Source organism: Hydractinia symbiolongicarpus, chromosome 2, assembly GCF_029227915.1.
Source record: "Hydractinia symbiolongicarpus strain clone_291-10 chromosome 2, HSymV2.1, whole genome shotgun sequence".
NCBI lineage: Eukaryota > Metazoa > Cnidaria > Hydrozoa > Anthoathecata > Hydractiniidae > Hydractinia > Hydractinia symbiolongicarpus.
In genome coordinates this window covers 15,992,884-16,064,972 of record NC_079876.1, presented here as the reverse complement: position 1 = coordinate 16,064,972, position 72,089 = coordinate 15,992,884, and the positions used below count along the sequence as shown (strand labels likewise).

Below are 72,089 nucleotides of genomic sequence, written 5' to 3'. Positions count from 1 at the left end.
TGGCAAGGCATTCAACCAACTCGAAGCACCAGTTTCCAAAGAAGCCTCGAGCGCTCTTACTTTTAGTTTATTTTAGTTGGTCAAAGACTTTTTATTGATGTTAACGTCATTTCACAAGTCTTCCTCTTTATGTTTTAATTTCATTTTTTCGCTTCTTCAATACGTCCTCTATTAATTCGTCATTATTATCGTCTTGACATTTCACTTTCTCAACCATTTTACTTGTCAGGGGCCTAGAATTGCTGTACTCAGTGACGCAACGTTTGGACGGATCAAATATTGCTAATCCTCCATATTTAACTGGAAGAGAGAGTAATAATCTCTACCAGTCGTTGCAAACATATCCATTCAATATCCATGTACGAAGACAGCGTAAGCAGCATGCGGATAAGCTTCTCCAATTTTAGACAACGTTTCCACTTCTAAAATCCGGTTTTTCACTCTCTCTTCCACATATTTACGTTTGAAAGCTTCACTACCAACAGAAAATGGAAACTACTTAAAAAAAAGCTTTACTGTCAACTAAAGTTTTAAGTGCACTGTAATGGCTTCATTAATTTAATATAGGATACTAGTCTATAAAAGCCCGTGGAGAAATCCACTTAGGCAAAAGGTCAATAAAAAGAGAGTTATCAGGGATTAAAAATTTTGCTGACGTCAGCAAAAACCCGTCAAAACCTTAAAAAAATTTTTTAGGAATTTGTATACCTGTTGCCTTCATCGTATAGATCTTGAAACGCTGATCAAGAAAATGTATAGGACCATGCGTCTTTGACAAATGGTTGCAGATATATTAGGGTTTTTTGATGACATCATCAACCCGCCTATTCCGAAACGCATTTGGGGACCTAGGTTGGGGAAAATTACCCAAATTGGTCCTAGGTGGTCCCTAGTTACCCACGCAGTGAAAAATCATTGACGTTACGACCTTGTTTCCAAGTTATTTGGCATCTTTCCTTTTGGTAAAATTTTCATCGAGGTAATCCAAAAAAGGAAAACACCCCACTTTTCCTTTTTTGGATTACCTCGATGAAAATTTTAACATTTTCTACTATTTTTATTTTCAAACAAATTTTTTGCTGCCGCAATTTTTAGTTCTTACATAAAGAACTTTTAATGCAAATGAAATGATTATAAATTTATTCTCAGGAATAAACTTTTGCGAGATTGCTTCAGAATTTCCAACATAAGTAGGACTCGAAGTACTTGAAACTTGTAAAAGCATATGCTCCTAAAGTTGGATGAAATATAGTTAATTAACAACATTTATAAATACACGTTTTTTTACCGCGTCTTATTCCACGAGATATAAAATAGAATAGCCTATCGTTGAGCGTTAGTAGGAAACACCAATTTATATTTTTATGGGAAAATAAGTGTTTAGCAGTGTGACAGTATTTAGTTAGCTATAGCTATATATATACTTTCCAGACGAAGCTGTGAATTCCACCTGGCTTACTAAAAAACAATTCCCTACAGCATAAATAAATATTTGCATAGCATGCAGTAACTTTTAGCTAGCTCACTAGTAGAAAAGTAACGTTTGCTAGCTAAAGACCATTTCCCTTCAGCCTCCTGGCTAGTTATTGGGCCACATGTGTGCGGCACTAAAAGTTAGCTATCTAAAGAATAGTCAAATACTAACAGTGAATGTTGGAACGGAAGGCCGAAGCGTTGTTTGAATTTTGATGACCTTAGCAACCCATCCACACACACAAAAAAAGTTGGTTTCACGTTGCCTCCATTTTGTAGAGCTTAAACTGCTGATCAAAAATTATGTATATGATCATGTGGTTTTGGTGGGCGCTTAATCAGATTTTGGGGTTTATTATTTCGCTGAAGTCAGCAATCGGCCGTCAAAACCGAAAAAACATATTTTTTAGAAATATGTATACCTGTTGCCTTCATCGTATAGATCTTGAAACGCTGATCCTGAAAATGTATAGGATCATATACTTTTGACAAACGCTTGCAGAGATATTAGGGTGTAAAGGGTTTTTGATGACGTCATCAACCCATTCATTCCAAAACGGATTTGGGGACCCAGGTTTGGGAAACTTACCCAAATTGGTCCTAAGTGGTCCCTAGTTACCCAAACGATGAAAATCATTGACGTTACCACCTCGTTTCCAAGTTATTTGAGCTCAAAGTTTTAAGTTTTTTTTTGTTTTGTTTTTTTTGTTTTAATCATGTATAATTTTCTTTTTCATCAACCTGTCTACAACAAAAAACACAAAAGTACATAGACGTTATATGTGGAAAGATAACAAAGAAACATATAAAAGTAAACATTGACGCAACTTGGTAATGATTTAACAGTTCAACTTATTCACAAACCAATCTGCTTTCAAACGACACAATGTTTACGTCTGTGTCGCGAACTAGCGATGCTTCAGACTTTACTCCTCTCGATCTACGAATACAAAGTAGCTTTCATCTCAGCACATTGAAACTTTATTCAGTTCTCAGCCAATTTTTCGTGATACTCAGTGATTCATTTCGCTTTTCAGCAATCGAACAAGACAGTTTGTTGTAAACCGTAGCACATTCTCGAGACACCCTTCCAAAATACGTGAAGATTAGGGGAGTGAATTATCCTTGATAAACAGTATTGAGTCTCGCATTATACGTTCTTATTTTAGTTGACTCATTGGTTTTGTAGCATGCTTTCAGATCACGGTTCAGGTGCATTTTGGCCGTTGGGTTAAAAACTTTCACATCAAAAAAAGCCATTTGCTCTCTGATCTAAAATCCTCTAGCAGCTACGTCTACTCGTGTCTCGTCAGTAGTTATGGTTGATGAAGAAAACTGTTCACCAGCGATTTCCTGTAATACGGGCTCTATTCTCACGTCCTTGAAACATTCCTGAAGTAGTTCGGCAGTGAAGTCTCGGATTTTGTTGTGTCGTAATGTTATGAGACAACCTTTTGGACAGAATAGCGCGTGTTTAATTGTAAAAGAAACACCACAAACACATCTGGATGGTAATCGCTTTAGCAGGATGCAGTATCATATGAATAAACTGTCCCAAAATGATTGTTTATCCAAAACGAATCCATGTTCTCTAATTGGCAAGGCATTCAACCAACTCGAAGCACCAGTTTCCAAAGAAGCCTCGAGCGCTCTTACTTTTAGTTTAGTTTAGTTGGTCAAAGACTTTTTATTGATGTTAACGTCATTTCACAAGTCTTCCTCTTTATGTTTTAATTTCATTTTTTCGCTTCTTCAATACGTCCTCTATTAATTCGTCATTATTATCGTCTTGACATTTCACTTTCTCAACCATTTTACTTGTCAGGGGCCTAGAATTGCTGTACTCAGTGACGCAACGTTTGGACGGATCAAATATTGCTAATCCTCCATATTTAACTGGAAGAGAGAGTAATAATCTCTACCAGTCGTTGCAAACATATCCATTCAATATCCATGTACGAAGACAGCGTAAGCAGCATGCGGATAAGCTTCTCCAATTTTAGACAACGTTTCCACTTCTAAAATCCGGTTTTTCACTCTCTCTTCCACATATTTACGTTTGAAAGCTTCACTACCAACAGAAAATGGAAACTACTTAAAAAAAAAGCTTTACTGTCAACTAAAGTTTTAAGTGCACTGTAATGGCTTCATTAATTTAATATAGGATACTAGTCTATAAAAGCCCGTGGAGAAATCCACTTAGGCAAAAGGTCAATAAAAAGAGAGTTATCAGGGATTAAAAATTTTGCTGACGTCAGCAAAAACCCGTCAAAACCTTAAAAAAATTTTTTAGGAATTTGTATACCTGTTGCCTTCATCGTATAGATCTTGAAACGCTGATCAAGAAAATGTATAGGACCATGCGTCTTTGACAAATGGTTGCAGATATATTAGGGTTTTTTGATGACATCATCAACCCGCCTATTCCGAAACGCATTTGGGGACCTAGGTTGGGGAAAATTACCCAAATTGGTCCTAGGTGGTCCCTAGTTACCCACGCAGTGAAAAATCATTGACGTTACGACCTTGTTTCCAAGTTATTTGGCATCTTTCCTTTTGGTAAAATTTTCATCGAGGTAATCCAAAAAAGGAAAACACCCCACTTTTCCTTTTTTGGATTACCTCGATGAAAATTTTAACATTTTCTACTATTTTTATTTTCAAACAAATTTTTTGCTGCCGCAATTTTTAGTTCTTACATAAAGAACTTTTAATGCAAATGAAATGATTATAAATTTATTCTCAGGAATAAACTTTTGCGAGATTGCTTCAGAATTTCCAACATAAGTAGGACTCGAAGTACTTGAAACTTGTAAAAGCATATGCTCCTAAAGTTGGATGAAATATAGTTAATTAACAACATTTATAAATACACGTTTTTTTACCGCGTCTTATTCCACGAGATATAAAATAGAATAGCCTATCGTTGAGCGTTAGTAGGAAACACCAATTTATATTTTTATGGGAAAATAAGTGTTTAGCAGTGTGACAGTATTTAGTTAGCTATAGCTATATATATACTTTCCAGACGAAGCTGTGAATTCCACCTGGCTTACTAAAAAACAATTCCCTACAGCATAAATAAATATTTGCATAGCATGCAGTAACTTTTAGCTAGCTCACTAGTAGAAAAGTAACGTTTGCTAGCTAAAGACCATTTCCCTTCAGCCTCCTGGCTAGTTATTGGGCCACATGTGTGCGGCACTAAAAGTTAGCTATCTAAAGAATAGTCAAATACTAACAGTGAATGTTGGAACGGAAGGCCGAAGCGTTGTTTGAATTTTGATGACCTTAGCAACCCATCCACACACACAAAAAAAGTTGGTTTCACGTTGCCTCCATTTTGTAGAGCTTAAACTGCTGATCAAAAATTATGTATATGATCATGTGGTTTTGGTGGGCGCTTAATCAGATTTTGGGGTTTATTATTTCGCTGAAGTCAGCAATCGGCCGTCAAAACCGAAAAAACATATTTTTTAGAAATATGTATACCTGTTGCCTTCATCGTATAGATCTTGAAACGCTGATCCTGAAAATGTATAGGATCATATACTTTTGACAAACGCTTGCAGAGATATTAGGGTGTAAAGGGTTTTTGATGACGTCATCAACCCATTCATTCCAAAACGGATTTGGGGACCCAGGTTTGGGAAACTTACCCAAATTGGTCCTAAGTGGTCCCTAGTTACCCAAACGATGAAAATCATTGACGTTACCACCTCGTTTCCAAGTTATTTGAGCTCAAAGTTTTAAGTTTTTTTTTGTTTTGTTTTTTTTGTTTTAATCATGTATAATTTTCTTTTTCATCAACCTGTCTACAACAAAAAACACAAAAGTACATAGACGTTATATGTGGAAAGATAACAAAGAAACATATAAAAGTAAACATTGACGCAACTTGGTAATGATTTAACAGTTCAACTTATTCACAAACCAATCTGCTTTCAAACGACACAATGTTTACGTCTGTGTCGCGAACTAGCGATGCTTCAGACTTTACTCCTCTCGATCTACGAATACAAAGTAGCTTTCATCTCAGCACATTGAAACTTTATTCAGTTCTCAGCCAATTTTTCGTGATACTCAGTGATTCATTTCGCTTTTCAGCAATCGAACAAGACAGTTTGTTGTAAACCGTAGCACATTCTCGAGACACCCTTCCAAAATACGTGAAGATTAGGGGAGTGAATTATCCTTGATAAACAGTATTGAGTCTCGCATTATACGTTCTTATTTTAGTTGACTCATTGGTTTTGTAGCATGCTTTCAGATCACGGTTCAGGTGCATTTTGGCCGTTGGGTTAAAAACTTTCACATAAAAAAAAGCCATTTGCTCTCTGATCTAAAATCCTCTAGCAGCTACGTCTACTCGTGTCTCGTCAGTAGTTATGGTTGATGAAGAAAACTGTTCACCAGCGATTTCCTGTAATACGGGCTCTATTCTCACGTCCTTGAAACATTCCTGAAGTAGTTCGGCAGTGAAGTCTCGGATTTTGTTGTGTCGTAATGTTATGAGACAACCTTTTGGACAGAATAGCGCGTGTTTAATTGTAAAAGAAACACCACAAACACATCTGGATGGTAATCGCTTTAGCAGGATGCAGTATCATATGAATAAACTGTCCCAAAATGATTGTTTATCCAAAACGAATCCATGTTCTCTAATTGGCAAGGCATTCAACCAACTCGAAGCACCAGTTTCCAAAGAAGCCTCGAGCGCTCTTACTTTTAGTTTAGTTTAGTTGGTCAAAGACTTTTTATTGATGTTAACGTCATTTCACAAGTCTTCCTCTTTATGTTTTAATTTCATTTTTTCGCTTCTTCAATACGTCCTCTATTAATTCGTCATTATTATCGTCTTGACATTTCACTTTCTCAACCATTTTACTTGTCAGGGGCCTAGAATTGCTGTACTCAGTGACGCAACGTTTGGACGGATCAAATATTGCTAATCCTCCATATTTAACTGGAAGAGAGAGTAATAATCTCTACCAGTCGTTGCAAACATATCCATTCAATATCCATGTACGAAGACAGCGTAAGCAGCATGCGGATAAGCTTCTCCAATTTTAGACAACGTTTCCACTTCTAAAATCCGGTTTTTCACTCTCTCTTCCACATATTTACGTTTGAAAGCTTCACTACCAACAGAAAATGGAAACTACTTAAAAAAAAAGCTTTACTGTCAACTAAAGTTTTAAGTGCACTGTAATGGCTTCATTAATTTAATATAGGATACTAGTCTATAAAAGCCCGTGGAGAAATCCACTTAGGCAAAAGGTCAATAAAAAGAGAGTTATCAGGGATTAAAAATTTTGCTGACGTCAGCAAAAACCCGTCAAAACCTTAAAAAAATTTTTTAGGAATTTGTATACCTGTTGCCTTCATCGTATAGATCTTGAAACGCTGATCAAGAAAATGTATAGGACCATGCGTCTTTGACAAATGGTTGCAGATATATTAGGGTTTTTTGATGACATCATCAACCCGCCTATTCCGAAACGCATTTGGGGACCTAGGTTGGGGAAAATTACCCAAATTGGTCCTAGGTGGTCCCTAGTTACCCACGCAGTGAAAAATCATTGACGTTACGACCTTGTTTCCAAGTTATTTGGCATCTTTCCTTTTGGTAAAATTTTCATCGAGGTAATCCAAAAAAGGAAAACACCCCACTTTTCCTTTTTTGGATTACCTCGATGAAAATTTTAACATTTTCTACTATTTTTATTTTCAAACAAATTTTTTGCTGCCGCAATTTTTAGTTCTTACATAAAGAACTTTTAATGCAAATGAAATGATTATAAATTTATTCTCAGGAATAAACTTTTGCGAGATTGCTTCAGAATTTCCAACATAAGTAGGACTCGAAGTACTTGAAACTTGTAAAAGCATATGCTCCTAAAGTTGGATGAAATATAGTTAATTAACAACATTTATAAATACACGTTTTTTTACCGCGTCTTATTCCACGAGATATAAAATAGAATAGCCTATCGTTGAGCGTTAGTAGGAAACACCAATTTATATTTTTATGGGAAAATAAGTGTTTAGCAGTGTGACAGTATTTAGTTAGCTATAGCTATATATATACTTTCCAGACGAAGCTGTGAATTCCACCTGGCTTACTAAAAAACAATTCCCTACAGCATAAATAAATATTTGCATAGCATGCAGTAACTTTTAGCTAGCTCACTAGTAGAAAAGTAACGTTTGCTAGCTAAAGACCATTTCCCTTCAGCCTCCTGGCTAGTTATTGGGCCACATGTGTGCGGCACTAAAAGTTAGCTATCTAAAGAATAGTCAAATACTAACAGTGAATGTTGGAACGGAAGGCCGAAGCGTTGTTTGAATTTTGATGACCTTAGCAACCCATCCACACACACAAAAAAAGTTGGTTTCACGTTGCCTCCATTTTGTAGAGCTTAAACTGCTGATCAAAAATTATGTATATGATCATGTGGTTTTGGTGGGCGCTTAATCAGATTTTGGGGTTTATTATTTCGCTGAAGTCAGCAATCGGCCGTCAAAACCGAAAAAACATATTTTTTAGAAATATGTATACCTGTTGCCTTCATCGTATAGATCTTGAAACGCTGATCCTGAAAATGTATAGGATCATATACTTTTGACAAACGCTTGCAGAGATATTAGGGTGTAAAGGGTTTTTGATGACGTCATCAACCCATTCATTCCAAAACGGATTTGGGGACCCAGGTTTGGGAAACTTACCCAAATTGGTCCTAAGTGGTCCCTAGTTACCCAAACGATGAAAATCATTGACGTTACCACCTCGTTTCCAAGTTATTTGAGCTCAAAGTTTTAAGTTTTTTTTTGTTTTGTTTTTTTTGTTTTAATCATGTATAATTTTCTTTTTCATCAACCTGTCTACAACAAAAAACACAAAAGTACATAGACGTTATATGTGGAAAGATAACAAAGAAACATATAAAAGTAAACATTGACGCAACTTGGTAATGATTTAACAGTTCAACTTATTCACAAACCAATCTGCTTTCAAACGGCACAATGTTTACGTCTGTGTCGCGAACTAGCGATGCTTCAGACTTTACTCCTCTCGATCTACGAATACAAAGTAGCTTTCATCTCAGCACATTGAAACTTTATTCAGTTCTCAGCCAATTTTTCGTGATACTCAGTGATTCATTTCGCTTTTCAGCAATCGAACAAGACAGTTTGTTGTAAACCGTAGCACATTCTCGAGACACCCTTCCAAAATACGTGAAGATTAGGGGAGTGAATTATCCTTGATAAACAGTATTGAGTCTCGCATTATACGTTCTTATTTTAGTTGACTCATGGGTTTTGTAGCATGCTTTCAGATCACGGTTCAGGTGCATTTTGGCCGTTGGGTTAAAAACTTTCACATCAAAAAAAGCCATTTGCTCTCTGATCTAAAATCCTCTAGCAGCTACGTCTACTCGTGTCTCGTCAGTAGTTATGGTTGATGAAGAAAACTGTTCACCAGCGATTTCCTGTAATACGGGCTCTATTCTCACGTCCTTGAAACATTCCTGAAGTAGTTCGGCAGTGAAGTCTCGGATTTTGTTGTGTCGTAATGTTATGAGACAACCTTTTGGACAGAATAGCGCGTGTTTAATTGTAAAAGAAACACCACAAACACATCTGGATGGTAATCGCTTTAGCAGGATGCAGTATCATATGAATAAACTGTCCCAAAATGATTGTTTATCCAAAACGAATCCATGTTCTCTAATTGGCAAGGCATTCAACCAACTCGAAGCACCAGTTTCCAAAGAAGCCTCGAGCGCTCTTACTTTTAGTTTAGTTTAGTTGGTCAAAGACTTTTTATTGATGTTAACGTCATTTCACAAGTCTTCCTCTTTATGTTTTAATTTCATTTTTTCGCTTCTTCAATACGTCCTCTATTAATTCGTCATTATTATCGTCTTGACATTTCACTTTCTCAACCATTTTACTTGTCAGGGGCCTAGAATTGCTGTACTCAGTGACGCAACGTTTGGACGGATCAAATATTGCTAATCCTCCATATTTAACTGGAAGAGAGAGTAATAATCTCTACCAGTCGTTGCAAACATATCCATTCAATATCCATGTACGAAGACAGCGTAAGCAGCATGCGGATAAGCTTCTCCAATTTTAGACAACGTTTCCACTTCTAAAATCCGGTTTTTCACTCTCTCTTCCACATATTTACGTTTGAAAGCTTCACTACCAACAGAAAATGGAAACTACTTAAAAAAAAAGCTTTACTGTCAACTAAAGTTTTAAGTGCACTGTAATGGCTTCATTAATTTAATATAGGATACTAGTCTATAAAAGCCCGTGGAGAAATCCACTTAGGCAAAAGGTCAATAAAAAGAGAGTTATCAGGGATTAAAAATTTTGCTGACGTCAGCAAAAACCCGTCAAAACCTTAAAAAATTTTTTTAGGAATTTGTATACCTGTTGCCTTCATCGTATAGATCTTGAAACGCTGATCAAGAAAATGTATAGGACCATGCGTCTTTGACAAATGGTTGCAGATATATTAGGGTTTTTTGATGACATCATCAACCCGCCTATTCCGAAACGCATTTGGGGACCTAGGTTGGGGAAAATTACCCAAATTGGTCCTAGGTGGTCCCTAGTTACCCACGCAGTGAAAAATCATTGACGTTACGACCTTGTTTCCAAGTTATTTGGCATCTTTCCTTTTGGTAAAATTTTCATCGAGGTAATCCAAAAAAGGAAAACACCCCACTTTTCCTTTTTTGGATTACCTCGATGAAAATTTTAACATTTTCTACTATTTTTATTTTCAAACAAATTTTTTGCTGCCGCAATTTTTAGTTCTTACATAAAGAACTTTTAATGCAAATGAAATGATTATAAATTTATTCTCAGGAATAAACTTTTGCGAGATTGCTTCAGAATTTCCAACATAAGTAGGACTCGAAGTACTTGAAACTTGTAAAAGCATATGCTCCTAAAGTTGGATGAAATATAGTTAATTAACAACATTTATAAATACACGTTTTTTTACCGCGTCTTATTCCACGAGATATAAAATAGAATAGCCTATCGTTGAGCGTTAGTAGGAAACACCAATTTATATTTTTATGGGAAAATAAGTGTTTAGCAGTGTGACAGTATTTAGTTAGCTATAGCTATATATATACTTTCCAGACGAAGCTGTGAATTCCACCTGGCTTACTAAAAAACAATTCCCTACAGCATAAATAAATATTTGCATAGCATGCAGTAACTTTTAGCTAGCTCACTAGTAGAAAAGTAACGTTTGCTAGCTAAAGACCATTTCCCTTCAGCCTCCTGGCTAGTTATTGGGCCACATGTGTGCGGCACTAAAAGTTAGCTATCTAAAGAATAGTCAAATACTAACAGTGAATGTTGGAACGGAAGGCCGAAGCGTTGTTTGAATTTTGATGACCTTAGCAACCCATCCACACACACAAAAAAAGTTGGTTTCACGTTGCCTCCATTTTGTAGAGCTTAAACTGCTGATCAAAAATTATGTATATGATCATGTGGTTTTGGTGGGCGCTTAATCAGATTTTGGGGTTTATTATTTCGCTGAAGTCAGCAATCGGCCGTCAAAACCGAAAAAACATATTTTTTAGAAATATGTATACCTGTTGCCTTCATCGTATAGATCTTGAAACGCTGATCCTGAAAATGTATAGGATCATATACTTTTGACAAACGCTTGCAGAGATATTAGGGTGTAAAGGGTTTTTGATGACGTCATCAACCCATTCATTCCAAAACGGATTTGGGGACCCAGGTTTGGGAAACTTACCCAAATTGGTCCTAAGTGGTCCCTAGTTACCCAAACGATGAAAATCATTGACGTTACCACCTCGTTTCCAAGTTATTTGAGCTCAAAGTTTTAAGTTTTTTTTTGTTTTGTTTTTTTTGTTTTAATCATGTATAATTTTCTTTTTCATCAACCTGTCTACAACAAAAAACACAAAAGTACATAGACGTTATATGTGGAAAGATAACAAAGAAACATATAAAAGTAAACATTGACGCAACTTGGTAATGATTTAACAGTTCAACTTATTCACAAACCAATCTGCTTTCAAACGGCACAATGTTTACGTCTGTGTCGCGAACTAGCGATGCTTCAGACTTTACTCCTCTCGATCTACGAATACAAAGTAGCTTTCATCTCAGCACATTGAAACTTTATTCAGTTCTCAGCCAATTTTTCGTGATACTCAGTGATTCATTTCGCTTTTCAGCAATCGAACAAGACAGTTTGTTGTAAACCGTAGCACATTCTCGAGACACCCTTCCAAAATACGTGAAGATTAGGGGAGTGAATTATCCTTGATAAACAGTATTGAGTCTCGCATTATACGTTCTTATTTTAGTTGACTCATGGGTTTTGTAGCATGCTTTCAGATCACGGTTCAGGTGCATTTTGGCCGTTGGGTTAAAAACTTTCACATCAAAAAAAGCCATTTGCTCTCTGATCTAAAATCCTCTAGCAGCTACGTCTACTCGTGTCTCGTCAGTAGTTATGGTTGATGAAGAAAACTGTTCACCAGCGATTTCCTGTAATACGGGCTCTATTCTCACGTCCTTGAAACATTCCTGAAGTAGTTCGGCAGTGAAGTCTCGGATTTTGTTGTGTCGTAATGTTATGAGACAACCTTTTGGACAGAATAGCGCGTGTTTAATTGTAAAAGAAACACCACAAACACATCTGGATGGTAATCGCTTTAGCAGGATGCAGTATCATATGAATAAACTGTCCCAAAATGATTGTTTATCCAAAACGAATCCATGTTCTCTAATTGGCAAGGCATTCAACCAACTCGAAGCACCAGTTTCCAAAGAAGCCTCGAGCGCTCTTACTTTTAGTTTAGTTTAGTTGGTCAAAGACTTTTTATTGATGTTAACGTCATTTCACAAGTCTTCCTCTTTATGTTTTAATTTCATTTTTTCGCTTCTTCAATACGTCCTCTATTAATTCGTCATTATTATCGTCTTGACATTTCACTTTCTCAACCATTTTACTTGTCAGGGGCCTAGAATTGCTGTACTCAGTGACGCAACGTTTGGACGGATCAAATATTGCTAATCCTCCATATTTAACTGGAAGAGAGAGTAATAATCTCTACCAGTCGTTGCAAACATATCCATTCAATATCCATGTACGAAGACAGCGTAAGCAGCATGCGGATAAGCTTCTCCAATTTTAGACAACGTTTCCACTTCTAAAATCCGGTTTTTCACTCTCTCTTCCACATATTTACGTTTGAAAGCTTCACTACCAACAGAAAATGGAAACTACTTAAAAAAAAAGCTTTACTGTCAACTAAAGTTTTAAGTGCACTGTAATGGCTTCATTAATTTAATATAGGATACTAGTCTATAAAAGCCCGTGGAGAAATCCACTTAGGCAAAAGGTCAATAAAAAGAGAGTTATCAGGGATTAAAAATTTTGCTGACGTCAGCAAAAACCCGTCAAAACCTTAAAAAAATTTTTTAGGAATTTGTATACCTGTTGCCTTCATCGTATAGATCTTGAAACGCTGATCAAGAAAATGTATAGGACCATGCGTCTTTGACAAATGGTTGCAGATATATTAGTGTTTTTTGATGACATCATCAACCCGCCTATTCCGAAACGCATTTGGGGACCTAGGTTGGGGAAAATTACCCAAATTGGTCCTAGGTGGTCCCTAGTTACCCACGCAGTGAAAAATCATTGACGTTACGACCTTGTTTCCAAGTTATTTGGCATCAAATTTTAAGTGCCATGTAATGGCTTCATTAATTTAATATAGGATATTGACGTTAAACTAGTGTTATTGACGTCGCGCCGTAACGTCATAAAGTCTAACATTTAAGACATAAGTTTTTCGGCGACTTCCAAGAAAATTTCGGCGATATTAAAGGAAAATGAGGATATCCACTATGACCGTCACATACACTTCTTATTATTATAAGAGATTCATGTTAAAGTAGTATTATTGACGTCGCGCCGTAACGTCAGAAAATTAAGGTTTTCAGACAACTTTTTCGACGACATCAAAGGAAAATGAACACATCCACTTTGCCTGTTACAGACTGACACACACACACACACACAGTCTCCGTATTATTATAGCTAGCCCTTGATATCTGCTCTAAATTCAGTCAAGACATAATCAAAGGGAGCGCATTTTGATCCTTCGTCCCTCCCACCGCCATCTTTGTTTACATTTTTAAATGCTAAATACAATCTTTCACGGAAATACATAAAACTCCTATAATAGGCCAATCAGAATCCATCACGCAAGTCTACTTTTGAGGTTTATCTCAAAGAGCTCTGGGGACGAGAATGCTTTTTCGCTAATATACAAATTTCAACCGTAATAATTATAATATTTCGGCTACCTAGCTATAGGGACCAAAAGGGATATTTGTTTGATTTTGAATTAACCTAGCTAACATACATCCAATAGTTGTGATTCAGCTGGCTCCAAGCAACAGATTTATACAAACCTTCTTCAAACACCCTTTACTCGGTTTCCCAATTACCTCGTCAACAAGAACCCATTAGGTTCTCTATTAAAAAATCTTTATGCGTGCAGTTCTTAACAAACGGACTCCTATACTTTACATGAATACTTTAACATAAATACTTTTTTCCGCTAATCAAGGTTCCAAAATTAAAGAAAATTGATAGGTAGTTAGCGAGTGCCTTGTTGGCTCTTCCTTGTTTTGATTTTGTTTTTCTAGGGTTTAAATTCACGATTTATTATTTCTTTCTGAGTGTGTAATGTGTATATTTACTAGCAAATTATAGTAATACTCTAAAATACCTCCAGAATTGGCGTATATATATGGTTGTAAAAGGAGGCCTCATCCGTCTTTTTTTTTTAAATATGCTACTAGCTACTAAAGTTAATTTTGTTTTAGGCGGCGATAGCGGAAAAAGAAGTGAGTAATTTACCTCTGCTGAAATTCCTTTTTCTTAAAAAATTATGAGAATGTGATAATTTTGAAAGAAAATATATCGACTAAAATACTTCAGTTGTGTAAGGTCCCTAGTATATCTCGCAGTCGTAGAGAAAACCATGAAGTTGTAATAATAGTCCGTGTTAACTGGGATATTTGAAATTATTACCCGGTAAAAGGGCGGCATCAATATTTCCAAAAACCGCCCAATGTCATTGGTTAGAACTTACGTCATAGCGGACAGTATTCCATGGTATTGCCCGCTACCATAGCAACCAAGTTTAAATATGGTAGCATTAAATGTAAATAAACACGAAAAACGGTAAACAAAAAAGCGAAACAGAAGTAAAACTTACTTTTATCTTTTAAAGAATTCTATGTTGTAGCTACACAATAAAACCTGTAATGCTTACACGATATTCGATTTAAAAAAAATATATTTTTAGTTCGAATGTACGTTCCATATGGGAATAGTTTCTATAAAGACATGATTTCTACATCTTGCTTATAATGTTATATTTTTGTCGCAAAATGCAGTGGCCGGATAATAATCCATATAATAACTGTTTATTTCGGGCAATACCTTCAAATATTGAATGGTTGCTATTGTCGCGTACTGCCTTCGCAAGCTTGGGCAATACTAAACTTTTAACACGGTTGCTATTGTCCGCTATGACGTAAGTTGTAACCAATGACATGCCGCCCTTTTACCTGGGCAATAAAGCTATATATGGAACTTTCCTGTCATTTGTAGTTATATTTGGATGTTCAGTGTGATATTTAAGATGATTTAAGTTGTTTTTTTTTGTCCTCAGTGATCATACACTTTCCCCTGCCATTAGCTTGACTTTCGTGTAAGTCACTAGTCGAAAACCAACAACCGTTGCAAAGAGGCTACTTTAAACACTCGACGACAGCATGTTGAATAAACAGTGGTACTCTGTAATTTGACAAATTATTAGTATTATCCCTATTGTTTTTGTTTGATTTTTTATATTTTCAAATATCTATACGCCAATAAGATGAACACTACTGTGTTACCTAAATTAGACCAAAGCTAAGTTGTTTATTTTTGAGCTTCTAAGATTATCTTTAATTTTGTAGGGACGACAATATTTCTAATTGGGAATTTTTAACATCGATCTGCGTGTGGCGTGGTGGAATGCAGAGGCAAGGGGGGTTGCGGGATTCCTTCAATTTCGTATCCTGATGCTATAATATGCACCAATCATTGCTCCCCATGTTAGGATATATATAACTTGCCTCAGAGGTCCTGCAGTGTTTAATACTGGCTCTAATATTCCTTGACGGTGTTCTTGTAAGTCGAAATATCGAAGTTTTTTTCGTGCATTCTTATCACCCTAATTTTTTAAAAAATGTTGCAGATAAAACATTTTAAATGAAACAAAAAAATACCAATACACCAATTTATAACGAAACAATTACATTTCCCGTTGTGAAAACCGGCGTATAAAAAAAATTCCGACGAAATAGAATCTCTTTTTTAGGCGATGTTTTATAGAACTGGGGTGTTGCACTAACTAATCGTTCATAATCTACACTTTGTGCTAAAGATGCATGAAGTATAAACTAGTATATAAATAACTAGCTGTATTACACTTACGTTTAGAAAGCGTTATACTATTTGACAGCCTGAGCACTAATGAGAGGGTGGAAGGGAAGCGGAAAAGAAAATGAGATAAAAGACGTGCTGAATTACCTCCTTTCTTTTACTGCGTAATATTATAATAGCAAGTGGTAACAAAATATGAAATGTCGTGCATCTTTGTTTTGTTTAATAACTTTTTGTGTCTAGTAGCATGATTCGGACAAATACGATTTTACACGTTTTTATAAATGTAGTTTATATCTTATGTAATTTTGGAGATATCGTAGATATATATTACGTTAATTATGCTGAACTTTATTAAGTGCACAATTTGTCAAGGCTGTTATTGGTCGAAAAGTAAAAAGGACATATATAAAATCACTACTTTGTCCAGAAAGTGTTTAAAATTTAGAACGATATCTTTTTTATTTGTACTTACTATTGTTTTGGTAGTGTTGAAGTGTTTTGTTTTCTTTCTATTTTGCTTATTTACATAGGTTTATTACTTTTTTATTCTACTAAACATTTTTTACAATTACTTGGCAGAAATATTTCATAGTCCTAAAGGTTCTGGACTGATGTGCAGCTCTGCTAACATTGCTTAAGAGCACAATGTATATATGTTAGAAATCAGATTATATTTGTATCAGTTATTTTTCTGTTTATGTCTTTCTCTATGAAGTATTAACGAAAGTTCAAGAGACTGGAGAAAGTGATTTGTTATAATGAATGCTGGAGTTATCAACTGTATTGTTAACAGGCTCCAGAATAATCTGAGGCGTTTTGTACGTTGAATGACTTGGGACTGGGTCAATTTTAGCAAAAAATGGGAATATAAAAATATCTTTTTCTCTCCGTACTTTCAGAAATGTTAACAACATGTATGAGCTGGTCCTACCTCCACCATGTTTTATAACCAGAAACGCCGCCCAAGATTGTAGGTTTGGCATAGTCATGACTATTGATTGAGCGTTGTTCAAGTCAGTTCAGCCAGTTTTAATATCAATTCTCTAGTTAACTGACGTCAAAGATTAAATCTTTTTAAAACAAAATTAAGCCTGCAAAGGAATAGCGGCCGAGTGGCTTATTTCAATGCTAAGAAAGCAGAAAGGTTTAAAGCCAGTCAACTTTCAGGAACAAAAAATTTTAAAAACAAAATAATTAGCAGATATTTAATCAAATTTCAGTATTTTTATTGCTCCTTTCCAATTTGTTTGATTTTCAGTGGAAATCCACCTTAACGGAAATGGTTTTTATATTCTTATGTGGTTAAGTTTTTCTGTGATTGGTTAATATGCACGAAATATACTACGGAAAGACGAGTGTAATTTGCACCTATTTTTCAATTCCATACTCCAAAAAGGTTACACTTTATAATTTGCTGAATATCGAGCAAAATGACAATTTGTAGAGAAATTCATTCCAAAATTTTTTACTCAAATAAAAAATTATTTTTATAAAACAGACATAAACGTTCGCAGTAATAAGAAACACAGGTCAAACTTTTTTTTTATTTTCTTCACTTAAAATGAAGTATGATGTGACATGACAGACATGTTTTTATTATTTATTTTTACTCTAATGTTGACTAGAAGCAATTTAAAATTTCAATGGTTATGATGTCATAGTTGCGTTAGGCTATACTCATAGTTAGTATGTAGGTCAGATTAAACAAAATTCAGTAAACCTAACAGATTATTGGAAACTTTGATATGTTACCCTGAGGCATATTTATACATAATAAATTGATAACATACATGTGAAAATAGAAACCTCTGTTCTCCTATAAAGAGCCTTTGAGACTCCTATAGTGAGATTTTTTAGTTCACAAATAAACACCTTAAAAGAGACCTACGTTTATCAAGATCTACGTTTAGATTCAGGATCTTTTTAAGACCATTCGCGCTTTTGTTCTCCCTTTTTATTAACTCATTTTTAGGGGATTACCGTAACATAGCCCTGTAATCCATCATCAACCCCGCGCACACGATCCCCGAAATGTAAAGAAATGTCATGAACCGTAATGATTAAATATTTGGATTGAAACATTTAATAACTTATGAAATATTTATAGCCATTATTTTGCTAAGGGCTGACTTTCTTTTAGGGCTCATTTTGAGAGCGCGCTACAATGAAATTGATTACCCTAAGTAAATAATTAACGTTAGCGTCAGAAAAATTTTACACAAACAGAAAAACCTCTTCAAAATTTGTTATTGTTAACCTGACATATCCAACTTCAAGAAATAACCAGGAAGGAGATCTGGAAATAAAAAAGAAAAGTTATTTTTTCTAAAAATAATAAATTAGAGTTTTTAACTCTAAATTTAAGTTTCTAATTTTAATACTTTTTTAATTGCGATAGCGCGATGGTTTCGGCTCAGCTCTACGGCATTCAAAAGTCACATTAATACAGTTATTTTAAGATAACAAGTGCTATCTTAAGATAACTCTATCAATGTAATTTTGGAATGCGTGGATATTCACATTAATGTCCTAATTGTAAGATAACTAGAGTTATTTTAAGATAACATATTAATGTAATAATTATATCTTTATGTTTTTAAAGTTCGTTACGTTAATATCCCTGAAGAAAGTAATTTTTTTCTAATAAAAGTTTCTAAAAACAATGAAAGTTCAGTCTTTCTTCGCGCATATGTGTATATGAACGTTGCTTAGGGTGCCGGTACGTAAAGTAGCTCGCAAAACAACAGTCTACATGAATTTCCGGCCGTATTGACATTTATTTTGATACGTCATTTGTATTGTCCTTGTGGTGTCGCGTATGTGCTCTGCTGTAGAGACGCTCTGCGGTGGAGAACAAGATGCATTTTGTTAGTTTTGTGTTGTGATGTAATGTCCCCACGGTCATTTACGGCAGGAAAAAAAGTGTGCGCATGCGCCATTATTTGTTATCAAATTTTCTGCCGCAAGCGATTCATAATGGCCACCATCGCACGTGCTTCTAATTTCCCTTAAAAACAAATGTTTTTTGAGCCTCTGCGGTAGAGATCATCCCCTAAAAGGATTTTATTTTAGTAGAGCAGGCCTTGGACTATACAAAAACTCTAGATTCGACTACCCGAACACTTTAACTTTTGTTGGGAGGAGACAGAAAGAATAGCAATGTTTTGATTATAAAATTTTATAAGTTGGTGGAAAATGAAGATATTTGCTTTCCAACGCAAAGTCATGCTTTAAGACATGTTTTTCCTGAAAGCTGATAGCCTGTTTTATCAAATAAAACCAGTGGTTTGTGGCTGCCACTTTTTTTCTGAAAGAAATTGGTCCTCGGAAATGACCTTTCACAAGACTTCATAAATCGGTAAATATCATTATTTTAAATGAGAATTGCGCACTCAATAAGATAAATATAAGCAATAAACCAGTGTTAGATGTGAAAAATGTTGCTTGTGGCTACCCCCCTAACTTTTCAGTCAGGGTAAACACTTAATTAGGCGATGGTAGGCTAATTAGGGCATACCACCTATTTACGCGACTCATTGTAGCCTAGTTAGACCATATGTAACCTAGTTAAGACATTGCAATATTCAATGGCTTTTCACACATTCCTAAGAAAAAATAGCAAAAACACTTTGTTCAGAATGGATAGTGTATGCAACCATGATTCCAAAATTGTCACTCGTGCCTTGATATGCTCGCGCAAGTAAGAATTATGTTAAAATGAAATATTACATGTCGCCTATTTAGGTGACGATAGTAAAATACGCAATAATTTAATGAAGATATTCTTTCACAAAAAACGCAAAAAAAAAATTTTTTTTAAGATGGATGTGGTAACAATTTGTTTTGTAACGTTTCTTTTTTATTTATCCTGTTTTAGCAACGTTAAAATCTTAGTCAAACAATACCACATTTTCATCCCCCATATTTTTTTTCCTGTGGCTGAAATCCATTATTTAAAACAACAAATATTGCCACACAAGGTTTGGGCCATAAGTTGCCAATGCGCAATGCAAATAACACGATAATTGGTCAAAATTGTCTGCGATTTGATTCACATAAAAATTGTAGTGCGAAACGCAATGATTTCGACGTATTTACAACAGAAAGTTTTCGTTCGCCTAGTTAGACTACGGTTAGCGCAATTAAACTACATCATGTCGCCTAACTAAATGACTCGCCTAATTAGGTCATGTCGTCTAATTAGGTGTTTACCCTGACTGTTTCACAGTCACCCAAAAGGGGTTAGGGTTTATTAATAGTTCTGCTAAAAATAATTTTTCATAGCGAAGGTTTGTTTGTTAATGAAAAATCTCATACAAAAAGAAATCGATAATATTTTTCTATAATATGTATATAATTAACAAAACAACAAGTAACACTAAACCAGAGATGCTCCTGTGCATTTATTTGGACAGCATATCTGTTCGTACCCTGGAAAAAATTTTTGACTTATATAATTGAGGCTTATGCCGAGTTTGTGGTGTCTGATAAATCATGAAAAATTTATGTTTATCTCGCCGGAAAAAAGTCAGGGGTTTCACAGGAATATGTTAAACATTAACTCACATGTCTGTACATTTTTATGCACACTTTGCTATCATTTTACATGCTTTTTTATGAGAGCCTCAGGTTTTTTTAAAAGATAAGAGCTTTTTGTAGGCCCCGCCATCTGCTCAATCATTGTTTTCCAAACCTAGAATCACCCAGAACCAGCTGGAATCAGTCAGAATGACCCCTAGGTCATTCTGACTGATTCCAGACCAAATTAACACGAACAGTCACTTGAAAAAAATATAAACAACTAGGAAAAAACGCTGGTGTAAATACTGCGTTAATAATTGGCTCCGTATCGAACGTGTATTCCATAGACTTTAAAGGGAAAGACTCATGTTAGGTAGAAGACCTTCCAAGCCAACATTAAGAAATTGAAAAGGAGGACATTTAGTAAGAAGTTGGGAATTATGAAACTTTTTTTGTACAAAAAAATACATTTTATAATTGAGACTTGAAAAAGAAACTTTTTGTTTTCGGGAAGTCGGCTGTACGAGGTTTGTACCCGGGGTCCATTGAATGTGACGGCTGGTCTGTTAAATTATTAAATTATAAAAGATTGAAAATGATTGCCACACATTGGACATGCATGCGTTTTCGTGGTTTTGGGTGGTTCTGGGTGATTCTGGTAGCTTATATTGTATTTTCTGTTTTTTCACATTTTAGGGCACCAGTCCCAAATTGTTCTATGATACAAAACATGTTGGCACGATTTCATTGAAGTAATTTTGACCCAATAATTCACAATTTCAAGCGTCATTCAAACTTGATTTGCATGTGAAGATTTGTTGACAGAAGCGGTTAAAAAAATGATGGAACAATGATGAAACAGAAGATCTTGCTGATTTGCTCGATTACCACTTTTTGTTGGATGCGTTTGAAATAAGAATATATTCGTGAAATCCAGATTATGAATTGAAATAAAAAATACTTGTAATAGCCTAATTTGTAAAGTATTTTTATATAATTCAGATTGACTTTCGTGGTGAAAAATCTCACAATTAGGGAATGGTCTAGGCTAAAATGTCTGTGTAAATGGTTAGCTTTTTCGTTTAACATATATATAGCTATATAACTGTACAATTTTTTTCATTTGCAATCATTTGCTAGTCTAACAACAACAACAATAATGATAAATATTTAAAGTGTTTCTAGCCCAGAAAATCACAAAAACCTATTGTTAGTGGATTATTTCCATTGGGGTCCACTGAGTCTGAGTGAAGCTAGCTTTCTTACATTTACGTTTAGTTTTAGCAGGCTTCTAGATAGAGAAAACTAATCAAGACCAACCTTAGAGCTAGCTAAGGTTACAGATCAGATGAATTATTTTTTTTGTCTTTTAAAATTTAATTTTAGTAGTATAATATCGTTTGTTCTTTGTTTATTAGCGTCTATTTTACATTTCTAATAGTTGTCAACCATTTTTTTTTTGTGAAAACGAAAGTGAAATGTATGGTGTAGAAAAGCTCAAAATTTTAGTAGTAAAAAAAGTGGCAGCTACTACCTAATACGATAGAACGGTCGATAAGGGATACATGCAAACAGGAAAAGTAATTTTTAGGCAAAACCTTGCGTCAGAATGTTGTACAAGAGTGCTCCTGTACTGGTAAATTGTGAACTAGCCATCCGGGCTTTTGTGGACCTTGCCGTCTGTTTAGGCTGCCCCGGGTAGCAACCAAAGGCGAAATAGTAGTCTATGGTCATCCTTCTTTAGTTTTAAAAGAAAAAAATGTTAAATTTTCTTTTATTGGGCAACTAAAACAAGATAATAGAGAGTGAGGTCAATATCGATGACGTCATAATCTTATGCCGTAGGCGCTTTTTATAAAAAAAATTTTTGGCGCATGCGCACACTTTTTTTCCTTAAAATCGCGGTTTTGAATGACCGTGTCCCGTGTTAATTATGTAAAGAGAATAATTGTAAATTTGGTACTATTTTTAGTAAATTTTCTGCACATCTTGCACATCTTGTTTCTGTGCATTCAGTCTTCAACATGTAATGACAGAGTCGAACAAACATTTTTGTAATAAATTCGCTGTTGAGTGAAATTTTTCTTTCATACATCACAGGAGTTATCCTGTATCTCAGCATCTGTTGTATTTGTTTTCTCTCACTTGTAGTTGGCTTGGCTTACGCCACTATATTTCTAGTAAGTGTTTATTTCTTATTATATTTTATGTCATCTTACATGTGTAATTTGTTGCTTAAATTTCGTCTTGTAATTTTATTGTTTAGCGAGTAAAAATAGTTAAGTCAGTTGAAATCGTGTAAGCACCTACACTAGCCGATAAGGCCCGTAGAAAAATCTACTTAGTGAATACACAAAAAAATTTTTTTTTGAATTTGTTTCCCCGTCGCCTTTATTGAGTAGAGCTTAACCCTATTCGGTCCGGGGGGGAGGATTCCGCCCCCCCCCCCCCTGACGGTTTTTTTTAATAACTCCTGATTGCTTTCTTATATGGCTATGATACTTACTGAGTTTCAACATTTATCTATTAGACTCCTGCACGCTAAATTTGTAGGTTCCATTCCTTTCAGAAGCTTTGATATTGGCCATTACTAGAAACTACCCCTAAAATCTCTATGAAATCCTTATAAGGGGGAAAATATAATAACTCCTGTTAGGATTATCCTTAGAACTTGAAACTTGCAACACAACTTTGTTTCATCAAGAAGAATCATTTTGAATTATTTTGACACGTGACTAATCCGATTTCCCGATTTTGTCGGATATTACCCGAAAATCGAAAAAAACGGATTTTCGGGCAATTTTTGGCAATTTTTTATCCGATCCATGTAAAAACCGGAAGATATGTTAAACAAAATTTATTTAGCTTTCAGAAACTTCAAGCAGAATGTAAAAATTCTAGAACAAAAGTAACTATATTTTAAGCAGATAGTGGCATTTTTAACAATGTTCAAGCTTCTGATGACGTCACAGAAAATGTGCTGACGCAAGCAAAAATTTATTGCCGCCATTTTGTTCCTTTTATGACGTACTATAAGTGTGCCAAGTTTGATTCAATTTGAGCAATTCTATAAAAAGTTATTGAGGGGGGCGGAATCCGCCCCCCCCCCCCGGTCATAGTATGTTCGAAAAACCCCGGACCGAATAGGGTTAAAACGATGCTGAAAATAAATGTATACAGTATTCTCTTCAATTAGCGGACACTGCACTGGCCGGTCCATGCACTGGCTGTTTTCTGGTCAAAGTCTTATAAAAAACTTTCTAATTAGTTAATTAGTTAATTTTTAATTAACGGACACTCTGATGAGCGGACAATTTTTTTTGCACGAAATGGCAACTATAGGCTTTTTTTCTCTCCAATTAGCATACAATCCAAAAAATTAGGGATCAGCATTTAATTTTAAATATGTATTTTAAACACTTTGAAACTTTACAGGAAAAGTCGGCTTTTACAGTCTCAATTTTCTTCGCAACCCAGTCAATCAATTTTTGCTGTCCATAAAACTTATACACAACTGGTATTTCCAGACCATATCCACCTCCACGACTAACTCTCTTTCCACAAACTTAAGCTGTAATCGAATGTGTGTCCCACAATGCTTTCGTTTTGTAAAGAATCAGTTCTTATTATTGCTATTGCATTTCTGTCCACCTCGTTAGATGGCTCATGCCTGAATTGTAACAGCTCCCTGTACTAGTACTCATTCCAATCCTTTTCGATGAGTATGGGTATGTTGACCTCAATGGCTATGTTGAAAGACAGTTTGAGCGTTAAAGTGCAGTGATTAGTGCAGATATACGTTATACTAAACTCTGTTGAGTTGTTATAGAAAGAAGTTGTTGCCAGTTGGATCACTTAAACCATGTCACACATCATGGCGGAGCGCTTTATTCAGATGTACTGTACCCTCTACCTGATTATATATTTTAAAATCTTGCAAGTAGCGGTGAAAAAAGCACGAAATAACTACACCATATTAAAACCTTTTCCAGCAGGATTAGCCACCTAACATTTTCTATTTTGCAAAAACACGATGGCTCAAGACACATAAAAAATAGTCCGTTAATTATAAACCCAACATACATTTTAAAAATCAGGAAACATTTTTTTGTTTTTTTAAGAAAAAAATACAGAATTTATGTCAATATTTCTTTGTGTATCAAAGCTACATTGGCCAAACATGCGTTTCCTACTGATCACAGTGTTTATATTACGTGAATTATGTTTAGCATGGGTAAAATTCATGGTATTGTTGTTTAAAAAAAATTTGTCAAATTAAGTCCACTTGAGATATTTGAAGTAAGTCTGTCTACAAAAAACAGTTATTCACATTAATTAGTCAGCTCAAAATATATCTGCAAACTAATGACAGACGATGTGACATCCACAAAAAAATAGGCCACATGGAATTTAATTCATGTGAAACATAATTCAGTGGTTCTATATTGTTATCCATTAACATCTTAGCTTTAGCTGATTAACTGTACAGAGTCAAGCATAGTATTCCAATATTCCCGCATATACTTAATAAAAATCATACTATATATCACAAAACTTTGTTAAAATTTAATTGGAATGGAGTTCTCTAATAGTCTGGATGTAATACAATTTTCTCAATGAATGTGTAGTCTACAAAGTCTGTTTATTTCTATTTGTCTTTTTGTGACTATGTCAACAGAATTGAAAACATTGTTTGGATTTTTATAAAGCAATAAGGAAAAAAGAATCAACAAGCATGTGCAGTTAGTGAGTGACATACATCGCTACTTTTTGGCCACAATTGGCCAGTGTCAGTGTTGCAAGTGTTTAATTGTGCGTCAAAACCAATACATATGTGTTCAGGCTGAAAATATAATCAACAAATCACCAAGCTCAAAAAATACCGTCAATTAAGAAACTTTATGAAATTCCTGAAACTTGTACTTGGAAAGAGCAATTGCCTTTAAAAATTCTGGACCTATTTGTATTTATGAAAACGGCACACAGTTATAACCAATGGTATAAAGGCACTAGTACTAGTGGAACAAATACTCCACATAAATCTTTTTCTTTTTACTTAAGCCTAAAAAACAGCAAAAATGCATATAAAAAAATTTGTTCAATTAAGAACAACGAGTTTCCATTCATTACTATCTGCATGCATAAATAGATGGGTTTTTTTATTTATATATTTCCAGCATTAAAAAATAATTATTTGAGGAAACTTCTTAAATGTTTCCATTCATTACTAATGTTTTTATATTTCTTATTTTTGCAAGATTAAAAAATAATTATTTGAGGAAACTTCTTAAATGTTTCCATTCATTACTATTTGTACATATATAAATGTTTTTATATTTTTTATTTTTGCAACGTTAAAAATAATTATTTGAGGAAACTTCTTAAATGTTTGTTAATTTTCACACAACTGTTTAAAAAGTTATGTAGATTTTTACTTTGGACTAAAACGATCTTTTACTTTATGTATTTATTGTACATAAAGCAGAGAACAGTGTCCTTCTAGGGTTATTAAGAAATATTTTCGTTATATTTACGTTATTTTTTGCTTTGCTAAATTTTATTTTTGGTAATATAGAACGGACAGCCAATTACTGATATGAAAAATCGTAAGAATAATATCAAACGAAGATCCATACAATGTGAATGTAAGTCCTTGCTTTTTTATTGCTTTAGCTTTTTTAAATATAAATATGCGAACACATCTTTTTAGAATACTATTAGACCTCTATGTATTGTCTGCAAATTCCGGAGAATTGCTTTAATATTTTATTGTTTTGTATTTTGTTTTTTAGTGAAGAAACTGGTTACATTACAACGAACGAGTGAATGATTAGTTAAAAACAGTCTAAGAAATGTATGGATGCTGAGTCGTTTACGACACATGTAAAAAAGTGCGCCAAATATAATTTTTTTAAAAAAATCTGCCGAATTTATGTCGTTGATAGCAAGCATAAACTGTGTATTTGCTTTCGCCTCTTGAAAATTTTAGCGAATGTGTGCATGAGAGTTCTGTAACCATGGAACCAATATACGTCTTCTGTGTCTTTAACAGAACACTGTGTAGTAAAAATAAATATAAGAATTGCGTCAATGCTGTGGCGGTTTCATGCGCTGTTAGTAAAAGTATGGATGCTGTTTCTAACAAAACATTATAATCAATGCAAAAGGTTATGTCGTTTTGCATATAGCCTAACAAATTTATAGATGCTCGGGAACTGCAATCTTTCTAAAAAGAGTATGAATGCCATGTCAAGCAAAAACTATGCAAGCTATGCTGTGGAAATCATTGCAGGAAATATAAGGTCGTGTTCCTATAAGTTTTTAAAAAGATGATCGATTTAGTGCAGCTCTGTCGGTAGAGCGTTTAAAACATCTCCTCTACTTGAGATTATAAGTTCAATATCCCCCCCATTGTCTAGTTAGTTTGACATTTCATAGAACCTTTTGTAGCAATGGGAGCTAAACACTGGAAACCTGGTCCATCCTGAAAACCATTGACCACAAACCACATTAAATATAAATCACCATCAGCAGTTTGAGGCAGAATTGCAAGAGAATTTACATACTGGATGGTTCTTTTGTTATGAACGTTTTTTTGCAGTAACTATAATGACCAGGGTGTCTTTTTATATCACTACCTGTACACATGATAGAGCTTAAAAGTACTGCCAAACTCTTTTTCCATGTATTGGAATAAAATTTTAGTGTTGATCATGTTGTTGTTAGTTGTTTGTTACAATACATATTATGACTGCTAGGTGATATAGTTCTCTGTTTGCTATTAATTTTCTTAAAATTCATAGTTTTCAAATTACTTGTATTCATTTCCAAAGTTTTTTCGTGTAAAACTTCTGTGATCTAGTAGCAAGATTCTTACAGAATAATTGTTTTTTAGCGAAGAAACTGATTATTGAAATCCACTAGCTGTTACTGTTTTGCCAATTTATATGACCAAAAATTGCAGCAAGCTCAATGGACATCAAGTTAAACAATGGCAAATGCCTTAGCACAAGCAGATCGATATTAACAAATATGTTCTTGCTTAATTAGTCTTATATATCAATTCGGTATATAACTTCACAATAAAAATAAATACGAAAAGTTTGATTGATGATGACATTTTTTATTTTATTTTAACGGATATTTCATCTTGTGACTACAAGACAATTATCAACGTAAATTGTTACAATTATCTCAAAAGTTTTTTAGATATAATTTTTAACAACTACGCAATACACAGAGGACGTATAAAACAATACTTAACAAAACATAAAACACATAACGGCAAACCCAAAGGTATATAAACTATATACCGTTGGTAAGAGTAACGTCCACAGCGCGGAGCACAAATGCACTCATCTCCTTGTTGACTATAAATAATATTTATCTTAAAACAATTTTATTGGAACAGATAATCCCTATACATTAAGCGTGGGACTGTTAATACCAATATACATGGCTTCAGCTATTTTTTTCTTTTCAAAGTGGTGAACATTATCTATCAAAATACTGAAGTTCTATTGTTCAGCAAGTTGGTAATTCTCAATGACTGAATGTTTTAAAATGTGAGAGTTATTAACGCGTTTTTGGTAGTCTATCTTTCATTAAGCCTCCTTGCTGTTTCACCAATGTATGTAGCATCGCACGATTCCACCGGACAAGTATATTTGTACACAACACCATGTTGTGTTCATCCTTGGTTCTATTTCACAGAAAATAGCAAACATAACTTTTGACATTGATCAGCAATGCGTGACTTGACATTGGCTGATAGAAACTATTTAAAAGTGTTAGACGCTTTACTAAGCAGTTACCATTATTTTCTAATTGTTTTCTTAAACGAAATTAACCTTATTTTTTTCCCGTAGCCAGACTTGACAGAATAAAAACCATTAAAGGTGTTATTGGAGATTCATTGGTGTCTTCATCAGAAACAGTGTCGGCATTTTGAATGTTGAAATTTCGCAGTGTGTTATTAATTACATTAGATACAACTGCTTCTGGATAAGTTTTTTATAAACACATTTTTTAAGTGATTTAGTTCGTATTTTAGATCTTGTCATGAAGAGCATATATTGAACGCTCTCAACACCAACGATTTAACCGTTTCAACTTTCCATGGGCGTAATACAGGTGAATTCTAGTGCATTTATATGTCAGTGTTCGTGTCTTTTCGATAAATGGATGTGTTTTTACATCAAGAAAGGCTATGTAGTTATCGTTTTTAACTTCATATGTGCACTGGATATTCGAATGGTAACTATTAAGTGTGATCAGCACTTTATTTATCTGGTTTTCAGTAACAGTGTCATCTACATATTTCTTCCAAAATTTTACTGAATTTTCTACTTTTGGGACTATTTCATCATGAAGATATGCTAGGACTGATCCTAGAGGCGAGCCCATTGCTACACCATCGACCTGAATATAAGTTGGTTGTTAAAACTGAAATGTACATGTTTTGTACATGAGATTAATAGATGTTTCATTTCCTCTCGCTTAATTGTTGTTTCTATAACTTTTTCAGCATATATCTTTCGCAATATTATGTCTATCTTTTGTTCCAACGGAACGTTGGTGAATAAACCAGTGACGTAAAAAGGTACTAGTTCGTAATTATGAGGTATCTTTTCTCCTTTCAATGATAATATAAAATCTAAAGAGCTTTCAGTAGTATATGTTGACTTTGTCAGCGGTGTTAAAGATTTCGCGAGGTAGTTTGATGTGTTAAAAGTAGCAGATCCGATATTTGATATGATGGGTCGTAATGGTAAATCGTCAGCTACTGTAGAATTAGGTGGTATCTTGTGAACCTTGGCGGTACCATAAAACTGAGCAGGGTTGGAACCTTGTGAATACAACTTTTTGTATTCGTTTTCTGTGCTCTCTGAACTTGATTAATTTGTTTTCTTATTGACATTTGGTGTTATATACATAGTGTTTGTATTATAAGATGGAACGTAAATATCTACGCAAATGTTTATCGTCGTCTTGTGTTTAATCCCCTTCTAAACTGCCTTATCCCAAAAGAGCCAAAGCTCTTTTGTTAAAATTATTCTTCTATTTGATTTTCAATATTAATTGTTAATCAACCGCATTTGATGTGGTACTTTAATATCAGATTTTTATTTCCTTAAAGGGCGGAAGAAATTTACATCTGTAAATTTCTTCCGCCCTTTAGGAAAGAATTGGCAAGTCAGGAGCAATCCATACACATAAAGTTGGCTAACATTTGCGAAATTGCCTTAACAAAATATTCAGGTGAGAATTCCCGATTTTAAAAGCAATCCATACATAACACATTCAGTTATTTTGGTAAATCGAGCCTCTGATAAGTAAGAGATACAGTTATTTCCGCAAATTAGACCTTTAATAAACATTCAGGAAAGAGCTCCTGTTTCTAGAAGCAATCCATACATCACAGATTCAGTTGATTCGGTGGATTGGCCCATTGTTAAGCAATCACGAAAAAGCTTCTGTTCCTAGAAGCAATTCATACATCACAGATTCGGTTATTTCGGTAAATTGAGCCATTGGTAAACATTCAGGAAAAGGATCCTGCTTCTAAAAGGTATCCGTACATAATAGATTTGATTGTTTCGGTGAGCTAGGTCGTTGATAAAAGTTTAGGAAAATGGTCCTGTTTCTAGAAGCAATCCATACATAGCAGGTTCGTTGTTTTGATGAATTGGGCCTTTCATAACATTCATTCTCTCGTTTCGCTTAATTTTGGCCGGAAATGAATTGTGTCTAAGGTATTATCACATATACGAACTCTACTTGTCTTGTTTCGATAAATTAAGCCCTGAATACTTTTGTATATAGCGATTATCTTTTGGTTGAACGAAACCTTTTTTTGTTTCACAACATTAAAACTTGTTAACATATACTGGAATGAAGTTTAGGCAAACATTTATCACATCGTCTTCGTTAAGGATTAATCTGTTATGCTTTCGAATATAGAAGAATCCGTTTTTTGTGAAACAATTGTTAATATATATTGAACGATTGTAGTTTATAGTTGTAGAGTCTTGATGAAATCTAGTGGTGTTTGTGTATTTCACAGACTGAAAGTTATGAAATATACTTTCAGGTTTATGGAATGGTTTTATGATGGTTCTCATAATGTATATGAATGTACTGACAGTAACTCAAATTTTCTTTGTAGTTTCCTCAAATAATTATTTTTTTTAAAAAATATGCTCATGCACTACGAAAGTCAAAACCATTAGCATCCGTGGCATCGCAGAATGTTTCACAAGAAGATTACTACTTTCTTTATATATTGATTTTTGTTAATATAGAAAGTTTTTTATGTGATTATTTCAAAACAAATATGATCAAGCTTGTGGCCATCCTTTTTAATATATTACATAGCATGCCCGGAATTATATTTTGAAACATTCACTTTCCGTTTGATATCCCATTGTGATTGATTTCAATTTATTTCCACAAATGAATATATATAATACAGTGTCACGTATGAGGTGAGCTAGTTATACGTATACTATACGTCTTGTATTATTATAAGAAGCAAATAAGTACTTGTTAAAAAATATATATTCTACAAATAGTTGAAATAGTATACAGCTAATAGTTTTTCTCTTCTTGATTGAAGTAGAATGAAATGAATGCGGGCTAAAAGACTTTGGAACAAACTCAATTTCTTTATTCCCTTTATAGTTCAGAGACATACTTTAATGACTTGACACAAGTTGATAATATAAATTGATTACAAACAATAGAACATGCTGCGTGGAGTGAGTGGGAAGGAGAAGGAGAAAACGAAAGAGGAAAAAGCCCGGTTAAACAAAATTTCGGATACGATACGAAATCTTAAAAATATGTAATCCCGGAAAAAAGCTATGGTGGTTCAAATAATAAATACGGACGATAAAAGCTACATTATGCCGGAATACTGTCTGAGCCGAGCAAGGAAAAATCGCTTTCACTGTCACTTTTTGTCGCTCAAATCATCTTCATTGTCTATGGTAGATATGTTTTGATCGATGGAAATAAAACCCTGGCAATAAATTCCTGACACCCTCCCAAAAGTTCCCTTTCCGCGAAGTCTATGCTTCTCTTCAGGATTAACCTTTTCGCCATTGGTAAGCACTGAAATATAAAGAAAATGCCATAGCGAATCATTTGAGAAACCATATCTAATCCTAAGTTTTAAAAGTGCAACAGCTGTTGTCAAGATATCCAATCAGAAGCACACAATAAAGAAGAATCCTGTACATTTGACAAAACTAAAATAATAAATATAAACTAGCACAAAAAGAAGTATTTACCATATCTCATTTGCATAAAAGTCGGAGTTATTGACCATTTTTCAATTATTCCATAATATAAAGAAATGTCTAGCAAGTAGCTAGACATTTCTTTTTTGAGTATGCCGACTTCTTCTTCACATCTTTTCAACAGCTCTAATTCAATCAGAACAACTCCTTTAAATTTCATCGACAATCCTTTAAAAAATACGATGTAGTATATATTGGGAGATATTTTTGTGTAACAACATTTTCGTTGTTGCCACTATTTTTTAAGCCCTACAGTACCTCTATCCGAATGTTTTCACAATAAGTGTAAAATCGTGATATACGAAGTGTCAAGAAATTTAACAACAATTCTACTTACCATCAATTCCGGTATTTTCCATCCATGGGATGACACTTCATGAAGTCTACCCATAGTTGAGAACTGTTTTGTGATGGCGGCGTTGTAGCCAATAAATCCAATGCTAATTGATGTGTTCCTTCAAATCTGAAAAATTAGAAAAAAAAGTATGATGACACAACATGTATCAACAAAAAACGTATTGGAGTTTGTTTCACTATCCAAAATTCAAAACAACAAACAAAATGTTTTTGAATATCAAGCCATAAAAATCTGCAAATGATTTGACGTATATTTTAAGATAATAATATGTAGTATGTTACCTAATTCTAATAACCATATCCTAATACTGTATATATTTAGAAATAAAAACACATTAAGCAAAATATTTCAGCATCAAGCATTCCTTGTAAAGTTTAAAAACTTTAAAAATTGTGAAATTTAAACCCTCTACTTCTATTTTATACATAAACAGTATTGGCTCGCAAGTTTTACTACCATACAATATAATTTTCAACATTTATAATTTTTATCAGAGTCTTCACAGAAATATGTAATTCATTTCTCCTTTCATTATCTGCTGTCGTTGTCCTTTTCGCTAGCTGTTGTTATTTTTAAATTTTTCACGGAGGAACTTTCCCATTTTGCTAGTAGGATAATTCTTCGTTGAGATCCACTCTAGAAAAGATATATCCAGAGGATAGAATATATCTTACCTACTTTGATCATAAAAACTTTGCAAGATTGAATTGAATTGAAGAAGAATTTCGAAAAATGAAATTAAATTTCATGAGATAAATTTTCGCCATGGCACCATTGTGTGATTGTTTTATGAAAAGTACATACACATTTTCAATGTGTTTATTGAAATTTCAACACGTTCTTGTTTCAATTATTCCTTTTGAAATTTACTATATTGGTCAGGAAGGAACCATTTTTAGCTCGAAATATAATTTTTCTGCACTTCACGCACAAGCTACCTAGATATACAACCACCTTCAATCTACATTCGCTCGACGTTCATTTTTTTAAATCATGGAACAATATTCAGCAACCTTTCACAACAAACTATCTGATGCTGATTAATTAAGTCTCAAATGATCCTCCATTATAGAAAACTTCATAGATTGTTATTAAACAATTGATATTTTATACTCTTAGCCTTTTACTTTGTGTTTAGTACTCTACTGTGAGTTCCTGTGTTATGATAGCTATCTTTTTTAAGCAATTTAGTTTTGTGCAGTAGACTATACCATGGCAAACAACTCTGTTTGTGAGTGACCACGGTAAAATAAACAGTATGAATTAATGGCCCCTTAACTCACCGCTGGAGGCAAAAAAGAAGGTGAGATAACTCTTGTACACGCCTAACTGGCTGGCCATCTCCAAAGGCTTTCAGTCTGTCTAGCCATAAATTTGGCCAGGAGACCCAGCGTTGTCCATTCAAACCACCCTTATAATCATTTTTTCTTTCTCTATAAAAGAAAGCTTAAATAACTAGGCCAGCCATAAATTATAATATGAAATGTTGTGGAAGGTTGAGCTGGGTATCCTGGCTACAGCCTCTGTTGTCTAGTGTAAGTGGTGGCTTCTCAAGTTTGTAGATACCGATGATGGCGTAAATAAATAAATCTTAGTGTTATATTTCCTTGTCTGAAAACAGGGAAGAGGGTAGGGAACAAGGATGCAGTAGTCCGTAAACCGCGGAGCGCCTTGCAGTGCAGCGGATAGACGCAGCAGCATCATTATATCCATTTTTTATACACATGGTCAATACATCAATATTTAGAAGCCCGTTCATTCCAGTACATATGGACATAATATCCATTCTACATTATCAATATATTGTCCGTTTTTTTATAGTGAGTATGTTGTAAAAACAAAGCCCTTAGAAGTCAAAAAAGTCATAAGGAGAACATTTTAAATCTTGTCAAAACCCAACAACTTTACTATTCAAATCTGACTGTTCATATCTTCGTTGTCGAACTATTAAACAGCAATGTAAAGAGCCTTAACTTTTGATTAATCACGGTAGAAAAATTCGAAGGAGCTTAAATTTCTGATTTGTTTCCATTTTAAAAAAGCTGCAAAAGATAAATAAGAATTTTATCCATATCGTTACTTATCGGTACTGACATGGATAGAACTTGATGATGTGGTTACAAAAGATTGCGTAACAAAGCGTACGGCGGTTCTTATTATTAATGACAATTAAAAATAATTAAAATACCGCGATATCGAATTGAACCTTCGATTTTTTTGTAGATTAATGGAGCTTATTCTATCACACCGCAATTTTGCACACAAAGAGACAGAATAAGGGTATAACTGTATGAATTTTTTGAATTGATTTGGATTATTGTTTGTTGCAGTATGAAACTAATTACTGCATACCATGTTGTTCTTCCATTTGAACTACCACCTTTTAAAGATGGATTGGATTCGAACCAATAACTTTCATGGTTTTACAACAATAGACATTATTTGCTTGGAATTCACAAAATTTAATGTCACTCCAAATAAAAACACATCATAAAGCTTGTTGTTACAAAATTAATTGTGAAAAACCTAGCTAAGTATTACAGGTTTATTGAAACTGTTGTCTCCTTGAATTAACAAACTTTAGACTTTCGCCAAAGTTTTTATTAAAGTAAAGGGTGTAGCCAGCTATTTGAAAATTTTGTTCCAGCCAACTGGTATTCGGCTATTTTTGCTTTTTAGGCAAATTTTTTAAAAAATTCACGTTAATTTAAATACAACCTAGACCAAGGACGAGGTTGTATTATTATAACCTCGCTACGGACGACGATGTACTTATGTAACATAATACAAGTTAACCTGGGAAGAGGTCAGGGAAGGGCAACAAAAAGTTATTATGTATCACTATACTCGACAGCATGACTGCATGTATTACTGTAACTGTTTCTCTTTTATTACTTGCAGAGTAATGAATTACCCAATGGTATATGGCATATGCTTGCCATTTATAAAACAACGCCTTCATCCATGCCGTACGCATTTAATTTTTTGCAACGTGAAATTCAACCTTGAACAAAATTTAAAATTTTGGTTAAATACTGTGAATTAAAACGCAAAGGCCTACTAAATATCTTGAATTAACACTTAAGGTCGTTTTGATCACATGAAACGTGCACAACTGTTCTAAATTTTACCGAGCTTGTTCGAAAACGCATGCGGTACAAAAAGCAAGGGGAGACTTTATTCTAGTCAGTACACAAGCAAGCGAACTGAATTAAGCAATAGGGGAAGATGTCCTGTTAGGGTAAATATTTAGGCAAGTAGCCAGGCCCATCCATATCTACACATACAATACTGAAAACAAATTTTAGGAAACTATTCCCGCAATAAATACAATATTGAATGTATTGTGAAGCTAAACAAGGTAAAGCTTATTCTGATTAAAAAACAATTAGATGAGTATCTAATTTGTTCATGATAAAGATTTACTTAAGAACAATAGTTAGCTCTATTATACCTGAGCTATTTTCCCTAAGAAGAAAGTTTGCTATTTTAATGATACAGATAAAAGATCCATTTTCTATAAGTATTGACAATCATGTCATTAAACTTTTTATGTTGTATATTTTTTCATTTAAAAATGTTCAAAGTACGGAAAACGAAATAATAACGTGATTGAGATTAAAAAAGACGTCATTTTTCTGGAATATTTATTCCTTCAAAGCTAACTAGTTAATAAGGCCCGTGGAAAAATCCACTTGGCAAGAGAACAATGAAAAAATTAAAGATTTTTTGTCCTGAAAACAGGTGAGTTGACCAATGCTTAGGAAATTGGTCTCATATTGGTCCCAGCCAGTTCTCAGTTACCCACACAAGGTTATTTTTATTTATTGTTTCTTTAAAGTTGATATACAATAAAGGGCTAGAAACTTTAAAAAAATATATAGCTAAAAATGACGTCAGTTATTTCCAACTGTTTCCAAAGTATTGGCTTCACTATTTTTATTTAATGAATCAACGTCAGTCTAAATGCATCAGGCTGTTAACAAGTAATACATATGTTTTCAGCCACCTGAAAGAGAAACAAACACATCCACTATGCCTGTCACAGACACTTTGTATTATTATATAAGATATATTTTATCCCTCATACCCAACAAAAGTTATTTGATCACATGTCTAGCCAAACAGTCTTTGCACTTGCCCCCTTCCAGATAAAATAGGGTAAGTGATACGTCTTTCAATTTTTTTTAAATTAAGATTTAATTTACTAAATATTGCAGAGATTTCCATAAGACGTGTATGATTGCACGCACTTATGCTCACACATTCTCAAATGTTATTTGGGTGTTTTGACTATCGCACATGTAAAAATTACCAATTGCTCTTGAAAAATTGCACAATTTACCTGCAAAGCTATATTTTAGAACATTTATATTTATATTTTCTTCTTAATGAAGGATTAAAACATTGAGCATTATTCATTAAAGCTTGGTTTGTGTTTTCCAATATTATTCTTGAGTAAAATTTTAATATTATTTTTGTTTTCATGTATTAATTTAGTTTTTATATTATTTTCATATTCTTAAATGTATAAAAAATGTTTGCTAAAAATTTTTAATTTTTTTTTCCTTTCTTGAAAGAGAAGTGTTAATAATTGTATGTAAAGAATGTTTCGGCATGGCTCATTTGCAATTTAATTTTTGCCACAAGCTCTTGAGGGACCTGTTTTATTTTTAATACATACAATGTAAACACATGCTGCTAAAATAAATCTTAAACTCATTCTCATTTTTGAATTTCCGCGCCCGAAGGCGTAGGAAATTCTTTAAAACCGTCGTTTTTTTCTTTTGGAGCATTTTTTGAGAAAAAATCGACCCTGGGATTTCACGTTGACGGACACAGATGTAAACTTCGTACCCAAGCTCCTTAACTACTGGGAAGTTTAGTATTGACGCTTCAGGCCAAAATTGGTATTTGTTTTCGACAAAATTTGGCACAGTTAACAAAAAAAGTATGCTGAACATAATGGTGACATAATAATTTTGATTTTTGTCACCTAAATGTCATTTTAGGCCAAAATTGGTCCAAAAATTAGAACTACTTTATTTTCAACAAAATTTGGAACAGTTAACAAATAAAGTATGCTGAACATGATGGTGACATCAAAATTTTGATTTCTTCTTACCTAAATGTCATTTCAGGCCAAAATTGGTCCAAAAATTAAAACTACTTTATTTTTGACAAATTTTGGCACAATTAACAAAAAAAGTATGGTGAACATGATGGTGACATCAAAATATTGTTTTTTGCCACCTTAAATGTCATTTTAAGCCAAAATTGGTCCAAAAATTAGGACTACTTCATTTTCAACAAAATTTGGAACAGTTAACAAATAAAGTATGCTGAACATGATGGTGACATCAAAATTTTGATTTCTTCTTACCTAAATGTCATTTCAGGCCAAAATTGGTCCAAAAATTAAAACTACTTTATTTTTGACAAATTTTGGCACAATTAACAAAAAAAGTATGGTGAACATGATGGTGACATCAAAATATTGTTTTTTGCCACCTTAAATGTCATTTTAAGCCAAAATTGGTCCAAAAATTAGGACTACTTCATTTTCAACAAAAATTGGCACAGTTAACAAATAAAGTATGCTGAAAATGATGATGGTCCAAAAGTTTGATTTTTTGTCACCTAAATGTCATTTCAGGTCAAAATTTATATAAAAATTAAAATGCTTTATTTTCGACAAAAATTGACACAGTTAATAAAAAAAGTAATTCAAAATTTTGAAAGTTAGTCAAAATTTTGATTTTTTGTCAACTAATGCCGTTTAAGACCATAAACGTTTCAATCGCAAGACTCTCAACCATGAATGATAGGCTGTATTTTTTGTTAGCAATCTCTTTTAAAATGTGAGTTTATTATGACACGTTTCGTTTTGTTTGCGTTTGTTGTAAGATATAATGTCACTGGTGTGCTTTATCTTCGGAGGTTCATGCACCAAACCCCTTCGAATGTTTGGCACAATAACACAACGAATTGGCAGGTTTTCATCAAATATTTTGGTAGCGAAATTCTTAGAGCCCCCAGGGCTTCTTGTTTTTTTTTAAAAAGGATAGTCTTTCAGGCGTAGTTTATACGGCCGATTTTATGCCGCGTCTAACTCAAATAAATTTAAAAATGATTTAAGTTCGGCAAAAGTGCGGCTGTATAAACTGAACATTTTATTAAGGTCGACCTCAATATTTAAGTCTATCAAATTTTGCCGAACTTTCCACTTAGGTTAGGCATAAGTTCGGCATCGGTTTATACAGTCGATCTTCGGCCTGTTTTATGCAAGGCATTGTTTTTGTCGTGTAAAAAAAACACCAAATCCCATTGTTATCTGATCAAAAAGTGCTACCTCAGCATAACAAATCACTCGTTCAAAATGGCTGACTACGTCGGTGACCACGAGAAGCTTGTGAGTATTTTTTAAGTTTTTTTCAAGTTTCTTTGAATAAAATTGAAAAGTTTGTAAGATGAAAACATTGAATTTATATACATGTTTGTATATATGTTTTTTGATGCATTTTTCACGATCAACGTTTGCTTTTTGTAGGACTATGAGTACGAAGAAGAGCATAATACAAGTGAAGATGAGGATAACAACGAGAATATTTTTGATAAAAAACAACTGAAAAAGAAGCAGGGCAGACGGAAACAATGGCCTGAGGCCCAAGTTGACGATCTGATCGACATTATCATCGAGAATGATAAATTCAAAGAGAAACTTTTGATGACCAACGTAAAAAATGTGAAAAATAGTCAATACTACGACCAAGTTATCCAGGAAATCAAACAACGCTGTGAGGAACGAAATGAAGAATTTCTTTTTGATGTAAAACAAACACGACAGAAGTTTAAACGATGTGTTACTATTTGCCGAAATGCAGTCATGAAAGTAAAAACTGCTTCTGGAATTAAAAGATTCCAAGAAGATAAAGAACTTGGAAATTGGTTTGGCAAGTTGCTCCCTTTGATAAGCTCAATGGATAATTGTCAGCCACAACAATCCATTGAGCCAGGCCATTCACAGATCGATTGTTCTACCGAAAATGATGCAGAGATTGATGATGACCCAGCGAAGTCAGACAGTGGAGAGACTTCATCCACTCTCGATTCATCAGAATCATCTGGGGGTTCTTCTTTGAAAAAGAGGAGATCATATGTTCCAACTCCAACGGTACGTAAAAAGTCCATGAAAACGGAAAATATTCTTGGAGAGATTAAAGAAACAGTTGAATCGTTGAAAACTCTATCTTCTGAAAATTCAATTCTGCGCTGAAATAACTTCGTAGTGTATTCATTTTACTCCTCACTAATTTCTCTAAAAAGAAAAACAGATTATAAAAATATACATGTTTTTCTTTTCTCATCCAAACTATTCGAAATAACACAAACCTTCCATTCCTAGTCTGCCTTTGAATATCTCATAACTTTTTGCCTTCTCGTTTCTGTCCTTATAAAACGGAGATTTAACATCCCACAAACTGGGCTGGCTTCTCCAAATCTCAAAAAAAATTTCGGTCGCTTCTTGCGTCTTCATTCTCGGGTGAATTACTTGTTTAAATCTTTGTTTTTATTTATATTTACGCCTAAACTACATCGCGTGCAACAAACACGTGTGCAAAAACAATGGATTCGATTTAAAACAATAGAAAAAAAATGTCATTGAAAAATTAAAAGTTGAACATGTTCAACTTTTCATTTTTAAGGATCATTGGAAATGAGAGTGTAAAAAATGACATTTTCTTCTGTATACACTGTCATTTTTCAATGATAATTGGAAAATGATCATTGAAAAATGATAGTGTATTTCAGCCTTGTGATACGTCTTTCAATTTTTTTTAAATTAAGATTTAATTTACTAAATATTGCAGAGATTTCCATAAGACGTGTATGATTGCACGCACTTATGCTCACACATTCTCAAATGTTATTTGGGTGTTTTGACTATCGCACATGTAAAAATTACCAATTGCTCTTGAAAAATTGCACAATTTACCTGCAAAGCTATATTTTAGAACATTTATATTTATATTTTCTTCTTAATGAAGGATTAAAACATTGAGCATTATTCATTAAAGCTTGGTTTGTGTTTTCCAATATTATTCTTGAGTAAAATTTTAATATTATTTTTGTTTTCATGTATTAATTTAGTTTTTATATTATTTTCATATTCTTAAATGTATAAAAAATGTTTGCTAAAAATTTTTAATTTTTTTTTTCCTTTCTTGAAAGAGAAGTGTTAATAATTGTATGTAAAGAATGTTTCGGCATGGCTCATTTGCAATTTAATTTTTGCCACAAGCTCTTGAGGGACCTGTTTTATTTTTAATACATACAATGTAAACACATGCTGCTAAAATAAATCTTAAACTCATTCTCATTTTTGAATTTCCGCGCCCGAAGGCGTAGGAAATTCTTTAAAACCGTCGTTTTTTTCTTTTGGAGCATTTTTTGAGAAAAAATCGACCCTGGGATTTCACGTTGACGGACACAGATGTAAACTTCGTACCCAAGCTCCTTAACTACTGGGAAGTTTAGTATTGACGCTTCAGGCCAAAATTGGTATTTGTTTTCGACAAAATTTGGCACAGTTAACAAAAAAAGTATGCTGAACATAATGGTGACATAATAATTTTGATTTTTGTCACCTAAATGTCATTTTAGGCCAAAATTGGTCCAAAAATTAGAACTACTTTATTTTCAACAAAATTTGGAACAGTTAACAAATAAAGTATGCTGAACATGATGGTGACATCAAAATTTTGATTTCTTCTTACCTAAATGTCATTTCAGGCCAAAATTGGTCCAAAAATTAAAACTACTTTATTTTTAACAAAATTTGGCACAGTAAACAAATAAAGTATGCTGAACATGATGGTGACATCAAAATTTTGATTTCTTGTTACCTAAATGTCATTTTAGGCCAAAATTGGTCCAAAAATTAAAACTACTTTATTTTTGACAAATTTTGGCACAATTAACAAAAAAAGTATGGTGAACATGATGGTGACATCAAAATATTGTTTTTTGCCACCTTAAATGTCATTTTAAGCCAAAATTGGTCCAAAAATTAGGACTACTTCATTTTCAACAAAAATTGGCACAGTTAACAAATAAAGTATGCTGAAAATGATGATGGTCCAAAAGTTTGATTTTTTGTCACCTAAATGTCATTTCAGGTCAAAATTTATATAAAAATTAAAATGCTTTATTTTCGACAAAAATTGACACAGTTAATAAAAAAAGTAATTCAAAATTTTGAAAGTTAGTCAAAATTTTGATTTTTTGTCAACTAATGCCGTTTAAGACCATAAACGTTTCAATCGCAAGACTCTCAACCATGAATGATAGGCTGTATTTTTTGTTAGCAATCTCTTTTAAAATGTGAGTTTATTATGACACGTTTCGTTTTGTTTGCGTTTGTTGTAAGATATAATGTCACTGGTGTGCTTTATCTTCGGAGGTTCATGCACCAAACCCCTTCGAATGTTTGGCACAATAACACAACGAATTGGCAGGTTTTCATCAAATATTTTGGTAGCGAAATTCTTAGAGCCCCCAGGGCTTCTTGTTTTTTTTTAAAAAGGATAGTCTTTCAGGCGTAGTTTATACGGCCGATTTTATGCCGCGTCTAACTCAAATAAATTTAAAAATGATTTAAGTTCGGCAAAAGTGCGGCTGTATAAACTGAACATTTTATTAAGGTCGACCTCAATATTTAAGTCTATCAAATTTTGCCGAACTTTCCACTTAGGTTAGGCATAAGTTCGGCATCGGTTTATACAGTCGATCTTCGGCCTGTTTTATGCAAGGCATTGTTTTTGTCGTGTAAAAAAAACACCAAATCCCATTGTTATCTGATCAAAAAGTGCTACCTCAGCATAACAAATCACTCGTTCAAAATGGCTGACTACGTCGGTGACCACGAGAAGCTTGTGAGTATTTTTTAAGTTTTTTTCAAGTTTCTTTGAATAAAATTGAAAAGTTTGTAAGATGAAAACATTGAATTTATATACATGTTTGTATATATGTTTTTTGATGCATTTTTCACGATCAACGTTTGCTTTTTGTAGGACTATGAGTACGAAGAAGAGCATAATACAAGTGAAGATGAGGATAACAACGAGAATATTTTTGATAAAAAACAACTGAAAAAGAAGCAGGGCAGACGGAAACAATGGCCTGAGGCCCAAGTTGACGATCTGATCGACATTATCATCGAGAATGATAAATTCAAAGAGAAACTTTTGATGACCAACGTAAAAAATGTGAAAAATAGTCAATACTACGACCAAGTTATCCAGGAAATCAAACAACGCTGTGAGGAACGAAATGAAGAATTTCTTTTTGATGTAAAACAAACACGACAGAAGTTTAAACGATGTGTTACTATTTGCCGAAATGCAGTCATGAAAGTAAAAACTGCTTCTGGAATTAAAAGATTCCAAGAAGATAAAGAACTTGGAAATTGGTTTGGCAAGTTGCTCCCTTTGATAAGCTCAATGGATAATTGTCAGCCACAACAATCCATTGAGCCAGGCCATTCACAGATCGATTGTTCTACCGAAAATGATGCAGAGATTGATGATGACCCAGCGAAGTCAGACAGTGGAGAGACTTCATCCACTCTCGATTCATCAGAATCATCTGGGGGTTCTTCTTTGAAAAAGAGGAGATCATATGTTCCAACTCCAACGGTACGTAAAAAGTCCATGAAAACGGAAAATATTCTTGGAGAGATTAAAGAAACAGTTGAATCGTTGAAAACTCTATCTTCTGAAAATTCATCAAAAGAAATCTTGGAGTTTTTAAAAGAAGAGAGCAAGAGACAGTCAGATAGAGACAACGCCTTCTTTCAGTTAATGACAAATTTTTTACAACCACAGCCTCCCGCTCAGCCTATGTATCAACCATATCCCCATGTTAACAACAATCAACCGCCTGCTGAATATGGGTATCGCTATGGCATGACAAACATGCGACCTGCAAGTGCAACCTTAAGTTATGCTCAACACGACAACACACAACAGGAATCATATACATCACAGATGATGGATCCAAATCATCCTTGATTAATTGATTGTGAGGTAAATGCTCGTGGACAATAATGATTTTATATTTTATATTTTATAATATATTTTATTTCTAAGAACATGAAGACGAAAATTTTTTTGACAAAATGTTTGTTTTCATTGTTACTTTGTTCACAAATTAAAAACAAAAAAATAAGGAAAACTACATGTAGCGTTATTGAGAATCTTCTTTTTCTTTCCAAAAGCTTTTACTAAGAGCACTTCGGACTGCAGCGGAAGCAGACTTTTTATTGATTTCGAAATTCTTTTGTTTCGTGTTTCTTAGTGCAAGAACATCTCTAACTTCCTCAGGACTCAAACGTTTGTTTGAGGCGTGGTCTAGAGTTAAATCGAACTTTCTAGGGACTAGGTCTCCAAGTTCAATACATAGGTTATGTAATACAACAGAAGCTAATCCGTATAGTTTCACTGTTTCTTTGTTACTTTCGCATTTTCTGAAGAGAACTCTAAATCTGCTTTTAAGTCTACCAAAAGCACCCTCTGTAACAAGCCTAGCACGACTGTGTCTATAGTTGAAATACCTCTTGTCATGCGGAAGTACTGCATCTCCGTGTGGTTTCATTATCCACGTTCTCAATGGAAAGGCACCGTCTCCTAAGATAAGGGGCGGTATATCGACGTTTTCAACTTGTTGAACAATATTGGGAATAACTTTTCCTGCAACTATTCGATCCCAAAGTTCTGTTGATTGCATTAATGTGGAATCATGGGTATTTCCGGGAGCACCAACTGAGGCCCAAATAAATCTGTATTCAGCATGGACAAGTGCCATTAACACAATTGAGTAAAAACCTTTGAAGTTGAAATATTGCTTCATAGCTTGAGCTCCACCGTTTGGGCATTTAATTGGTAAATGAGAACCATCTACTGCAGCGAAAGCGTATGGAAATTGCCACTCTTCACCAAATTTTGCCATGCTTTCTTCAAAGTCATCACTCGAGGTTAGGAAGTATTTTGTAACTGTATCATCCCACAATGTATTTATTATTGCACTGCAAGTTTCTTTTACAATTACACAAACAGTAGATTTTGCTAATCCAGACATTTCTCCAATGGTGAAAATGTAATCACCACGTGCCAATTTATAAATTGTTATGGCAAGCCTAAAATCCGGTGGTATGGGTGCTTCTGTGACTGTTTTTTTCAATAACTTGTCATGTATGCGTTCTAAAATGTAGTTGAATGTCGTGCGAGACATCCTTAATGTTTCGTAAAACCTTTCTGGGCTATAAGTATCTCGTACCAGATCCCACCATCCAGTATTACGCAAGAATCTTCGACATGATCGTGCTTTCCTTTCTTCTCGGCGTTTAATTTCTTCATGTTCTTGTAACATTAATAATATTGCTTCTATATGAAGCAAATATTGACGAACAATTATGCTTCTCTTTTCTTCGTAATGCAATAACATAGCTATTGCCTTTTTCATCAAACTGACCTTTTTTCTTCTATTTTTTAAGTAAAGTAAACAAATACTGAGAAGTTGTCTTCTGTTTAGAGCTGCCACATCTCTGCTGCGAGTTGCGAAAAAGAAAAAAAATCTCTTCAATTAGTTTGACTTACTTTGTGTATAAACCAAAAATATATTAAGTGTCGCACTTGTGTCGAACTTAAATATTTGAGTTAGACGCGGCATAAAATCGGCCGTATAAACTACGCCTCAGTATAAGTCTTTCAGTGCAAAAACCTTTTAAAAATTTATTTGTTAAATCAGAGGAAATAAATGATCTGACGCAGCCTCTCTCTTCGTTTAGTCTTTCAATGTAATCCTGCAGTATATATTTGCTATAGGTTACTTCCTAGGAAGAAATATGTTTTGCACTTACACCACCTAGGGGCTCTAAAAAGTCCAAAAAAATCGCACACACAAATTCTCTAATATGTAGTTGCTTTCTTCATGGAATTCCCTGCATTGTTGTCATTTTGAGCATAATGCTGTATATGTTATATAAAAGTTTTTTCCATTATATTAATTCTAAAAACTATTATTTTATTGCATTTAAATAAGGCGTAGATGCAACTAATGAATTATAAATATGGAATTGTATTGCCTGGTTTATTTTACTTTACACAAATCATTTTGTGAATTTTAGTGACACTCCACCGGTAGCCGTTAAATTATGTTATATTAAGTATGAAAACTCTGAACAATGTGGCGTGGCTCAACATTTGACAAACACAGTTTTCATTGACAAGGCACTTATTGTCGTGCCTTTAAATCAAGGTAAAGGTATTTTATACATAATATTCAGATTGTTAGGGATCGTCTGCCCTATCATTTTTAAACTGATCATTTCAATATGTATAATATTTTATTTGAAATGATCTCTATACGATTTAAAAATTAAACTGGAAATAAGGAAAGTTTATTAAAACACCACAGAAAAGAATTAACGTTCTTGCCAACATGACTCCAACATGACTGGAGATGTCCAGGAAATTATTGCTTCAAAAGCTTCAATGTTTTTTAGATTTATGTCGACTTGTAGTGGTTCTGGTCAAGTAAAAATAATATTAGTATTAACTTTTGATATAAATAAACAAAATGTACAATCAATGATTAAAATTTCTTTTTATTAATTAAATCGCATCCAACAAACGATTTTTTGTTTCAATTCGGTCCAATGAAATTGTAGTTCTAAATTGAAAAATACATCTTTGTGTTCTTTAGCGTATTAAAAATAGCTTCTTGTAACACCATAAATTTTTTTACATTTGTTATGTTGGTCAAATAATACAAAATATAATATTTTAATACATTAAGTATATAAAACAATAAGTTATTATATCCTAGTTGGTACAGTGTCATCCAGAACCAAATTTTGTGAAGGTAAGACCAAATATTTTAAAGGTCAATCTCGTGACAATGCCATGAATTAACTGACAAGTCCCAGGTAATCGTCCATCAATGTTCCTATTGCAAAGATGTCATTTGCATCAACTCGAGTTCCAACTATTTTCAAACGAATTTCATCATCCTGCTGAATAACTACTTCCTCATCTTGAGTTTTGTAACAAGGTGGATTGGAGTTGGCATCGAATTCCATATCTGGTGGAATTGAATGTCTTGAAATGAAACAAGACAATGGTCCAATTTCTGTGAAAAGTCCAGCTTTGTTAACTTGTGTTACAACAGCGTCTAGCACTTCTCCTTTAAAAGGTCGAAAAACTATAGCTTTGTATTTTACTGGATATACAACAAATCCTCGGCCTGGTTGAATGTATCCAGCACCAATATTATCAATAGTTGTTACAGCTATAACAAAACCATACTTTCCTGTACATGTACCTTCTACCTCTGTAAACAATTTCTGCTTTACGGTGTGCAAAAGATTAGGCCCAAAATATCTTGGATGCAAAAGAATTTCGTGCTCCAAGGAAATATGATAAAACATTTTTTCTAAAAGAAAGAAGGTAAAAAGGTCTATAATAAAAAAATCATCGCACAAGTCTTTCTAGTTCATGCCAGGCCTTGGCAATTGCTGAAGAAAACGTTGACATATTGATAACAAAAATTGTTAATTCACATTACCAGGTTTTTGCTAACATGCTCTTTATTTAAGTTAGATGTATAACTTGACCTTACAAATGTTTCGCTCATATTTTCTTTCCTGATCTAACTGTTGTTGGTGTCTGGGATTGGAAAGCAAAAAAAAATGCCAAGAGCTACAAAAGTCTCGCAAGCAAGCCAATTGCTAAACTAGACAACCGACAAAAAGAGCAATCTCAGCAACTTATTCTAATGCTATACGCTAAGCAGGATGATAGAAGCGATGTTTTTATTTTTCATTTTAAATTTATTAAAAGTTTAAAATGAAAGAAGAAGCAAAAAAAAAAAAGAAAAAAAGGTAGGCAAAGCACAGAAAGTTTTATCTTTTTGTTGTACTACAAATTGGACATGATAAAACGATTCTCCGGTTGGTTAGTGCAAAATGCAAACATTGTTTATTTCCTAGCGCATTTAATGCTTTTATGTGCCTATGAGCACATAAAGGCAGGACTATTAAAATGCTTTCTCTTATTAAATTATACTAAAAATGACTGCAATAGGGAGACTACACCTTAAATATACATCTGTTTGTCATAACACTGTTGTGATGTTTAGTAACCATCTTGAATAATTAATTATTATTAATAATTAGAATAATTATTATTACTACAAAGAAATTTATGTAAGGAGTAACCAGGACTTTGAGACGAGTGCGATCGCACGCGCACTCGCCCGCACACTCGTAAAAAGATTTGCGAGTGCTTTTTATCGCACTCGTGAATTTTTTCTTTTTCTAAATATTATAGAGCGATGAAAAAGGCTATTACGCTGATTACATAACATTAATTTCTTCGTGATTGGTTTGTTTAAAAAGTATAGAGAACATTAAAGTCGGTCCCTTTCCTTCATGCTGACACCCTTATGCTCAGCTGGTGCATTACACTGAGACTCGAACGAAAGACGGATGACCATTTGGAACCATGCCACAAGTCAGTCCGACCTTCATCGTCACAGAGAATACTGCGAGAAGAGTGAGCATCCATGCAAGTTAAATATAACCCGAACATGGAAAAGGTTAGATGTCCTGTACCTTATACAGCTTTTGGACGAATGTTTTCGTGATGTAATACCAAAGAAAAAACATGTTGAATAAAATTTAAAAAATCTTTTTAAAAGGGGAAAGAGAAATCAAAAATGTCTAGAAATTTAATGCCAAAAACATATAGCGAATCCGTCAACACATCATCGCGTTCAACATTGTTTCAACCTTGCACTTGTGGTTAATAGGTTTTACAAAATTCATTTCTATACAGTTTAAATAACATATAACGTTGGGGTAAACAAAAAATAGTTAAGTGTGAATCACACTTGTAAATATTCACATCACACTTGTAAATTTTGCTTACGAGTGCGATTTTCAAAGGTTAAATTTGATTTCCGCAACACTTTGGGGTATTATAAAAACACCTTAATCAAAACACAGCAAAGCAGCAAACAATATTATCTTCCCTTAAACATTTTTAACACACATCATAGTTCAGACGTTCGGTTTTATGTTTAGTGTTGACGGTTTAAACGTCCCCTACTTGTCTCCAGATGCGATATTTTACATGAAGAGACGTAAAATATGCACATCTAGAAAATAACACAGTAGTGTATGTGCCAAGAGCTGCCAAGGCAATACATTTTTACGATAATTTGATTGTACATGCGTTTCTACGGCTCTCCATCGTTTTATAATATCGAAAAAAAAGGAGGTAAAAAACGTGTTTTAATAAGAGTTTATTAGAGACGAAAGCGTGTTTTCTCCAGTTTTTTAACTTCCTTCGTATCAATTTCTTTCAAATTTTCAGTAAATATTAGTTATTAATAATAAGATACAACTTATGTGTATTTTTCATTAAAAACAAAATGCAACAAGAAACGAAAGAACGTGTTTTCTTCTTAATAAACTCTCCTAAAAGTGTGATGTTTACCTCCTCCGATCGCAAAAAAACTCTGATAGAATCTTAGTTTTCCTGAATTATCGTAAAGGTGTATTTTGATTTGCATTATAGCTATTATTTGTCAAGTGCTTTTTACTAAATTGCAAGGGCTGAAGCAGTAGACAGACAAGATGCTGCATAAAACATTCAATATTACATTTGATATTTTAAAGTTGATTTAGAAATAACTTGATCATTTAAGGCAAAGTGTACCATAACAATTGACTCTAGCTAGCTATAACACATTGTGCAGTAGTTTGCAATTTTCTTAAATATATTTTATGAAATCTTGTGCGGATAACCTGGATGGCTCGTTGGCGATTATACCTGTTGCTTATTGAATTGGTTAAGAAAAGTAACTAACTAACTCACTAACTAACAAAGTTGGGAAAGGTCTATGTGGTGGCGTCTTTTCTTTCAAACGCTGGCGGCTGAAATTAAGTAACACAATACTGATTTCTTTACATTTTATCTTTTAAACTATTTTGTTGAATGCTGGTCAATTTAAACACATTGTACTTTCTTGCGAACTCTTCCTCCCAAGAATCTCCATGATTGGCTGATACAAGTCACATGTCAAAAGTTTACATCTGCGCCTGTCCCCATCACATAAACATTCTTTCAAGATGGCAGCCGCTTCATCCGACAGGCACCGTAGCAAAGATCCTGCGGATCAGAATTTCGATTATATGTTCAAACTTTTAATCATAGGAAATTCTTCCGTAGGAAAAACAAGCTTTTTATTTAGATACTCAGATGATTCTTTTACATCCGCATTTGTATCTACTGTTGGAATTGACTTCAAAGTTCAGACAGTTTTCAGAAATGACAAACGCATTAAACTGCAAATTTGGGATACAGGTAGGTTCCGCTTCAGTAGTCATGGTTGTAAACACCCCTGAATTTTTGGAAAACAATTTTAACTTTTAGCAGTACTTTGAAATTTAGAAAAAAATATGCTATTACTTATATCTTACAACCTTGCAAAAGCTATATAGCTAGCTGATCAGTGTTTTTTGCAATTTTTATTTTTTATTTTAATTTTATTTTTAATTTTTTTCAACCATATCTTCTGTGAACATTTTCAACGAGCTTTTTTAACAACTTACTAATATTAAACAACTTGTAAAAATATTTGCTCTTCTGTATTTTTGTTCTCATTATAAATTTGTTTGACTTGCAGGTGTTATTTTTTTTCAATTAATATTTCTCATGCTGCTTGGCAGCCAAATGAAAACTTTTGTAGCAAAGTTGAAATATTCAACTTTTTATAAAAAAATAGCTACCTATCTAGCTATAACTATTATAAGCATGTACAGCTTCCAAATTTTATCCTTTTTCGCATAAAACATTTTGTAGTGTTTGTAAGCCAATTGCAATTTTTAAAACTTTAAAATCAATAATAAAATTATTTACCATATACATACATTTACTTAATTTAGCAAAACCAGCAATAAATATTTTGGAAAAATTTTCAACATCCTATATATTTTAAGAATCCATGTAAGGTATTCCATACACATGTAATTATGGCAACAATGCATTATAATATCTTTGGTATTATGTTGGTATTTTGACAAAAATGTAAATTAAATTATAATTATAAAATTTAAAAGAACCATTATCTGTGAACAAGCAATATTTTAATAAAACATATTGTTTCACTTCTGTTTAGCTGGTCAAGAAAGGTATCGCACAATAACAACAGCTTATTACAGAGGTGCCATGGGATTTATTTTAATGTATGATATTACCAATGAAGAATCATTCAAGGCGGTTGCAGATTGGTAAGGGTTATCAATTGTTATGAAAAGGGTATTGAGTCACGAGAAGGGTATTTTTAGTACTTATTCTCCAAGTTAATTCTAAAATAAATTTTCTCTAAGAAAAATGATAGCATTAGAAAGTTAATTTGAAGAGAATTAATTTAAAAAAGACAATTGGTTTTTAATATTACAATTGTCTTATTTAAATGCGGTAGGCTAATTAGAGCTTCTGCATTTGTGTAAAAAAATATTTTGTAGTCAAAAGAAAAGTTTAGTGATATTACTACTACCATCTTGCATCCAGCCTCTGATATTTAATTTTTTTACAATTTTATAAACCAAACATGTTATATACAATTTTATGCTCAGATTAATCAAGTTACAATACTCATTACACCTATGTACTTTCTAGGGCTGGTCAGGTAAAAACTTATTCATGGGATAATACTCAAGTCGTATTAGTTGGAAATAAATGTGATATGGAGGAAGAACGAGCAGTAACTTACGAACAAGGAAAAAAGTTAGGAGATCAACTTGGATTTCTATTTTTCGAGGCTTCTGCGAAAGATAATGTTAACGTACGTCAAGCATTTGATAAACTTGTTGATGTAATTTGTGAGAGAATGACAGATACAATTGACGGTGACCCAACGTTAGTTGGAGGAGCAAAGCCCGGAACAGCTAATTTATCGAATAAGCCTAATCAAAGCGAAGGTTGTTCATGTTAGATTATGTTGCAAAGTAATTATGCCTTCACAAAAGTCATTATGTTTTAACAGTGGTGGATCTTTAGCCAATAAAATATGGTGATGTAAACTCTGCACGTCTTAAATTATTTTTCATTTAAAAGAATGATTTTTAGATATTGTTTTTGTATATGCACAAAGTTCGATGTGTTATTTGACTCAGTCTGTAAAAAGGAATAGTAATACTGTCTATGTTTGTTCTTTGGTGTTAGACGCATATTTATTTTTGTTAATTTTTATGTCCTGTTAATAAGAAAAGAACCAATTGTAATAAATATTTACGAACCTAACTTGGGGGTATTCCCACAAAAGGTGACTGCAAATACAGAAAAACCATCAGAAAAAATACCCTTGACTGTGAGCGTTTTTTCTAGTCACTTATCATCTCATTACAAATAGTTTTTATCAAAAATTACAAATGACTTGCGTTTGGAAGATTTTCGCTTCTTTTTGTAATGTACTCATGGGGAAATATTGTAACATTTCACACCAGTTAATTTACTTGGTGTGTTTCTCATATCTGAATTTATTTATTTTAATAACAAAATATTTTACAATTAAATGTGTGTTTTTTTCATTAAATTTGAGCCATCAGAGCAATTTTCATTCATTCATATGCTTTCCTTTGGACTCCTGTTGTTTTTCCCTCCCTACTGTAAAGACGACTACGGAAAAGAAAATTTCGTGCTCTGTGAAGTCAACTAAAAGGGGTGTGTCTCTACGAGAGTAGATCTTGTATAGCAGTTTACCAATAAAAAACAATTGGCTGAAATAAGTAAAAATTATTTTTAGCAACTTGCACAAACTTTGATAAAATGTCATCAAGGTTTCATTTTTTTCTCTACTAGTTTGTGAAAGAATAAATACAAGACAGTTTCTTTTTTAAGTAAGCATTCACACATGAAAAGAAAATTTACAAGCTTTTTTTTTGTTTGCCATTTCAAGTGAAAATGTAAACTAACAATATCCAAATGTTATATTTATTTTCAATTCATTTCTATTCTTAATAAAGACAAAAAGAATAAAATCTGTAACAGAAATTTAAAGCCGGCTATACCTTGAGCGATTAATCTTAAAAGATTTGTGCTACAAGCCCTAGAAACAGGGTTGCTAATCGCGATTTGAAGTTTTTATTTTTCTTAAAACTTTTTACCGCTTAGCAATATTTTTAAAAAGAGTGATTAACTTTTCTTTACGTTCCGCGCACTGTACGAAACTCGCTTCAATATTTTGCGTACAAGCACAAACCGCAACCTATCTCGTTCTACAATGGTTGATTTTCTACCATCGTTTTAATGCTCAACATTCAAGATCTATTTTTTGTCATATTGAAGAAGAACTACTCTGTTCATCACTAACACATTGCCTGGCAATGAGCGGGATTCGATCCGCGGTCCCCAGAACTGGGAGCCGCAGACGAACCGACTACACTACACTAGCCGCACGTAGTGTAGTGGGTTCGTCTGCGGCTCCCAGGCAATGTGTTAGTGATGAACAAAGTAGTTCTTCTTCAGTATGACTTACACGCATTATACTCGCCTGTCATGATCAGAGGTCTGATCGGGGTGAAACATACTCTTCTGAGAATGAAATACGGATGATAAACATTCTCCTATGTATCTATTTTTTGCTCAACCTATATAATGCGCCGCTTTGGAAACTTTTTTGCAGCTTTTAAGTTTATTTTGCGAGCTTTCACTTTTACTTTTCTAATTCTCACTAATTTTAATGTCCACTGTACAAATTAAATAGTAGTGCTACCTTGTCCCCATGGCAACTTACCCCGGTTTATAAAAAAAGAGACAATAGGCGCTGAGAACGAGGTTGATAATAGTTTTTTATATATATTTAGTGTTTTATAAACAATCGGTAGGGAATTATTCGTCTCTCGCAGCTACCAACTTAGGATCGCAGACAAACAGGCTGCGAGAGAGACAGATGTAGGGCGAACATAATAACATAGAGACTAAAAAATGTTTTTCAACAAGAATTTTTTTATTGAACAATGTAATGCAAAAATCAACAGCTTAGGTACATTGTAATATAAGGGAGGCCTGGGATTAAGTGAGCTGTAACGGGCGCAAAAAATATGTTCAAAGGCTTGCCGAAGAAGTGCAAAAGTTTAATCTGAGTATTTGAAAGTTAACTGCCATTTCGGTGAAACGAAAATTGAATGTTTTAAAGCCTCTCATATTCAATTAACCGGGCATATTTTGCGTCATTCTCTTGCCAAAAATATAATGCAACCAACTCAACCACATTCCAGCTTGTTGTCTGTCTTTTTAACCTCGTCTGCAAGACTCTTTTTCACTTTTTGATATGGGGAATATTAAAAGTGTGAAAAAGAGGCCTGGCGAAGAGTTTCTGTTCTTTTTTAATGGAAACTCGCTGACAAATACGATCTCGGAATAAGTATATGCAATTAATTATCGCTTAGGGTTGATAAGATTATCTTGCTTTGAAGATAATTATTTCCTTGACAGCTATACAAAGAACGTCTTCGGACTTTTTATACAATATTTTGAATTATTATCTTTTTCGTTTTTTATACAAACACTGAAAACTCCTTAATAACTACTGGAAAAGAATCCAAATTTTCGACGAACAGAAAGTTCACCATCACAGCTCTTTCGGTCGGAATATAGGAAACGCACTCCCAATCTTGGCTCTGGGAGAACAATTGTTTTTTGCCCAGATGGTTGTTAGTAATGTTCACTGTTCAGAGTTGATATAAAAATTACGAACTACGTCTTTTTGTGTACGTACGTGCGTGCGTAACACATCCGTGTCATACACAGAATACCTCCTAGTGTAATGCACAGAATACCAACCTGTAACAGAGAAATAGTTTGGTTTTTCGTTGAATTATCTGGTAATTTGAGAATGCAGATTCTAATTCCTCCCACATGTTTAAAAAACAAGATGGTAACCTTTGTTAGGAGAAAACCATCTTTATGTTAAGTGGAAATCATATTACACAAAGAAGATATTCTCCTAACTGGGTAAACCCAGCCAGGCCTGTTTGATGGTATCTAGAGCACGTCAGGATAGCTCAAATGTTGGCGTCAGATGGAAAATTGACGGCGCTTGCATTTTCTTGCGATTGAGTCGAGGTAAGGTGATTTTAGTTGGAGTTGTAATAGGTTGTATTTTCTGCGGTATGTATTGCCGGCACCGATTTTGTTTAGCTACCTTGGGTGGTGTTGGTAAGAAGTTGATTGGCGGAAGTTTGTTTACATTGTTTGTGAATCCGGTCGCGAATGTGGATGGAATTATTTTGTTAGGTCTATAAAAAAAGGATGAAAAATTAAGTTTGTTTACATTGTTTGTGAATCCGGTCGCGAATGTGGATGGAATTATTTTGTTAGGTCTATAAAAAAGGATGAAATGTTTAAGTCAACTGAAACAGTAGTTGGAGTGTAACATTTGGCATTTCGAAATAACAACTTATCCCCAAGCCTTTTCTGTTTTAGCCCTAGTTAGTTAGAAAAAAATGTTGACGAAGTTGGTGTTCACCCTACCTTTTTTCTTCCACCGATGCACAAAATGTTTTCAATTTATCCAGTTGAGCCAAAAGTGAATCCTTTTCTTTTTCAACCTGCTGCCACTTCCCGTGAAACTCTTTTCGCTTTTGCTCACAAAATTCAAGCTGTTCAATCAAAGCTTTTGCAGTAATTTCTTGAAGTTTTTGTTTATCTTTGACAACAGCCAGTTCCATTTGTAAATCAATCACCTTCGTCTCCAACTCTTCGGTTCTCACCTTCTCTGACCTTTAAGCTTGCTCATGAAGCTTTGCAACTGCATGATTTGTTTCTTTACGTTGTTGCTCACGATCTTTTTGTTGGTTGATCAAAACATTCGCAGCTATTTCGCGAAGCTTGTTTCTATCATCAGCAACAGCTAGTTCCATTTGTAAATCAACCACCTTCGTTTCCAATCCTTCATTTTTCATTTTCTCTGACCTGTGCGCTTGCTTGTAAAGCATGTCAACTGCATGATTCGTTTCTAAGGTACGAATACGTTGTTTCAACGATTTTACTTCTCCTTTCAGCAGGATACACTCTTTTGTTTGTTGAGCTTTCCATCCTTGCTTCATCAACAATACACGAACGTTTAAACTCTCCATTATTAGCAACTCACCGCTAACAGGTGTGTCTAGCACTAATGCAAGATTTGTGTAGACTGAAGTTTACATTCTGTGTCACTCGTATTTAACTTCATGGGATAAATTTGACGTCATTAATATTTGACGTCAATAAGCCGGGAAGATTAAAATGGCGTCTTAATCTGTTAAAGTAAGCTAAAAATCAGAACTAAAAATCAGAAGTTTGCATAAATTGCAAAAACAAGAAAAGGGAAATTTTTTATGGCGTGGAGTTCAACTTCACCCCAAGGGCTATTTTTCTCTTTCCACAAATCTCGCCTTTCATGATTGTCTAAAAGAGACAAAAATGTACAAACTCTAGGATTTTTAACTTTTGACCCCAGGTCTTTTCGATATCGAAACCGCTGTCTTGTTTTAAAAAAACAAAAAGCCTTGAGATCGAGGTTGTGCCAACATATTGAAGGCGTAAAAAGGTCCTGAGGAAGATGTTGCAACTATATAACATTTAAAACAAGGAAGATCTCTGTAGAACAAGAAAGATGACAATAAAACAAGAAATACCAGAGAAAAAATAAAGATTGTATATGGCTTGTTTATGGCTTATACCGTTCTCGAAGTTATACAGGAAAAGAAAGAAGTATTCGTTTTAATCTTTATTTTATTGCTACATCTTTTTTTTGTCGCGACAATTACGACTGTATTCACTCTTATTTTGCTCATCACTAACATACTGCCGGCAGCGAGCGGGATTCGATCCGCGGTCCCCAGAACTGGGAGCCGCAGACGAACCCACTACACTGCAGGCGGCGATATGTTAGTAATGAACTCAGATAGTTTGTCCGCATGGTGAGTATACATAGGTGAATCTTTATCATGACACATTCGTATTTTTCATTCTTAACAGAGAATGTTTTACCCTGATCGGGGCCACGATCATGAAGGGCGAGTGTAATCTGTGTAAGTCATATTCATCACTAACATATACCGCACGTAGTGTAGTGGGTTCGTTTGCGTCTCCCAATTCTGGGGACCGCGGATCGAATTCCACTCGCTGCCGCGCAGTATGTTAGTGATGAGCAAAGTAGTTCTTCTTCAATATGATGACTTACACCGATTCTACTCGTCCGTCATGATCGGAAAGAATGAAAAATACGGATGTGTCATGATAAAGATTCACCTACGCATTTACTCTATTATTCCTGCTGCCGGATTAGCGTTTCAGCCTTAAAATTTAGGCAGTTTTACTAGGGATACGGAAATATTAGAGGCGGGATTAGTTTTTCGAATATTGAAATTGGGTGGGTATTATTTTCAACGAAAGTTTTTTACAAAAAGACACAAAATTATATGAAAATATTGGAGTACGTAGATAAGGTACAGATTCGATAGAAATACAACAATCCTGCATGCGGTATAATCAGAACCTATACCAAAAAGGCAAGTTTTACAGAAAAATAGTAGAGGCGCGGGGGAAAATAAGTGAAAACGGTATTTTTTTCCAACCTGTCACCACAAATTATGTATTTTTTGTAAGGTTCCTCGTAGCTTTAAGCTATAGTTTCCAATAATCTCTTTTTGATGCGACACAGTCAATCCAACAGTCAATGTTACGACTTTATTGAAAACATATGTTGCACAGCGCAAGCAAAACAAGAGAGGTTGTTTCCACAAGAATGGATTTTCTGTACCAGAAACTCTATTCAAACAAAGCTGGCACATAATTCGAGAATAGCCGGAGATCTCAAAGAGGAAAACGACATTTAAACATAACTGGCACACAATTCGAGAATAGCCGGAGATCTCAAAGAGGAAAACGACATGAAAGTGTATACTAAATTTTAAATTATTTGAAAACCTTAGTTATTTACAAATAAATTTGAATACCAATACTGTACAAAAATTTACAGAAAAAAAACAGTTTTAAACTTTAGTATAGGTAGCAATACACGTGAACCACCGATAACCTTTACGTAAACCGTAACACAACCTCGACTACATAACTATCTCGCCTCCTCGACATCTCGTTTCTCCCAGAGGTTAAAGCTTTACTTTCGTTTTTCTTCGTGTACGATCAATATTGCTGGCATACCTTTACGGGTATTTTAAAACTAAATATCCTGTTGTTGTTGTTGTCTTTATGGTTCAAACTCCGACAAAAATTGTCTCGCCATCCAATCTAAACCTTCTTGCAGCCCATCGCCGGTGTGCGCACTGCAACCAATCATCGTCCACGTTCTTCCAGAGCAGATTCTGTGGATACCGATTCTGTCGCGAAGTTCGTCTACAGATATAGCATTAGGGAGGTCCTACACGATAACATAATGATTAAAATAATAATAATTAAAATAGTACATCGTACAATAGAGTCTTCACATTTCTGGATATAAAACATTTGTGAATTTTATTTCTGCCAGTGCTATGCAACCGACCAGTTAAGCAGCAAAAATTTTTCTTTGGCCGAGGTGTTGATAAAAAAAAAGTCGAATATACGCTGCACTTTCCACAATGTTCGCACTTTGCAACAATTACTATGGGTCGAAAAGGTTTGAAAAAAATTTAACTTCAGCTAACTTCAGCCAAGGTTATTATCACTAAGATTTTGGATCTAACCATATAACCTAACCATATAACCTAACTATATAACCTAACCTTATAACCTAACCATATAACCTAACCATATAACCTAGACTTATAACCTAACCATATAACCTAACCTTATAACCTAACCTTATAACCTAACCATATAACCTAACCTTATAACCTAACCATATAACCTAACCATATAACCTAACCATATAACCTAACCATATAACCTAACCATATAACCTAACCTTATAACCTAACCTTATAACCTAACCTTATAACCTAACCTTATAACCTAACCTTATAACCTAACCTTATAACCTAACCATATAACCTAACCATATAACCTAACCTTATAACCTAACCGTATAACCTAACCTTATAACCTAACCTTATAACCTAACCATATAACCTAACCATATAACCTAACCTTATAACCTAACCATATAACCTAACCATATAACCTAACCTTATAACCTAACCATATAACCTAACCATATAACCTAACCATATAACCTAACCTTATAACCTAACCTTATAACCTAACCTTATAACCTAACCTTATAACCTAACCATATAACCTAACCATATAACCTAACCTTATAACCTAACCTTATAACCTAACCATATAACCTAACCATATAACCTAACCTTATAACCTAACCATATAACCTAACAATATAACCTAACCATATAACCTAACCTTATAACCTAACCTTATAACCTAACCTTATAACCTAACCTTATAACCTAACCTTATAACCTAACCTTATAACGTAACCTTATAACCTAACCATATAACCTAACCATATAACCTAACCTTATAACCTAACCTTATAACCTAACCTTATAACCTAACCTTATAACCTAACCTTATAACCTAACCATATAACCTAACCTTATAACCTAACCTTATAACCTAACCTTATAACCTAACCTTATAACCTAACCTTATAACCTAACCATATAACCTAACCATATAACCTAACCATATAACCTAACCTTATAACCTAACCTTATAACCTAACCTTATAACCTAACCTTATAACCTAACCATATAACCTAACCTTATAACCTAACCTTATAACCTAACCTTATAACCTAACCTTATAAGCCCTAAACCGGCTGCGTACAATTATAGTTGAAAAGTTCAGAGCAAATGTACTTAAAACGGTGTTCTTAATTCTGTGGTATAACGATCTTGGAATTCCCGCCTTTCTTTTCACCGATTTATGCTCGGGTTGTAGGCTTTAAATATCCCGGGTTAATCATGATATATAATACGATAAAGACGCTTCATCACGTTGTACCCATTCGAATTCGCCTAATGTTGTGCGTTAAAGATAGGCTTTCAATTATAATTTTCAATTTACGGATGACATACAGATCACACGAGTCACCTGCACAAAATTTTGTCACTTTTGTGCCGACTAAATGGTGCTAACAGAGTCACTTTTTAGTGGCTAGCATTTGGTTATACTTGCTAAGCTTATAGAGGATACGATACATTTTTTTTTGAACAATTTTAACCGAACCTCGAATACTGCGTTACACACTTATCACGTATCGCATAGACAGGTTCAAAAGTTTCCGAATTCATGCAAAAATGTAATTAATTTAAAAAAGAAATTATTTGTCCTTTTTCATTTGCTTACACTCGTGTACAAAAACACGATGAAAAAAATTATTACCTTCCTATTATAACAAATGTCTTTACATTAGAAAATTTATACGTTTTCGTGCAATTATTAGGGTTTTAAACAAACCAGTTTACATAACAAATCCGGAAAAAACACTTTTCTGAAACTTTTCTGTTTTCATTTTATAATATAGCATTATAGTAAATTTTACGTTATCGATTGCTTAAAAATAACGTCGCAAATAACGTTGTTGTTATGTTGTGAATCCGTATAAATTTAAAAAATTTAGTGTAAACACAATCCATTAAACTCCTATTTTTGAGACCGGATGAATCCGGATTAATTTACTTAAGTGTAGAAGCAGGATAAAGCAGTTTGGTTCTTAATGCACAGAACAATGACACGCAAATATCAGCGAATGTCAATCGTAAAAATAAGTTGATTAAAATTGTTAGTTAGTGAAAAAAGTGGATCAATAAAAAACATTAGTCACTGTGACGAACTTTAGTCACGTCCTATTTTATCTAGACGGTAGCCGAAAAGACGAAGAAGAGAGTTACCTGTTTATTTGCATATATTAACACTAACGCTTCTTGCAATCTTTTCTCAGCTACAAGTTTCGATAGTTCATCATGAGCTTCAGAAAGTCGGTCTGCATTCGTACTGTCTATCACAAAGATCACCGCTATAAAATCAAATAGCCGTATCATACAAACAAAGTCGAAAAGTTAAAGCTGACAATCTTAAATACGCGGTGATTACATCATTAACCTCGTACCAGCACGAGTTAACTCGTACCTGGTTATAGTGAAGTTTTTTTTCTTCGTGTTTACATGTTTTTGAGCAAAATGAAACTCATACCGGTTTAAATCTCATACCGGTGCAAATCTCATACCGGTCCAATAAGACAAGTATGAGATTTCGTACCGGTATGAAATTTTAATGCCAACACGATACAACCTGATACTGTAAAGCATAACCTTAGATCGTGTAATGATCTGTTAATAAACTTATTTTTTTGACGTTGTCAAATGCCGTTTGTAGTAAGGAAACCTTATTGGTAAAAAAAAATTCTACAAAAAGCCGGCAAAAAAAACGTCGACAAAAAATTGAGACACTTTTACCGACTAATTCTTTGGATTTAGTTTAATTTCCAGATCGAAGTATTTTCAATTTTTAGTGGTTCGGAGTAGAGACTGATACAAGGCTGTTTTCGTGTTCTCATTACAATTTAGACAATAAAATGGCAAAAAACGTCTAAAAATGGTAATCGGTAAAACATAAATCAACAAAAATTGTTAATCTGCAAAAAATATTAGTCACTTAGCATAATTTGGTCGTTTTTTGCCGACTTTTTTTCACCGATCAGGTACGTTAGTTATGATTCAGAAATTTTATTACGAGCGCAATATCGATAAAATACAAATTCACACGAACAATTATTTTAAAAACAAGCTAGCCCTGTAACTTGAAAATCGGGTTCTATTTTATGGAGCTAAAAAGGGGGTTTACTCTTTCATAAAACCGATGGCGCCTAACAGCAAACTCACAAACAGGTGCAAACAATAGTTTTCGTGACCATGTAAAAATTCTCGAGATGTTAAAACTCTTAAATGTTTTCGTATTTCACGTCAACAATAACCAAACGTTGATGCAAGTTTTAAAAGATTGAGTTACCTTGCGTTTTTAAATAATAGTGTCTCCACAAAGGTCGCAATTTCTGAACACCTCCGACATCCCATATTGTGAACTTGACGTTCTTATGCTCGATCGTCTCCACGTTGAAGCCTAGAAAATTATTTAAAGTAAGCCCAGGGTTTACTAGGAAGATAACTGGTTAATAACCGCTAGAAAAGTGAATTTACTAGGTGAAGTTGGCACGCAAACTTGGAAGATCAGAATCAAAAAGACCGTGTTTAGAAACGACAAAAAACATGTATAAAAAAAATAAAGTCCAAGGAAAACATTCTTCACTTCGAGTAGATTTTGTCACTTTTTTCGAGAAGAAAGTTTTCATTCAAATCCAAAATTCTATTTCTGTTTATTTCACTATCGATGTAAAAAAAATCGAAAAAAAAAGTTTGTTTAATCGAATGTTGTCTGCTTTGCCAACATGGCATACTCTAGTTTCGTTAATGTCGAACAAAGGCTAAGGGCGGAAACGCAACAGATAAAAGTCATTTAAGCACTGAAGCAAAGACAATTTTTTTTTCGCCGGGTGGAATTACTTATAGGGGAAACTTTTCGTCACTCAACAAGTTCCTATAGTATTCGCGAACCATGTTTCATTCAAGAAAGTAACCAAGCTAACACAAACCTATCGTGGTTATGGCCGGTACAAACTCGTTTTGTTTCAACTTAAAAAGGATCGATGTTTTGCCTCCGTTATCCAAACCCAAAGCGACCACCCTCATTTCCATTTTTGGCCCAATGTGTACACGATTGTCTTTAGTGAAAGCAAATGGGATGTTTGGATCTTCTGTGCACAATACGGCTAAGTCAGTGAACACTTGTTGTTGTTGTTGCACGGTGTCCAGCAGTGTGACGATGTTGGAACGAGCTTGGATCACCTAAACAACAGAGAAAAGTCTTGCAACAACTGCAGCAACATTTTTACTAACCTTTCTTTTTTAAGTAAAGAAAACGACAGAAGGCTAAGTTCTCATTGGCATCCTAGTGCATAAAAAGAGAGGGCGCGTGCTTGAATTGTAGGTTAAGAGGCAGCTTAATAAATACAAAAATGATCTTGGTTGTACTGGTGACCTTTTTTCTCTCTGTTTTAGATGGAAGACAAAAAAGTGGTAATATAAGTATTTTTTAACATAATTACAAGAATTTTTGGTTTTACGATAAAGCATATTTTCATATCTGAAATTATCACAACCATTAGCTAGCAAACATATTCAAAAGTTACTTAAGCAAGCATTTTTTTGCATGTAAGTATATCAATGATTCTGTGCAACTTTTAAGTACAGCAGATCAGTTAATTCAAACGCGCAAGGAAATAGATGTTTTGTTCGAATTGGTGAATGTCATAAAAAGTACAAGGAAAAATAAAAGTTTGAACATAATTTCTCATAGCTCTGTGTTGAACTGCATATATTCCTTTTTTTATATGCAGTTGGGGTCACACCGAACAGGTTGAACATTAAGCATAAGAAAAAACTGGTCGTTTCAGAAACACATTCTCATTGCATCTTCGTGCAAGCAACGACAACAGCTGCAAAGTTGAAGTAACAGTAAAAGAGTGAACCTTGGCAATGGACAAGAACTTTAAATAGTTTGTAAAGTCAATTACACTGGAAATGTAAATTTTATTGATAAATTGAAAGAAACTTTACCATCAATGATGTAATAAAACAAAGTATCTTTATTTTTCATTAGTTTTTTATTATAGGCGCACAAAAGTTCAGATTAAAAAAATTGCTCGAAAAAACGAAAGTTTGAATTAACGGATACCTACTGTAACCACCCATTGGTCTGCAATATCCCCCTTTAGAATAGAAATTTAATGTAAATAAATTTTTTTGGAAGATGTAGACTGGAACTCTGCTTTTTTAAATCATTAAATTTCTACTGCCTTGTTGCTGATTTTTAACGCACTTCTAACGCACCTACCTCGGCATCACTACGTTGGAGAGCGTGATCGCACTGAACACATACGTTGGAGATCTGAGACACCAACACATTCATGTCTTCCTGTTGCTGTCTTAGAGCACAGAGTTTCTCACGAACGTATGTATTAATCACATGCAAAGCTTCTTCCTCTTGTTGCTGAATCGTGTCCCGCAGGTCTGTAAAATACTCATGCACACGCAGTCTGGCTTTTTCAGCTGTACCAATATTACTTCTACTATTTTCTGCGACTGAAACACCTAAAAAAACCATGAAAACATCGGTGAACATGTTTTTTATATATACCCTAAAACCTTCCTAAAACAGACATATATTTCTACAATGGACATTTTTCTTGAAAACGGATGACAGTCAAAGTCTTATAAAAAATCTCTCTATAGCAACTCTTCATAGTGAACACCACTCTATAGCCGGCGTGATTTTAAGGCTCCCCTTTACCTTACACCCAAGAACTGACCAATATTGGGTCATATAAAATAATTTTCGTCAGGATTATATGTTTTACTTATTTTACATTAATTTTTTTACAACAAAGTTTTTTGTGTAGCCTTGTGTTTTTTACATACTTTTTTTTTTGAATAAAAGATAACTTATTTACAATGTATTGTCTTTTAGACTCTTCTTAATTCCAGACTAGGCTATAGACACACCTTGCATTCAATTTAACACTAACCACACCCAGATCTGGTTTTTGAAGAGATGTAATTCAATTTGAAATAAACCTCGATGTTGCAGACACATTGCCCTGTCCCAATGATGTTTCGTATTAGAGAGGTCTCGCTGTAATTTTTTTTTTAGAAAAACTCATCGTTGGCTCATTATAAAAAACAATATGCGTTTTTTTTCCACAAATACCTATGAAACATTCCAATATAATGAAAGAAAAATATTGAAAAACTTTGAGTAAAAAGTTAAATTTTCTTTTCTAACTTTGCCATTCACAAAAGTAAACGTCCGCAAAACTTTATAAACTTTCCAATTTGCTAAAATAAAAAAATGCATTTTTTTGACCAACTAAAATACTAACCAAAATTTCCACCCCAAAATCTTTCTGACATTATACAACACACCAAAATGTAATAAATTCACATCTCTCTATAATTTTCTCTCACCTTCAATCTTTTCTGTAATTTCTGCCAACTTCCTTCCAAACTCAGACACTTCACCTGAGAATGTCTTTACGTGTTGTACAGCATTAGTAATGGAATTTCTAATGTTATCAGCTTCTGACCCAATAAGAACATGCTTGTGTCCTTTATGCTTTCCATAATCTTTACAAATATAACACATCAAAGGGTTTTCACGACAGGTTTCCTCTAAACATGCGAACTCCAACACATGACTGGGATGCTGAGAACATGGCGGATTAATTTTAGGTTTTTCTGACAGGGGTACATGTTTGTGTAGTGATAAAGTCTTCGCAGTGTGAGACTCTTTGGCGCACTTTTCACACAAATTTGTCAAACACACCGTACAGTACAGTGTAGCTTTGTGCTGATTGTCCTCATCACATTTTGTGAATGTTGTTTGTTCGTCGACAGTTAACTCAGAAAAACCCGACTCTTCTTTGTTTTGGCTGATTCGTTCGAGAAGTTCCAACAGAGCAAAATTCTTTTTCAATCCCCATATACCTGTTAAAAAAGCAGCTCATTTATTCTGTTTTATTTCATTAGAAAAAAAGTATTTTTGATCTTTGATTGACTAAAGTAAAAGCGTGCCTGCTTGAAAGTTCAGAATTTTCAACTTTTGGAAAAATTCTTGGGTCTAACAATGTTTGTGAGCAAAAAATACCTGCATAAGGGGAAATTTATTTTTACATAACATAATAGGCAGCATGCCTAAATATTAAAAAAAAAGACAGTTAAATTTATATTTACCAGAATCTCCCATTTGCGTGGGCATCCTATCAAAGGGACATCGAATCACCAAATCGTGAGTTTGAATTTTGGATAAACACTCATGGCATACAGAGTGCCCACATGATAACAAGCGTGGAACCTTGTCCCCTTGTAACGTGAAAATATCTTCGCAAATACGACATTCTAATGCCTGAAACACGTACAAAGTGAACATAAACAATCGAATAACCATATATAGAATTTTAAACATTTTTAGAACTAAAACTTTATTTTTCATCAGAAAAATGTCTACACAAACTTATATTATTACTTTATTAAAGACCGATATCACTATTCTATCACTGTACTATTCTATTAAAAACGCAGTTATTTATATGTGTACCATCAAACTCAAATTAAAAATTATCAAAATTTCTTGATAATAAAATGGATGGATAAAGTTAATGAATTTATTCAAACTGATTTAGGTCTTCTAGCAGTGTGATGTGATTTTAAACTTTTGATGTTTTTGAGTTCACTTTTGTGTGAATCAAAAATTGCATATATACTGGATATACTTTAAATCATTTAACCATGCCTCGACCAATGGCGAATCATTCAAATTCATTTCAAAACAATACAACAAATTTAATATTGCATGCCAATTCATTTCAAAACTGACAAAAAAAACAAATTATTTTGATTTCCCTTTTATAAAGAAGACAGCATAGATGGAGAGATAATGGGCAATGCAAAAAAAAAAAACTTTTGGACAAGACAAAATTATAGCAATCAGAAGGAAAAAAAAAGAATATCGAAATGATTTGCTTCTGGTAATAGAGCAGTATTGCAGGTATCATTTTTTAGGCGTTATTGACATACATTTCATAACCTAGTGCCCGGGACTCCATTATTATTCCTGTTGAAAATATTAAAAAATGTTAAAATTAAATGTATATATAGATGATAATTTTCTTTTATCTTCACTACCTTCAAGCAACAGGTGACCATTAAAAAAATAAAAAATACAATTGATAAGACACACGCAACTATCTCCTCCCCATTGCTGCAATTTATTTTATCATGCACACTGTGACTGTTGAAATATAAATGGATAACAAAATTATATCAACATTAGAAAAGAATGTTCTGTACATCGCTGTTACAGACAATCCGTGATAATTATTACGTTGTTTATTTTTATGCCGAAAAAGCTTAAATATATATACATAAAAAACAGAGATTTTACTTCTAACCTGATAGCACGGGTTTTTTTTATTTTTTATTTGTTTGTTTTGTGATGTATTTGGCAAAATATCATCAATATTAAAAATTAAAATAATTAATTTTAATTATTATCTCAGCACTCCCGAGGTATCTTTACAAGTTGGACTTGAAAGATTTTCATAAGAAATTCCCAATGACATATTCACTTTTTGGTAAAAGTTCATGTAACCCCAGATATCGTTTTTTAAATATTTTTTTTTCTTGTCGCTCAACCGCCATCTTGGTTATCTTCAACCTTCTTCTTCGTTATCCAGTCTTTTTTAGTGGCACGTGACCCTGTTATGTAGTATTTCAGTAACGCTCACAAATTAATGACTTTCACTCACCATTATTAATGACTTATTAATGAAACAATTAATATACTGTTGCAACAAAGTTAAAAAAATTTAACGTACTTTCCACATCAATCTCTGTAGGAATAATTTGTTGTTTTTTTTTAAAAATTATTCAACATGATATACTAGCGTCTAGCAATAAAACAAAAAAATAAGATATTATGTAGCAGCAGGTGTGTGCATGATTTCTTTTATTTCAAATTTAAAAGAATTTATTTCAACAAACAGGTTATAAAAATTACTGATCTATAACATGTCGACCTAGGCGGGGTATGATGCTCAAGTGAGTATTGCCAACCTTGTTCTCAACAATCCTTGGGGACGGGGTTGCCTAAGTTATTCAGTAGATGGAGATATTTTTTATTAAAAAATATCAAAAAATCAATAGAAAAGAATACTACTTTAATTTATCCCACGATACAGAAAGAGCCAGAAATTACTGTCTAATTAAAGTTTGTTTTCATGATATTCTTCCACTATGTAGCGCAAACATCAATGTAGTCTAGTAAACTAAACTCACAATTTTTCCCTTTTGTGATAGCGCGATAAAATAAGCAGGGTTACAAAAGCAGGACAGACATTGAAGCGCGAGAGCAGAAAAGAGAGACAGGTATCCTGCCTAACATCAACGCTTTTCTGCACCTCCATGATTAGACCTTTTAAAAGCACATCATACATTAATGTCCAACGAAACCCTCATAATTCGCTATTTTTAGCATCAACAAATAACTGTTGTGGCTATATTCGCACTTATTAGAATACTGTAGCAGCTTCTAAATTTTTAAACTTAACAAAACACAAAGAAATGTTTTAGCTACCTCCTAAATAAAAAATATTATTTTTACCGGAGAAAAGCAAAGAAAAATAAGAAATAAAATAATAACAGTTATTGCGTAAATATTAAAGTTCAACTCAGAAAAAACGGCATTTTATTATTTTAAGGATTTCTGCAATGATTTAATCAAACTACATTGGTGACAAACTGTTTTTAATGATGCAGTTGAAGCGCAAAACTAACTGTTTTTTTGCTAAGAGTTTGTTGTTCGCGCATTGCCGTAGGAGGCAAGTGAACTATGCTCTGGAAAAACAAATACTTTTTTCTGTTGTTATATCTTTGGCTATTTTTTACACATCTAATCGCACAAGGCCTAGGGACTTTTATGTGCAATTTTACCACGTCAAGTAATTGCCAACGTGAAGGTACGTTTTGAAAATATGTCAGTAATTACCTTGGCAAATGCTGAGTGCCGTCTCAAATTACAAAAGTTGTAACTGGCCTTAATCCTACTCGTGCTGGAGGGGAAGGGGTGATGCAGCCCCCTCTCCCTTCCCACTTACTTCCCAACTTATTCCATACCTTGGTCTTATAGTCACACATTCATATTTTGTTACTTATATTTGCCTTTCAAAATATATTCGTTTGAAATAAAAACCATACACAATGAAATGTTGAATAATCAGTAACTTTCACAACCTGCATCTCAAATAAAAGTCCTTTGAAATAAAAATCATGCACAACTTGCGTCTCAAATAAAAGCCCTGAAAATAAAAATCATGCACAATTTGCATCTCAGACAGTCCTTTGAAATAAAAATCATGCACATTTTATTTTTCCTTTGATTGCTTAGCTATGTGAAAAGATATGCAGAATATTTCTATTTTTTTAAAAAAGTAATAAAGAACTTTATGCAAAATTATTTAAATTTTTTTTTAAAAAAAATAATTGTTCTTAGAGAGCTTTCGTTTCACTTTGCTGCGCGAAGGTATATGTTCTGGCTATGCTGTAAGTAATAATTAAAGAGCTACTGAAATAGTATGTAACAGGGTCACGTGCCACTAAAAAAGACTGGATAACGAAGAAGAAAGTTGAAGATAACCAAGATGGCGGTCGAGCGACAAGAAAAATAAATGTTTAAAAAGCTATATCTGGAGTTACATGAAGTTTTAACAAAAAGTAAATATATCATTTAGCATTTCTCATACAAATCTTTCAGATGAGTCCAACATGTAAAAGTACCTCAAGATCCCTTAGGGTAAGGCGACTCCAATTTAATTAGTTGTTCTACGGGCCCGACAGACCCTAATTTTCACGAAAACAAAAAAATAATAACATAAGGCAAAAAAGTTTTAAAGAAAAAAAAAGTAAAGAAACATATTCTCATCCCATCTCGTGAAAATATAATGAGCATAGAAGATAATCAATGTTATTTTTTTTTTGGTTGAATGTCAACAAGGTGAATCAATTATGTTACTTCACTTAGGACCACTGTTGTTAAGGCCACTGGAAGTTTATTCTTTGTTCATGGTAATTTGTTGCGATAAAACTAAAATGCACAATGCGCTAATTTTGTAATCACCAAAATAGTTATACGTGGTTAAACAGAATTTTTTAAATTTTTATGTGATTTATAACAAAAATTAGCTACTTTCGCTAAAATAGTTATAATACAAGCGAAAAACAAGACAGATTATTGTCTTAACACCCTCCTTCGTTAAGATTAATATATATGTTTAAAATTACGCTATCTAAACTGAATACAGTCGATATTTAAGAAAAATAATTAAAACAAGATAAAATATGCTTGTCGTAACACCCTCCTCCGTTATGAATTTAAAAAAAAAGATTTTACCGCTGGGAAAGACTTTAAATATTCTCAACTAAAAAACCATAGTCCAAAAAAAAATTGGACTTAAATTTAGGTTTTCCAATAAAACTGCGCAAAAAACATTAAAAGAACACTAAAATTGTTTGTTTTATTATTTTAAGTAGGAGAAGAATAACTTGCTGTATAAGTTTCAAAACACGCAAGTATAACCTGCTGTAAGACTTTCAACACAATACACGTACAGTACAGTCTGAATGTAATCTACCGCGTACACGCTAATATCACACCTTTGCGTGGAGGACGGCAGTCGTTTGTCTTTTGTTATAATTAAATCCCTTGAGCGTTTTGCGAGTTTATATTTGCGTGTTAAAAAACAATGCGCTCGCGAAGAAATATCGGAGCAATTATATTTTTTCTAATAGCGAGATGCATTGTGTAAATGTATTGATAAGCTATTCCCTTAAGTATTAGCGTGAACTAATTAAATAATAAAAATCTTTTGCGAAGTTTTATAATACATTGCGCGAGAATGTATTGTTGATTTAATTACTTAAAAAAATTCCAGCGCGTTTAATCTAAGAAACATACGAGAAGCATTGTTCACAACTATTAAATGCCGCTTTTCGTTTTTAAACTTTTAAAATGCGATTAAAAAACCTTTCTATTGCCGCTATTAGTCTTTAAACTTTTAAAAAGCGATAAAAAAAACATTTCTATTGCCGCTTTTTCGATTTTACACTTTAAAAATGCGATCTAAAAAAACATTTCTATTGCCGCTATTCGTTTTTAAAGTTTTAAAATGCGATCTAAAAAAACATTTCTATCGCCGCTTTTTCGATTTTAAAGTTTTCAAATGCGATCTAAAAACACATTTCTATTGCTGCTTTACGTTTTTAAACTTTTAAAATGCAATCTAAAAAACATTTCTATCGCTGCTTTTCGTTTTTAAACAAAATAGATTGCTAAAATTGATCTTGCAACCTATTGTGATTAATAATTGATCGCGTGGGGTCATAGTTTATCAGCGAGGCAATTATTTTCTTAAAAAAACAAAAGCTATTGTTCTGTGTAACTATTTGTGCGGGTTTCGCGTCAGCGTTAGATTACATTCAGACTGTACTGTATATTCTGTACAATTTTCAAAACAGCACAAGAATAATTCTTGCTGTATAACTTTCAAAACAACACAAGAAAAATTCTTGCTGCATCATTTTTAAAAACAAGTTTTTGAGCATGCAAGTATTGTCATTGAACTCTCAGCTTATAACTTACCGGATAACTTACCCGATCTACTGGTATGGTCTTTAGTAGGCAAACATGGGTGGTCGTTTTAGAACTGGGACAGGAGTCTTCTTTGACTTGTATAGAGCACCCTAACAGTCTCAAAATGTGGTTGAGTAAACTTTGTAAAAATGTTTATCGAAGTGGAAGACACTGCTTTCTCTGGTAGAATGTTCCATTCATTTATAACCCAAAAAAAAACAAATAAAAATTTTCTTTTGTCCAGCCTACTATGAGGCTTCCATATCTTTTTCAAGTGTCCTCTTGTCAGTGAATTCTCACTCTTCAATAAAGTCATTCAGGTTCAAATTTTCATACCCATTCATTATTTTAAATACTACTTATTATTTGCGGGATTATATTACAGCTATTTATGGAACAGTTTTTTTTAAAACTCTTTCACTATCACTGCTCAACATTAAAAGAATAGATAGATAGATAGATAGATAGATAGATATATGTGCATCCTCACATGGTTTGGGTTAACCCGGGGCTATGGTAACATTCACTCCCCCATGTTGAATCGCCGTCAAGAGGAATCGAACCCCGGTCTCCCGCACAGAGTAGGAAAGCTATAACCACTAATCTACGGCGCCACATTATATAGCCATATAAATTATATACATGGTAATAAATGTTTAAAAAAATGTTGTTTTGGATTGGTTCAGGTTTCTCCGGGCAAAATTTTAAGTTTTTTTTTTGAAACGCCTAAAGTTGTCCGACAGCCCCGTGGTTTTTGCGGCGTTTTTGGCGAGTCATCGGCACCCTTGTGTTTTTTACTGTGTCCAAAAATAAATTGGCCTGCCCAATCTTAGGACAGTCCTGTATATACTGGCAAATTTGCTTTTCGTTTAGAAAGCCCAAATATAAAAATTAGTCATGTAGCTAGCTAGCTGGCTATGTGGTGGTGCGTGATGCTCATACACAAAACACTTCGAGCAAATTGTATCCTACTTTTAAACATAACTTTGGCTTATTTTGTGAAAAATAATAAAACTTACATTGTTTCTTTTTAGCCTTGTACGAGAATTAGGGCTTTGAGGAGAGCGGACTGGCGTGGCGTCAAATAAAAACCTTTTGGCATTTCCACTGCCACCACCACCCCCGGCCATTTTTCTCCATCAGTGTGTACGTTTTGCAACCCGTATTTCCGATTGGAGTAAAGCCTCATCTTCACTAGACTATTTTAACTACGATAAGAATTTGCAAATGTCAGCGGACGAGAAGCTAAATCAGTATAAGATTTTACATGTTTACAAGAGGAATGTAATGATTTTTCTAGTTCAGGAGCCTTTTTGTGCACTTATTCGCGGTTCTCCACTTTGGTTTCGCCACGAATCTAAGAGTAGTCAGAAAAAATCGTCGTGTAAATCGTCTAGAGACTTCAGCGCGGGAATAAATGCAAAAACGAAAGTATTGTGGCTATCGGTTTAAGATGACGGTCAAATCAAAGACAGGTTGTAAGAAGGAAGCATCTGTGGTAGAAAAGATTAAACACACGCTTCCTGCA

The 72,089-nt window shown here is 33.8% G+C and overlaps 4 protein-coding genes and 1 long non-coding RNA gene across 5 annotated transcripts; 2 read left to right on the top strand and 3 right to left on the bottom strand.

Annotated features, from left to right (window-relative positions):
* The first annotated feature begins 18,896 nt into the window (after nt 1-18,896).
* Nucleotides 18,897-26,482, top strand: LOC130629662 (uncharacterized). Its single transcript, XR_008982000.1, has 4 exons — nt 18,897-19,364; nt 21,224-22,707; nt 26,103-26,172; nt 26,320-26,482. It is a non-coding gene; the product is annotated as an uncharacterized LOC130629662 (long non-coding RNA).
* Nucleotides 26,483-43,435: 16,953 nt separating this feature from the next.
* LOC130629844 (uncharacterized) lies at nt 43,436-45,360 on the bottom strand. Its single transcript, XM_057443208.1, has 3 exons — nt 45,352-45,360; nt 45,015-45,080; nt 43,436-44,824 (listed from the first exon to the last, which is right to left on the bottom strand). Exons 1-3 carry the CDS (start codon nt 45,358-45,360, stop codon nt 43,436-43,438), a joined length of 1,464 nt encoding a protein of 487 aa, XP_057299191.1.
* A 607-nt stretch (nt 45,361-45,967) lies between these two features.
* Nucleotides 45,968-49,275, bottom strand: LOC130629661 (DNA-directed RNA polymerase II subunit RPB7). The gene is made up of 2 exons (XM_057442939.1): nt 49,129-49,275; nt 45,968-46,681 (listed from the first exon to the last, which is right to left on the bottom strand). The coding sequence occupies exon 2, from the start codon at nt 46,674-46,676 to the stop codon at nt 46,158-46,160; it is 519 nt and encodes a 172-aa protein (XP_057298922.1). The 5' UTR covers nt 46,677-46,681; nt 49,129-49,275; the 3' UTR covers nt 45,968-46,157.
* Nucleotides 49,276-49,353: 78 nt separating this feature from the next.
* On the top strand, nt 49,354-51,571 carry LOC130629660 (ras-related protein Rab-3B-like). Its single transcript, XM_057442938.1, has 3 exons — nt 49,354-49,617; nt 50,432-50,543; nt 50,935-51,571. Exons 1-3 carry the CDS (start codon nt 49,383-49,385, stop codon nt 51,248-51,250), a joined length of 663 nt encoding a protein of 220 aa, XP_057298921.1. The 5' UTR covers nt 49,354-49,382; the 3' UTR covers nt 51,251-51,571.
* Nucleotides 51,572-57,200: 5,629 nt separating this feature from the next.
* On the bottom strand, nt 57,201-71,719 carry LOC130629659 (E3 ubiquitin-protein ligase TRIM23-like). Its single transcript, XM_057442937.1, has 8 exons — nt 71,581-71,719; nt 65,110-65,281; nt 64,345-64,863; nt 63,215-63,471; nt 61,914-62,166; nt 61,274-61,384; nt 60,157-60,281; nt 57,201-57,679 (listed from the first exon to the last, which is right to left on the bottom strand). The coding sequence occupies exons 1-8, from the start codon at nt 71,689-71,691 to the stop codon at nt 57,509-57,511; spliced, it is 1,719 nt and encodes a 572-aa protein (XP_057298920.1). The 5' UTR covers nt 71,692-71,719; the 3' UTR covers nt 57,201-57,508.
* Between the last annotated feature and the right edge of the window lie 370 nt (nt 71,720-72,089).

Bases quoted from the DNA above. Each gene is read 5' to 3' on its own strand.
- LOC130629844 (XM_057443208.1), bottom strand. The intron at 44,825-45,014 runs GTCAGATCATTT...AACTAATTGAAG, and splicing joins TAAACGAAGAGAGAGGCTGC to AGATTTTTTTTCTTTTTCGC.
- LOC130629661 (XM_057442939.1), bottom strand. From the start codon at position 46,676: ATGTTTTATCATATTTCCTTGGAGCACGAAATTCTTTTGCATCCAAGA.
- LOC130629660 (XM_057442938.1), top strand. From the start codon at position 49,383: ATGGCAGCCGCTTCATCCGACAGGCACCGTAGCAAAGATCCTGCGGAT. The intron at 49,618-50,431 runs GTAGGTTCCGCT...ACTTCTGTTTAG, and splicing joins ACTGCAAATTTGGGATACAG to CTGGTCAAGAAAGGTATCGC. The intron at 50,544-50,934 runs GTAAGGGTTATC...TGTACTTTCTAG, and splicing joins TTCAAGGCGGTTGCAGATTG to GGCTGGTCAGGTAAAAACTT.
- LOC130629659 (XM_057442937.1), bottom strand. From the start codon at position 71,691: ATGGCCGGGGGTGGTGGTGGCAGTGGAAATGCCAAAAGGTTTTTATTT. The intron at 65,282-71,580 runs GTAAGTTTTATT...TACGTGTTTCAG, and splicing joins CAAGGCTAAAAAGAAACAAT to GCATTAGAATGTCGTATTTG. The intron at 64,864-65,109 runs GTAAATATAAAT...CTTTTTTAACAG, and splicing joins CACGCAAATGGGAGATTCTG to GTATATGGGGATTGAAAAAG.